Consider the following 72,089-nt stretch of genomic DNA (forward strand, 5'->3'; position numbering starts at 1 on the left):
AACACTTAATCGATATGGGCACCAATCAAACCTTCATTTTAGCCTTAATCCTTACTAAGTGATACACACAGGCAAACTTATTGACTAAATGCATACACAACAACGAGCAAGTATACCCAACAGCAGATGTTTGCATTGAGAATAAGGGCCAAGCTTATTTACAGCATGTAGATGTGATAGAAAAATCACCATCTGCAGTTATACTGGGTAGAGGCATTACCGTGTAGTCGACCTTTTAAACATAGAGCACTGTGTATCGGAGGCTATGGCTATGACTAGGCCCCAAGCTAAACAAAAGAAATCAGCTGAGTTGACAGAGGATCCATAAAAATGACTTACTTGTAGCAGAGAAGCACAAAAAAAGAAATGAAATGAAAAAGCGACAAAAGACAAGAGAAAGTTACGGCAGGAGAATAGTGGAGCAGTTAAAAAAAAAACCTGCTAGCAATGAAACATTGGGTTACCTAGCAGCATAGGAGGTGAACGAGCACTTAGTGGATCCTAAATCGCTCAGAAAGGAAATACTAAAACTAGGACACTCAGAACTGTTGGTAGGCCATCTAGGACACACCAAAGCACTTAACAGAAAAGCAAGCCGTTGTCAGTACCTAGATGTATTGGAATTTTGCAATTATGCCCAGAGTGCCAGTTAACAGCCCGAGGAAAGAAATCTGACAGAGTACCTTTAATAACTTTGCCATTTTCGAGAATTGCCATGGATATAGTGGGCCCCTGCCAAAAGTCGTTCAGGAAACTGCTATATTTTGCTAATCTGTGACTGCACAACTTGCTATCCAAAGGTGTTACCTTTGAAATCCACCACCTAACTGGTGGGATGGTGGAGCATTTTAACCAAACACACAAGGACATGCTGGGCAAGTACATGACGGAGACAAAAGCTGACTGGGATAGCTCCCTCCCATATCTTATGTTCATGTACAGAGAAGTCCCACAAGCTTTAACAGGATTTTCTCCATTTGAACTTCTGCACAGAAGATAGGTATGAAGTCCACTCAACTTCCACAGAGAGGCTTGGGAAGGGGACAACACAGAGGAAGGACTGAATGTCCTGGCCTATGTTCTCAAATAAGACACAAGATAGACCAACTGACAAGCCTTGTGCATGAGAATATGGAAAAGGTCTAATAACAACAGAAAAGGTGGAAAGGAGCAACTACATACAGTATGAACTGTGTCTGAGAGACAGAAAGAACAAGAAGAAGAAGCAGAAGACTTTTCAACTAAACTTCCCCATCAACATGCTGAGACCATGACAAGAAAGAGCTGAGAGTGTCGCAGAACAGCTCTGGGTATATGCCATTGAGGAAGAAGAAGAAGAAGAAATCAAAGAACAGTACTTCCCCACAAACTGCTGCACAAACTACTGCACCAACAGATCATCTCAGACAACAACAACAGAGGTAGGTAAACAGCTGAATTACAACAAATCCGTTCAGAGAGGAACCAGGAAGACCGAGCATCACAGAACACCACATCTGTCTTACACAAGCAGTACCCATTCGATAGATGTGCAGGGTAGCAGTGCGATTGATTCCTGACCTCAAGAGAGAGGTGGAGGCAATGTTGGGGCTGGGGAGATTGAACCAACCAAAAATAGCCCAGTGGTATTGGACCCAAAAAAAGAATGGAGGACTACAATTTTTTCTGGACATTTCAAAATTAAGCACAGTATCAGGTTTTGACCCTTGCCCGATGTGGAGAGCTGACCAACTGATAGAGAGGCTGGGTAAAGCAAAGTTTTTAACAACATTGGATATGTGTGAAGGATACTTGTAGATACCATTGTGTCAGGAGTTGACAGCTTTCCATGTGCCCAGTGAGTGGCCTATACCATGTTAAAGTTATACAGTTTGGGCTACATGGAGCTACTGCAAAACTTTTCAGAGACTGATGACGTTTTGAAAAGCACAGTTGACTTTGCAGCAGCCTACAAAGATGATGTTATCATTTACAGCATGACTTGAGAAGACCATCTGGACCATCTGGCAACAGGATTCCAGAGAATTATTAATGCAATACTGACAGCGAATCCAGCAAAGTGCAGTTTGGCAAGAAATGAAGTCTCCTACATAGGACATGTCTTGGGGAGTGGCAGGATAAGCCCACGAGTCAATAAGGTGGAAGCCATCAGAGGATATCCAGCACCAATCCCCAAGGAGGGTGAGATTCTTTCTTGGCCTAGTCGTATGGTATCGGAGGTTTATCCCCAACTTTTTCAGCCATGCGGTGACACTCACTTACCTGACCAAAAGGGACGAACCCCAAAAGATCAAGTGGACACAGGAGAATGAAGTAGCCTTCCAGGACTTCCATGCATGTGCTCAGAGCCTCTAGTTTGTCAGAGCCCACATTTTGAATGACCATTTGTTGAACACCATTTCATGAGAAGACCAACTGTGTTTAGTTTAGTCTGTCGGCCGCTCTTTTAAGCATTTTTTATGTTTAATTTCATTATTTTTGAAGGCATCTATGTTTTACAACATTTCCTAAGACTTTTACACAGTACTGTGCACATATATATATATATATATATATATATATATATATATATATATATATATATATATATATACATACACGCCCCACTTTATTAGGAACACCTCTACAGTTCATGATCAAACATCAGAATGAAGACAAAGTGTGATTTTGATCGTGGCATGGATATTGTTAGCAGATGGGCTGGTTTGTATTTCAGAAACTGCTGATCTTCTGGGATTTTCACACACAACAGTCTCTTGCGTTTACACACAATGGTGCGAAAAACAAAAATACACATTTTTTTGACAACTGTGTGCGCTGTTGATAAGAGGGGTCAGAAGAAATGGCCAGATTGGTTCGAGCTGCCAGGAAGGATATAGTAACTCATATAACGCTTTACAACCATGGTGAGCAGAAAAGCATCTCAGCATGCACAAAACATCGAACCTTGCATTGGATGGTTTACACACCAGTCAGCCAAGAACAAGCATCTGAGGCTATTACTCTAGACTTCCTGTCAGCTCAGGTCATTCTCTTCCGATCTCTCTTATCAACAAGGTGTTTCAGCCTGCAGACCCTCCGCACACAGGATGCTTCTTTTTTTTTCGCACCATCCTTTGTAAACTCTAGAGACTGTTATGTATGAAATTCATCAGGAGAGGAGATCAGTTTCTGAAATACCCAAACCAGCCCATCTGGCACCAACAACCATGCCACGGTTAAAGTCACAGAGATCAGATTTTTCCCGTGTTGTTTGATGTTTGATGTGAACATTAACTGAAGACCTGTATCTGCATTTATTTTATGATTTTATAATCCAATTATATATTTGTCTGGCCATCTGTTTGCATTAAAATTGGAAAAGATCCAATTATGTGTAGGCCTATAAATGCGATTGTTTATAATGTTGATAACCTATGTCTCTCTCATACTTTTCTCTCATAATTTTCTACTTATTATCTGTTTCATACTTGGGCTCATAACTGTCTGTTGATAATCAGTAAATCACGGTCTAGCCTCTGTGCTGCAGTGGCTCTTACTGCACCAAAGCCATGAAGGACAGATTATATAAAAGGTCAGAAATGCACTGGCTTGAGTAGACTTTCAAACCAAGATATTTTAATTCCCTGATTAATGGAGTGAGAAACTCTCACACAGTATTTCTCACCACTACAGACCACCTCAGTCACCATTCCAACAATCCTACACATCACACACTAAACTGCATTGCAGTCGACACGACAGAAAACTTACCATCCAAACCAGCACATACTCATCCTGTCACTCAGACCACTACGGACCACTAAGCGGGCAGTAGCCTGTTATATGCTCTTATTGATACAACGAACTGAAACACAAAACAGCTTTGATGAGGACAACAATGTAAAATCCCTTAAAACTGAAGCTTTATCATGAACCTGTTTTATCTCAAAACCTGTATGTGAAGAAAACTGATAATGAGAAATAACTTAATTAACAGTAACACAAGCAACAAAAAGTGCTACGATGGTTGAAAGCTCTGAAGCAAGTGTTGCTCACAACCAGTTTCATGGGTTTTGTTACTTCCACTGGAGGCTTGTGCCAGATTTCATGGGTTTTGTCACTTCCACTGGAGGCTTGTGCCAGATTTCATGGGTTTTGTCACTTCCACTGGAGGCTTGTGCCAAACAACCTCTGAATGGAATCTCCTAGTCATTATTATGAATTTACCATAACGCCATCATAACATGAACGCACTATGGATGTGTATACACACATACACAACACAAAATTCTCACAGGAGCAACTGTGATCTTTTTTAGCGCACAGTGATTTTTTTAACATAGGTATTGTGACAGTATTGTTGCACTGCACAGCCCTGTGACTGATTCTAAGTTTGAGTTTGAGGAAAGTGTACATGTTTTCATTACCAGAATGCAGACGGGATGTTGACACTACAGGAGTTTCAAGAGGGCTCCAAGGCAGATCCTTCCATTGTACAGGCGCTGTCACTCTATGATGGCCTTGTGTAGCCAGACTTCAACATGGCACACAGTGAGTATCCATGTCTCTCCATCTATTCACTGTTTACTGGGACAGTGATACAGTTCTGAGACAATATTCTGAATTCTTTTAGAGACACAAGCCTTTAAACAACATTGCTATAAGCAAATTTCTTCTGTACACTACAGTGGTGCAGTGCTGCTGCATCACAGCTCCAGGGTCACCGAATCAGTCCTGAACTCGGGTTATTGTCTGTGTGGAGTTTTGCATGCTCTCCCCGTGTCTGTGTGGGTTTCCTCTGAGTTCTCTGGTTTCCTCCCACCTCACAAAAATATACTGGTAGGTGGATTGGCTGCTCTAAATTGCCCGCAGGTATGAATGTGTGTGTGAAAGTGTGTGTGCATGGTGCCCTCTGGACTGGCAAACTAAAAAGTTATGCTTGTGAAGAGCAGAATGAAAATAAAACCCCATGAATCATTTCTCAGTTTTATTATTTTCACTGTATTATATTATGCAGCCATTTTAATAGGAACACCTGTACACCTGCTCATTTATGCAGTTATCCAATCAACCAATCATGTCTCAGCACCACAATGCTTTAAATCATGGAGATACAGGTCACGAGCTTCAGTTAAGGTTCACATCACACATCAGAATGAGGGAAAAATTCGATCTCAGTGATGTTTGATCATGGTATGGTTGCTGACAGACTGGTTTGAGTATTTCAGAAACTCTTGAGTATTTCAGTCTTTAGAGTTTACACAGAATGGAGTAAAAAGCTGTACAGGTTCCATCACTGAGATCACATTATTTTCCCCATTCTGATATTTGATGTGACCATTAACTGAAGCTCTTGACCTGTATCTGCATGATTTTATGCGTAGTGCTGCTGCCACATGTTTGGTTGGTGAGTATATAAAGTAGTAATATGGTCCTTAAAATAGATGTTTCTTGTTCAGTGATATTTTGTCTGATCACAGGCCACCTCGACAATCCATTTTTGCCATCCTGCTTGCTCTGTGAGAGAAGCTGATGTGTTCCTTGCTTTCCCACACTTGCTTGGACCATGTACTGCGTTGGTGCATTGTGGGGGATGCTTGTGGATACGGCTCAGCTGTCAATTATTCATCTGCATAGTCAAAGAAAAACACAGGTCAAGACATCACAGATTGTGCCATCTTCTGCAGAATTATTCTCAAGATTCTTGTGAATACGATGAATTAAGTAATTTCCTTTAAAGGAGAGAGAAGCACCCATGCATGAGCAGTGCACATTTAAAAATCAGTATATTACTGAATACCAGTAGACCCATCTATTTTATTTTGTTCGGTGGAGCAAGATGAAGACATTCAGACACATCAAACTCTTGAGGGGCCTCCAAACAGGACAACATGTTCCACAGACTTTCCATATAAATATATAATAAACGAATAAAACTTTAAACTGTGTTACTGAATTGTAGATTATGGACAATGACATGAAAGGCTGTGATTCACTGGACCCGAGAGGCCAGTCTTTTTGAAGATCAAGTGAAAATGTATTATACTTGGTTTCATGTATGCAGACATGCATCCAGTATTTAATTATCTATTTATTTAATTGTTTTAAACTGTTCTGATCACAATTGTGGTGTAAATTACTGCTGCAAACTGTGCTGCTCTTGTGACGCTTCTGTGATCATTCTGGGGTGTGTGACTTGCATTAAACACTGATATGGTGATGTATTGCTTCTCCAGCCTAAACGTAGCATATTATGGACCTAGAAAAGTGACAGAGGGAGGATTGTTAAGCCTTGGCTCATATGCCTCAAAAGGAAGTTTTACACCATTTTCAAGTTTTCAGATTATTTTTTCCTTAATATAGTGCATTTTGTGCAAATCTGTTAATTTGACTTGGATTCTTTTTTCCATTTCAATCCACTTTTCTGAGTCAATCCACTTTACTTGCTTAACAGAAATTTGTGACAAAATGAGTCTAATCTAGCAAGCTATTTTTCATAGCTATGAAAAAGATTGGTTATTTGGCAAATTTTTGAGAAACACTAGCTAAAACAATGTTTACGTCATGTCCACAATTGCATCATTTTACAGCATGGAGAAGGTACACCCATATGGCAGCCAGAAGCTTCACATCCCTCTGTCCAGAATGACATCATGAGCTATTATGGTCTGTAATATGTTTAACTATGGTACTAACAAATCTGTAATCAAAAAGGTACTTTGTACAACAGGACAGTATTGGAATATGCAGCACATTGTACAGCATGGAACTGTAAAATATGTATTCATTCCCTGTTCGTCTACACAAACTGCTGACTTTTCTGTTAATGCGGCAGGAAACAGTTCAAGTCTCATTACTTACATGTATTGACACTCGAACTGTATTATGTAAAAATACATTTTATACCCTGTAGTCTTTGACATGGGAAAAACTCATTTAAAGATGTTAAGGACTATATTATTGTAAGTTTTGAGGGTACATGTACATCATTTGTACCTTGGGGGAAAATTGGAAGAATAAAACAGACATCAAGGGCAGCTTTTTAAGCATAAAACAACCCATCTTGGTCTCCTTAGAGAAGTGGTTAGGAGTTCTGCCTGTTTCTTTCAAGAACTCAGCACTGAAAATTGTATTGCTAACACAGTCAATATTGTGAATACACTCACATCATACAGTATGTAGTGACATGTGTTACTGGAATTCCTAAATAAATCAAAATGGTTTTAAAACAGAAATCTGGGTCTTTTACAGAGGAAGCTAAATTGAGATTAATAAAGCTTTCCCACTGATTAGAAAGCTATCTTGAAACGTGATGTAGTTACCAGTAAGGCTGAGAGACATGATAACACTAATATTGTATTAAACTATGCCACTATTCACTTTCCTAAGTATCACAAGTTCGGTTATTGTTGACGCAGTTTCAACACTGATGGACTCTGGGTTAGATGTACACACGTCAGGAGACACAGAGCAAAACGCAACGCAACTGCAGAATTCGCTCACAGTGTGTCTGAAATGAACAAAAATATGGTAAAAATTAATTCTTATTAAATACTATCATGTCAGAAAAAGTAACTGGTGTGGAGGGTATTAATGTGGCTGATATGCCATTTGATTAACAAGTTGTTTGAGTAATAAAACTCAATGTGCTGTTATAGGGCAATCATAGCGGGGGGCAGTACTACCCCAGAGTTGACTATTTCATTATTCCTCTTATACTACAGCAATTTGCTGACAAAAGACAAAAAAAAACAAAACAGATTGTCATGTTGCCAAGAAATTGGAAAATCTTCTGTCCTGAAGAGATGAAAACCTACACAAACCTACATAACCTACAGTTGCAAAGCACTGACACTGAAACTCTTTCCATAAATGTTAAACAAACATCTCCTTATAGAAAATTTTACCATATTAATGATTATACATGATTAAATCTGTTTATCATTAGGATTAGATTGTCAAGTGTGTGCCATGCAAGTAAATGAATTATTACTCCATTTGAATTACAAACAAACAGACAAGAGAAACAGTAACATATTAGAATGAGCGCATTAATATAAACCTGTTAATTACAGCCGGCATTACTATCAAAGAAAATTAACTCTTTTTTATCAGAGGCCAAAAAAATTGAATTTCTGCCTGTTTTGGGGTGCCTGTGCCTGTGAGCCATTGAATTTATTTGTAATGTCACACTCCACAGTAGTGGTTAATGGCTTGTATGAAAGTAGACACTCAGGGCTTTAAGAATTTGCAGTTTTTCCTGAGTATTTCCTTTTCTACCTAGCCTACTAGGTTTAAAGAAAACCTTTAGTTGTGCTGTCCGTTTTATCTTGTGACTTGTGACATGTTTGCCCATCAGTGGGCTCACACCCCTCTCCTTTCCCATCACCCTGCTCACCAGCAGCTAAACACAGAGTCACGATACTCTATACACAGAAACCCAACGGTGTCCTGACTAATCTTGTAACAGACATGCAGAGATTTAATAATTCCTTTGCTTATACTGATTGAAAATGTCCGATAAGTCTGTTTTCATTCCGTCGGTGGAATGGAATGCCAGTGTACTGTGAGAAAGGGTTAATAAAGACCTTCCGACCAGTCATACAATTCAAGAATTCAACAGTGAATCCTGTAGCATCTGGAAAATTGCCAGTATCACAAACATCCCACTACACACAGCATTGGCAGTTCAATAATAACTCAATTCTGTGGTAAACCACAACAGCTCTGCCTATAAAACTCTGAGCATACACATGGCACTAATTTGCCCAAAGTTTAGTACATCAAACAGAATATGCAGTTAGTCTCAATTCCCATTTCACCGTCTTTTCTTGCACTGACTAACCACTTTTTGCATGATCCTCCCACAAATGCATATGGTTGAAGAGGAGAATTATAATTATGCCCAAAAAAAGGTGCAAACAGCTTAGTACATCTGGCCCTGTATTGTTTCTCACATTAACAAGACACTGGATGTTAATTTTTCTCTAACAGTTATTTTAGTTCTATGTTGCTCTTTGTTAAATGCTTTCCTTTTATAAATGAAAAGCAAAATCATTGCCTTCTTTTATTTATTTTTCAAAGTAACACCATTGTTTTCCTGGCATTATGCAACAGACTTATCAGAACTGTGTATTTTGATACATATTGTGTATCCTGAAACGATATTTTTGCCATATCATCCACTCCTAGTATACCTGTATAAGTTAGCAGTTTGCAAACTGAGACATGCCTCAGTTTTATTTCACAATACTGTGCTGAAGGTTGTAAGGCTCTTTAGAATAGTAAAGTGAGAGCAACACTATCTATATTACATTTACTCCTTGTGTCACATGGATAATTAAATCAAACATGATTTCTCACCGCCTCTCTTAAGCTGGTGTAATGAGGATTGGAAGCATGGCTGTTCCATACGCTGTTGCCAGATTTAATTGGTAATTATGCATTTTTGCATTCACACATTCTGATGTACTTTATGGAGGAGTTCAATACTATTCAATTGAGTGCAAAGGAATTTTTACAAGCCAAATTTAAAACAGTAGTTTGGTGAAAAATTTAATTTAATTTAAATATTACTTTTCCTCTTACTCTGAATGTAGCCAAGACATGGTGTCTTCTATATTTTTCCATTGGAGCGACAAGGCTAGAAAAATAAGGGAAGCTTATAGTTAAACTGCTACTGACATTATATGACACACTGTTATCTATAAAAATAGACCAGAGTACGTCATAGAGATAAAAACAGTAGGAGCTCCATTTTGAAACAGATCACTTTTTTCCTCAGCACAGAACAGTAAGAGGTAGGGCCAAAGACTGCAGCTTCTTAAGAACAAGGCAGAGTCGAAATACGTTCAGCACTTTATTAGGAACACCTGTACACCTACTCATTCATGCATGGGGAATGCTGGTTCAAGATGGGCTGGTTTGAGTACTTCTATAACTGCTTATCTCCTGGGATTTTCACGCACAACAGTCTCTAGAGTTTACTCACAATGGTGCAATAAAGAAAAAACATCACAATTCTGCAGACAGAAATGCTTTGTTGATGAGAGAAGTCAGTGGAGAATGGCTAGACTGGTTTGAGCTGACAGAAAAGCTACAGTAACTCAGATAACCACTCTGTACAATTGTGGTGAGCAGAAAAGCATCTCAGAATGCACAACACATCGAACCTTGGATGAGTTACAACAGCAGAAGACCTTGTCGGGTTCCACTTCTGTCAGCCAAGAACAGAAACCTGAGGCTGCAGTGGGCAAAGTCTCACAAAATCTGGACAGTTGAAGACTGGAAAAACGTAGCCTGATCTGATGAATATCGATTTCTGCTGAAGCATGCAGATGGTAGGGTCAGAATTTGGCACCAACAGCATGCATCCATGGACCCAACCTGCCTTGTGTCAACAGTCCAGGCTGGTGGAGGTGGTGTAATGGTGTGGGGAATGTTTTCTTGGCACACTTTGGGCCCGTTAATACCAATCAATCATCACTTGAATGCCACAGCCTACTTGAGTTTTGTTGCTGACCATGTGCATCCCTTCATGGCCACAATTTACCCATCTTCTGATGGCTACTTCCAGCACCATGCCCACAAAGCATGCACCATGATAATGCACCAGGTCACAAAGCAAAAGTTATCTCAATCTGGTTTCATGAACATGACAGTGAGTTCAGTGTTCTTCAGTGGCCTTCCCAGTCACCGGATCTGAATCCAATAGGACACGTTTGGGATGTGGTAGAACAGGAGATTCACAGCATGAAAGTGCACCAGAAAAATCTGCAGGAATTGTGTGATGCAATCATATTAACATGGACCAGAATCTCAAAGGAATGTTTCCAACATCTTGTATAATCCATGCCACAAAGAATTGAGGCCGTTTTGAGAGCAAAGGGAGGCCTTACCCAGTATTAGTATAGTGTTCCTAATGAAGTCATCAGTGAGTGTATATCACAATAAACAATTCCCAGGCCTGCCAGAAAACCACTGTTACAGCCACTGAGCCACAACACCTCACTTATACGCTTGGATTTGATTTCTGCCTCACTTGTAAGTTGTTTTGCATAAGTGTATGTGCTAGCTGAGTAAATGTGAATTCAGCTGGTTCAGAAAAGCATTAGCAGTAAAATGGAATGAATGTATAAGATATTACTTAATGCTGGTTTGTTTTTATTTGTGTTGATTTTCTCTGACAGTCGTGCTGGTTGCTATTTAAATCACATGTTTATAATTAATGTGCTTGATCTAATATGGTATAGTTTCTATAGTAACAGCTCAATCATAGGAACCTGTATGGTGAATGCAACACAATAATAAAGGCTAATAATAAACAGATTAACAGACATCCTGTTATTTAATGAGGAAAAAGTATCATTGTTGATATGAGAGAAAGAAAAAGAGAGGCTGGTGATAGAATGACTGTTTATAGTTGCTATAACATACTCTAAGTGGTAACAGCAACTAATTTCTCTCATGGACATCCTGTACTGATATTGTGTATTGGTATTTACTCGTATTTGTACAACTAAATAATGCTCCGATACGAACATCCAGTACCACATGATACTCATGATACACACGATCTGGATGTCTTTCACGATTAATGATAGCAATCAAAGCAAAGCAGACTGCAAACTGTGGTCTATGAAAATATCAGGAGGACAAACAACAGCATCTTCCTTTAATACAAGTAACCTGATAAAACATCTTCTGGCATTTAAACAGTATCTTTAATAGAAAGCATGTGGGCAGCTGAACCGAGCGAGTAGAGCAGTATCAGTGAAGTGGACATTAAAAATGAGCACAAGTTGCTGTGAATTGTATGGAGAAAATTATGATTACTAACATGCTATCTGCGAACATAGCAGCTCAAATCCAAGAAAGAACAGACTGTCTTAAGAAAATGGAGAAATGAAATTTATGATCCTAGGGAGCTGTCCATTTTCGGGAGAAAGTACCGAGTGCTCAGACAGCACTTCCCTGTTTGGAGAATTGATCCAGACTGGCAAGAGCAAGAAAAAGATAACGGAAATAGATAACTGGAATGGATGAGGGAAGAGGGATATATGATGTGAAGAAGATGATGGTGAGAAAGATAGAAGGTGGCACTTATGTGAAAATATGATCATGTGATAATCAGTGTACTCTGTCAGCCAATAGGATGTTGAAATGCTTGTTCTTTACAAAATACACACACACAAAGGTATTCACAAGCATGCAGAGAAACTTTTGCATATTACTCAGGTCGGCCACCTCACACTCTCCATTAAAGAAAACCCTGCTGGAAGAGTTTATTGCTAGCAGCACATGGCAGCAACCAACATAAACAGAGCTAAAGAAAATGTCCCATGATGCCCCTGACTGATTATTACTAAGTAGGTTATTCATTTCTGTATCAGTACCTGTGAATACCAAAAAACATATGCTCATATTCATACTCCGTATGAAACTACTATACATGGGTAAAAGTACGGCACGTCTTTCATTAATAAATACAAATTGTAATCCTTGAAAATTGCTGTAGTTTAAGAGAAATAAAATGGATGTGTTGTTACTAGAAAATAATCGTTGATTATTTTCCTATCACAGCATGACCCATTGTGTTTTATTTTTTAACATATCTCAGAGAATATCAAACCCACCCTACATATTCAAAACAAAGAAAGTCATGTACCTAACTCCTCTGCACGTTTCTTGCTTGTAGTCTACTGTGATCCATGATCTCTGCCTTCATGGCCATCTGCTTCTCAGGCTGATTGTGAAACTGTCTGATCTGAGTCCATTCTCTCAGCCGGCTCCTGCATATGTGCTTCCAGCTGACAGTCTATCACATTTAATGGGCATCTCATGCCTGCAGGATCCACACACACACACACACACACACACACCTGCATCTGGGATTATCGTTTGTTCTGTCTGTCATCACAACTCCAAAAAAGGATCTTAAAGATTTGGGAGCGGGTATCACTGTACCTAAGTAGTTTACTTTCGCGTTTATTCTACTACATAACCATGAAGCTTTGCTATAGCCTTGTAAGTAATTTGAGGAGGGAAGTATTTAATATCTGATTTATTAAGCAAATTTATAAAAGATACACTATATGGCCAAAAGTATGTGGACACCTGACCATTACACCCATATGTGGTTCTTCCCCAGATTGTTGCTACAAAGTTGGAAGCACACAATTATATAGGATGTCTTTGTATGCCGTAGCTTTACACTTTCCCTTCACTGGAACTAAGAGGCCCAAACCTGTTTCATCATTACAGTGCCCCTGTGCACAAAGCGAGCTCCATGAAGACATGGTGTGCCAAGGATGGAGTAGAAGAACTCGAGTATCCTGCACAGAGCCCTGACCTCAACCCCACTGAACACCTTTAGGATAAACTGGAACACTGACTGCACCCCAAGCCTCCTCACCTGACATCATTACCAGATCACACTAATGCTCTTGCGGCTGAATGATCACAAATCCCCACAGCCACGCTCCAAAATCTAGTGGAAAGCCTTCCCAAGAGAATGGAGCTTATTATAACCGTGAAAGGGGACTAAATCTGGAATGGGATGTTCTACAAACACATATGAGTGTGATGGTCAGGTTTCCACAAACTTTTGGGAATATAGTGTATGTCAAGAACAATGTGCAGCAGGTGGGCTGCAGTGTGCAAAATATTATAGCTGAGAGGAAATAGTTATAAAGGATAATGGGTGGGATTTTTATTTTTATTTTGCCCACCTTTACCAAGCATGCCAATATTTCTGGAGCTGACTGTACGCATATCAAATGGTGCAAACATTGAAATATCTGGGTTTTCACATAAATCAGTGGTTCATTATTTGATTTGTGAAAAATAGGTCTCTAATGTTTAAATGGGTGGAGCTGAATAAGATTTGAATGATTGTTTTTATTCATTAAGCCCACCCCCATTTCCACCCATGTACACAAAGCTCCGCCCCCAAACTTATGGTGGTTTAACTAGAGTTAGCATTAGCAATGACTGTCATGACATCACTCTCAAGTGCATTCAGACATTCAGCTGCTTGAAAGCCAAGTCACGGCTATAAGCATGCAACTTCTCCTCATAATGAGTTATGAGGATGTGAAGGGGCGTTGGGGGCGTGTCTATAAATTGACTGACAGGAGGCCAATCCAAACACAAACAAATAAATAATCCAGACCAGAAGGCAGGTTTCCAAATGCTATATAATACACCTGTTCCGAGACAATGTCTTAACCTATTGTTTTTTTTATTATTACTTCTACATAATGGACCACAATATTTGTACTAGTAAGAAATGAAAGATTTTGGTTATTGCTCCTTTAAATACGCGACCGCTGGGTGCTCAGTGACGTCACGCCCTCGCGACGGTGTGTCGTGTGAAGCTGAATGTCGCCACCTGCTGGTCGCCATGAGACCCACAGCGGCACGAGCTCCCCAAACCCCTTCTAATTACAGCTCATGTTTATCCCTGAGTAATACCCATATCTAAGTTTAATTTCCCGGGGATTCAAGTGAGAAAAAAATACATTAACAGTAAAAATCTATCCGTACACCGAACACAAACCAAAATAAAAGAAAAAAAGGTTTTTATTTGTTTTACCATTATTAATGGACATGTGATTTCTTCAGTCTGCATTATTCTGGATCTTGAAAACTGTGAGTATTATCCATTTTTTAATATCGTGATAAATACAGACAGTGATTAGTATAGGGCAGTTTACTGCATGTTGGCCACGTTCTGTTCAGTTTTGGGTTATTTAGATGTAGATTAAACCCATTCAAATGTAGTTCTCAAGCAATTAGGCTTAAACTAAAACTAGCTATACTAACCAGTGGTGGACAAAATACTAAAATACTAAAACCCTGTACTTGAGTGCTAAACTAGCACATTAATGTAACGCTGTCGTTTCTTACAGCCGGATGTGACGTCAGAGCGGTTGTAGAACGCACGTCTTCTGATTCGAGAATTCAACCGCTCCGAGTAGGCGGGGCTTGTGACAGGCATTTTTTTGTATTAACCAATCATTCAACTCTTACCTGCGCTCGCAGGTTTTCTCGTCTCGCCCGTTTGTTTTTTTGAGAATATCCCGCCTCCTGGGCCAGGATTGGTTAGTAGTCCAGCGTCTAAATCAAAGGATTGATTGTGAGTTTGAATAACTAGCCAATCACAGCGCGGGAGCAGGGGTCTGTAGGAATACGGGTGGGAAAATAAGGCGTGAGCTCCAAACTTCCTTCCGCTGGTGTTCAGCCCGCTCTGAGCCTGCTAGCGGACTCTTCAGTGCTTATAGATTAGCGGGGTAGCTCATGTAGCGCTGCGGAGTCGGGGGTGTGTTTGTTTGCTTTATCGTTATGTCAGTGAAAGAACTATATATTAACCTGTTTATATAATTTATTTGTTTTTTTAGTTCCGTTAATACTTAACATGGTAGCTGTGATAAGCTGTCATGCTAGCCAAATATATCAGACTTGTAGCTAGCTAGTAATGCTAGGCTAGGTAAGGCTGGACACCTAGTCACATCACATCACAGCAATAACAGCGCTAGTCATTTAGTACAGAAGTAGCAGCTCTTTTACTAGCACTGCTTAACTAGCTAAAGTGTTTTCTACCAGCTGGTTAGCTAGCTAGCATCCTCGCTAACAATTGGATTCTCCTGGAAATGGTAAGTCACTCGCTAGTTAGCTGGTTAGCTGTGGGGTTTTTGGTTAGTATAGTTAGTTTACTTTCCCACAGAGCTCGTTAACTAGTAAGAAAGTTCTGAATATTACACAGTGACGAGGTTTTACGGGATATTTATTAGCTTGTTATATAAACCGCGGTTACGTTTTATTCTTTAAATATTTCTGGTGGCAGTCCTCAGCTGACAGTTAGCTTTGCTGTGTGGCTAGCAGCAGTTTTTAAACTAAATTACCGCAAGTGATTTCCAGCTAAACGCGAGTCAGCTGCAGTATTCAGTACTCAGTATTCAGTATTCAGTAACTAACTGCTCAGACAGGTCGCGCGCTCGTGACAGGCCTTACACACTTGTTTAGGAGTGTTAGTGTTGCTGGCCTTCATGCTAGGAATAAGTGATTTGTGTTGTTGAGCATCTGGTATGTTGCTGCTTGATTAGTGTGTAGTGTTTAGTGGCACACTCGGGGCTGGTACTGAATCATTTCTACAGATTTTGTTGGGGTAGCTGATTGGGCGGCTAATGGGGTGGCTGATGAGATAGCTGATGGGGTAGCTACAGGGGCGGCTGATGGGGTAGTTACAGGGTAGCTACAGGGGCAGTTTTTGGGGTAGCTACAGGGGTGGCTGATGGGGTAGTTACAGGGCAGATGTTGGGGCGGCTACAGGGGTGGCTGATGGGGTAGTTACAGGGTAGCTACAGGGGCGGCTGATGGGGTAGTTACAGGGTAGCTACAGGGGCAGTTTTTGGGGTAGCTACAGGGGTGGCTGATGGGGTTGTTACAGGGGTAGCTACAGGGGCGGCTACAGGGATAGCTACAGGGGCGGCTGATGGGGTAGTTACAGGGCAGATGTTGGGGCGGCTACAGGGGTGGCTGATGGGGTAGTTACAGGGTAGCTACAGGGGTGGCTGATGGGGTAGTTACAGGGTAGCTACAGGGGCGGCTGATGGGGTAGTTACAGGGCAGATGTTGGGGCGGCTACAGGGGTTGCTGATGGGGTAGTTACAGGGTAGCTACAGGGGCGGCTGATGGGGTAGTTACAGGGTAGCTACAGGGGTTGCTGATGGGGTTGTTACAGGGTAGCTACAGGGGCGGCTGATGGGGTAGTTACAGGGTAGCTACAGGGGCGGCTGATGGGGTTGTTACAGGGTAGCTACAGGGGTTGCTGATGTGGTAGTTACAGGGTAGCTACAGGGGTTGCTGATGGGGTTGTTACAGGGTAGCTACAGGGGTGGCTGATGGGGTAGTTACAGGGTAGCTACAGGGGCGGCTGATGGGGTTGTTACAGGGTAGCTACAGGGGTTGCTGATGGGGTAGTTACAGGGTAGCTACAGGGGTTGCTGATGGGGTTGTTACAGGGTAGCTACAGGGGCGGCTGATGGGGTAGTTACAGGGTAGCTACAGGGGCGGCTGATGGGGTGGAGATCTCTAGACATGATTTGGTTCAGAGTCAGGATGCCACAGAGCAGCTATGCTTCCTTGTGCATCTGGACTTTTGATTTCTGTCTACATGCTTTCAGAAAACATTCTCATCATCCATCTTGAACAGCATAAAGCTTAATTTGTTTACGTTCCCTCATTTTAACACAATAGCAACTAATAGAAGTGTGCCAATGGGCAGGTCACATGTCACTAAACATTACAGTACACACCATGGATTCCTACAGGACAGTGAGGGACAGTGAGGGACAGTAACAAGTCCGCAGGGTGTCACACTTTGTTTCTTTCTATTGCCAAGTGAACCGCACCATAACTAAATACCTGTGCTGAATGTCTTTATTCTTCCTAACAAACAGGGCTGGAGCTAGAAACAGTGCACATTATTGTAGTTTTCTGTGTCTCGTGGTCAGTAATTCTCCATGTGAGGAAGCCCAGCAACAGTGTTGTGCACATTTTAACATTTAAAAACCTGTCTGTTTTATCATTTCATTAATTAAAGATGATTACAAATTGTCAGCAATTGGACAACCTCCACTGAACTAACTGGTACTGTTACACGATGAAGAAATGAACACAGGTATTCAGTAAGAGTACAGTTCAGGATTGAGGTTTGGTGCTGCGTCGCACTGCACTTTTCAGTGATTAGTTCACTGCAGATGTGTTTCTGAAATGTGTTTACAACATGCAGCTGTTATCCTCCCATTTTAACAAGTGGTTCAGTCTACACCAGCTGCTTTAGAGGCGCATGAATGTCGAGCCCACGTGTTCTGATGCCCTTGTTTTTTTGTTTTTTTTTGTCTTGGTCTCAATTTTTTCACTAGCAGTGATATCTTTAACTTTAAGTCATTATCTACACAGATGTCATGATTGTGTAGCGTGCGGTTTCATAGAAGTGTGTTTGTACAGTAGTAATGCTTATGGATAATCAGTAAAAGATGACTAGCTGTTTGTGCACTGCTCCACAGTTTCAGGAACATGTGAGGTTTGGATTAAATGGACTGGTGTGAATTCAGGATTAGAGCTATGAACCAAGCATAAGTGGGTGGTCTGTTATAATAAAAAAAGGTAATGAAATATATAAACTTCTCTATTAGCATTTAAGGTTGATAAGAAACGTCTGACACTGTTAACATCTTAAATAAAACTAATTCGTGCCTAATCCAATGCTATTGTCCAATTACTTGGTACATTGATGCAGAATCTTTTACAGGAGAATCATGTAATCTTATTATAGATTAATTTTAATCTAATCTTAGAATCTTATAATTGATTCTTTTTTTGATTTCTAGGAACTGATTATAGAAACAGTGTCAGACTTGCTGCACTACAATGCCATTATTTATGCTACAATGCAATAAATGGTTTATTCATCATCAGTTTGATAAAGAATGAAGTATAAAATTATAAGGAGTGTCCAAACACCGGACTTAGAACTTTTCTGTTCAGTATTTTGGGTGTTGTCAGTTAGAGTGATGCTGCCTGCTAAACCTGACTTTTTAAACCATCGTTCCTGTTTTCAGGTAGTCGCCCTCATGTGGCCATGGAGAAGGAGGCCTTCGAGGGATGGCTGGAGTCGGTCTCCACCTCCTTCTTGGCACTGAATGACCTGCAGCGCAATCAGCTGCTGGACCACCTGATCTCTCTGAGTGGCGCTGTTCAACTCCGGCACCTTTCCAATGGACTGGAGGCACTGCTGAAGCGTGACTTCCTGCGCCTCCTACCCCTGGAGCTGGCCTTCTACCTGCTGCGCTGGCTTGACCCTCAGACGCTGCTCACTTGCTGCCTGGTGTGCAAGCAGTGGAACAAAGTAGTCAACGCCTGCACCGAAGTGTGGCAAGGTGTGTGCAGAGACCTGGGCTGGCGAATCGATGACTCCATCCAGGATGCTGGCCACTGGAAACGCGTCTACCTTAAGGCCAAGCGTCGCATGAAACAGCTGCAAGAGGAGGACGCATTTGAGACAAGCTCCTTGATTGGGCACAGCGCTCGGGTGTATGCCTTATACTACAAGGATGGCCTCCTCTGCACAGGTGTGGATTTTTACAGCCTGGGAATTGAGTCTTGCTTTAGTTTTATGGATTTAATGTGAAACCATGTGACTTCAGCTTGCTGTAGTAAATATATAATGAATCTTTAAATTGAGTGTTTCAGAAACAAATCAAATTAAAAAAAAATCCTCAAACGTTATCCCAGAAGTAATAAACCAGCTTAGACATGTTTCCACTGATAGTGTCTTTAGCCTTGTGTCTTGAGCTACAAGGCTAATGTAGCTAAGAACTAATAGAACACTTTTAGCAACCAGAATCTGCAACAAATTCATTTGTAATGCGCAAGCGCCAGCATCTGTGGGTTAGCCTTAGCATTTTCAGATTTTAACCCCTTGCTGTGGTGAGATGGGAGACAAACACTATGGTTTTCTGTTTTTTAGCTAAAGCAGTGGTCTGATCAAACATGAATAAAAGTATAAAGTGGAAGGGCTGTGGGAAGTGAAGGATGTATGCTTCTGATAGCTACTTTTCCTTACACCAGTATTTTGCCTTTGTTTTTTTATGTTGCTTGGTACATGTGGGGGGAAAACACATTATATATACTGTGTGATACTCACTGACCACTTTATTAGGAACACCTGTACACCTACAGTTAGCAGCAATGCAATGCGTAAAATCACACAGATACAGAACAGCCTCTAGAGTTTACAAAGAATGGTGCGAAAAACAAAGAACAGCCATTGAGTGGCACTCCAGGGCTACAGGTGGACATGTTGAGATTCCAATAATTGAAAACGAGGGATGTGCGTTTTTTTTTTTCTTTTTTTAAATTTAATATTAGAACATTCAAAGTGACTTGGTGCAGATGATTCTTTAACAGTCTATACTTGTCCTTCAGGCTCTGATGACCTGTCAGCCAAGCTGTGGGATGTCCGCACTGGTCAGTGTATCTATGGCATCCAGACACACACCTGTGCTACTGTGAAGTTTGATGAGCAAAAACTAGTGACCGGGTCTTTTGACAACACCATTGCATGCTGGGAGTGGAGTACAGGCGCCAAAATCCAGCAGTTCCGTGGACACACTGGTGCAGGTTTGTGTCCCGCAGCGATATTGCAATGTCAGTCATTCTGCACCATTGCAGTAGAAATGATGAGTCAGGAGTTATGGACATACATGTGTTTAGCGTACATGCTGTGGTTTTTCGGGCTGTCCAAGTAGAAATACGATAGTTCATTAGGGTTATGACATGTAACGTGTCTGTCTTATACTACCAGGCTGACTGTGATGATGTCTCTGATTATTAAACCTACAAGTTCGCCACCAAACTTAATAAATGGTTAAAAAGTATTAAAAAATATAATGACAGTTTAATTTAGTTTCTTTCTCTGATAGATTTGTATAACGTGGCAAGCTCTCAACCTTGTTTTGAACCCAGTTCAAATCTTCTTTTAACGTAATTGCAGGAAGAAAATCATGGCCTACTTTGTCCAGAAGAGACACTGCAGAAATTAGCACATTGTGTAACTTGTGCACTTGTGTACATGAGAGTTTTATTAACAGTTGATAAAATAAACTCTAGTTTGGTGGAAAAGAAAGGAGCCTCTCTCTGTGTGCACACGCATGTCTTGCATCAGAAAGACTGTTTGGTACAATGGACAATGTTCTTTTTTTTTTTTTTTGCCAAAGAACTCTTGGGGTAAAAATAGTCCATTTTGCTTCATATTAAGACAGCACACAGTGTCACTACATGGCTTTTGGTTTATTTTTTTGTGGGCCAGTTTTTTAACTGTTCTAGATGATTAAATTGTTAATCAGGTTTTTTTTTAACAAGTAAACTGTGATTAAGGTAAAATGATTGCCGCTGAGCGTGTACTATATGACTGCAGTTGCTTGCACTGGAGCATTAGAGTTTTAAAAGACGTGTGTTTTTTTTTTTTTTTTCTCTCAGTGTTCAGCGTAGACTACAATGATGAGCTGGACACGCTGGTCAGTGGTTCTGCAGACTTTACTGTCAAAGTGTGGGCTCTGTCAGCCGGAGCATGTCTCAACACACTCACCGGGCACACGGAGTGGGTCACTAAGGTAAGCGTTATACTCTTTGAGAACATTTTCCAGCAACAAGGTGCCGCTCTCGAGCTGGACCAGTTCCATGCTTTTACACTACAAACAAACTGGTTTTTAGCCGCAAAACTGGTCTAGGTCTTGTTGCTTAATATGGGTGTAACAAAACATTTTGATCACGAATCCATTCACGATACTGGCTTCAGGATTTTGATTCAATATGAGTTTGAATCATAAGTTTTCTGGCCGGATTATCTAGTATCGGTTCTCAGTAGTGTTTTCAGTGTTTTTACTAACGTTAATGTCTTGCTTGAGTTTGTGTAGCTTCAAAGTGCAGGTGATATTCCGTAACAGTTTGTGTCTGCTAAATACACATTTTCTATATGGTTGCTAAGTTAAATAACACCAAAACCCACTAGCTCCCAGAAAGTGTAAAGTAATGGCTCATTCTTAGCGCTTGATTTTTCTTCTCACAAATCTCACACCTGCATCTGATTGCAGGAAAATGATTGAAGTCAAGCCTTTTCTGTTCGTAGACAGTCTGCTAATAACAAATGTCTGATTATTGGACAACAAATGTCTGTTTTGTTAATGTCTGTCTTAATATTGCTTATAGTGCTGTGTACAGAATATCGTCATCAGTCTAATATGTAGATCTATGATATGAACCTTTCATTCACCCTGATTTAGGTACTCCTTCAGAAAAGCCAAGTGGAGTCCATGATGCACAGTCCTGGCGACTACATCTTACTGAGTGCTGATAAATATGTAATCAAGGTAATCTAAAGATCATGTTAAACTTGAGAAACACTCCCATTAGTCCGCTAATGGGATCGAAATCACAGACATTGTCATTTGCACAGCTGACACATGGAAAACTGTAAAACTGCACATTGAAATTCTTATGGTAGCTCTACCTACGAACACTGGACATATATTAACAGATAACATCTACTAACAAAATATAAAAATATAAGTGCAATTTCAAGTACATCCAGGGGCAAAAGAAAAAAATATATAGTTTCAGGATGCAGAAATACAGAGAAATACATAAGAGAGACACAAAATTTATACATGGATCAGCCATAACATTAAAACCACCTGCCTAATATTGTGTAGATCTCCCTTGTGCTGCCAAAACAGCTCTGATCTGTCGTGACATGGACTCCACAAGACCTCTGAAGGTATTCTGTGGTATCTGGCACCAAGACGTTAGCAGCACATCCTTTAAGTCCTGTAAGTTGCGAAGTAGGGCCTCCATGGACTGGACTTATTTGTCCAGCACATTCCACAGATGCTCAGTCAGATTGAGATCTGGCGAATTTGGAGGCCAGGTCAACACCTTGAACTCTTTGTCATGTTCCTCAAACCATTTCAGAACAATTTTTGCAGTGTGGCAGGGCGCATTATCCTGCTGAAAGAGGTCACTTCCATTAGAGAATATCGATGCCGTGAAGGGGTGTATTCGGTCTTCAGCAATGTTTAGGTAGGTGGTACATGTCAAAAGAACATCCACATGAATGCCAGGACCCAAGGTTTCCCAGCAGAACATTGCCCAGATCATCACACTGCCTCCGCCGGTTTTCCTTCTTCCCATAGTGCATCCTGCTGCCATCTCTTCCCCAGGTAAGTGACGCACATGCACCCGGCCATCCATATAATGTAAAAGAAAACATGATTCATCAGACGAGGCCACCTTCTTCCATTGCTCAATGCTCCAGTTCTGATGCTCACATGCCTATTGTAGGTGGTTTCGGCAGTGAACAGGGGGTCAGCATGGGCACTCTGACTGGTCTGCGGCTACGCAACCTCTTACGCAGCAAGCTGCAATAGCAAGGTGTCAGAATACACAGTCCCTCATAGCCAGCATTCATTTTTTCAGCAATTTGTGCTACAGTAGCTCTTCTTTGGGATCGGCCAGACGGACTAGCCTTCGCTCCCCACGCGCATCAGTGAGCTTTGGGCGCCCATGACCCCGTTGCCGGTTCACCAGTTGTCCTTCCTTGGACCTTTTGGTAGGAACTAACCACTGCATACCGGGAACACCCCACAAGACCTGCCGTTTTGGAGATGCTCTGACCCAGTCATCTAGCCATCACAACTTGCCCAAGTCAAAGTCGCTCAGATCCTTACGCTTACCCATTTTTCCTGCTTCCAACACATCAACTTCAAGAACTGACTGTTCACTCACTGACTAATATATCCCACCCCTTGCAGGTGCCATTGTAACGAGCAATGTTATTCACTTCCCCTGTCAGTGATTTTGATGTTATGGCTGATTGGTGTATAAATATGGGTGGGTAGTTTACATACTAAATGTGCATGTTACTACATGATCATTGAATACAATGTGGTTATGACAGGATCTTACAGAGGGCATGGGCCATCTCTCTGTACTCAAAACAGGTGTGGCCTATAGGGCGAGAGATCAACTGTAAGTGCTTAAAGACTCTGTCCGTGTCTGAGGATCGCAGTGTGTGTCTGCAGCCCCGTCTACAGTTCGATGGCCGCTACATTGTCTGCAGCTCGGACCTGGGCGTCTACCAGTGGGACTTTGCCAGCTTTGATGTGCTAAGGTAAAGCTTTAGTGCCAAGTGTAAATTGGATTCTTTGAGTTCTTCATGAATCAGTAAGTAGGAGAACACTGAGTGTATATGTATATGTTCAGGTGTATAATTGTCTGCTTAATACAGTGCATACTGAAAATGGTTCTGTCATGCGAGTGGTTTTTTTTTTTTTTTTTTTTTTTTTTTTTTCTTAAACTGTACACAGACAAAAGTCTTCCTTAGATAAGGAAGATAAGAGGTGTTCCATAAACTTAATTTCCCTTTCCCCACATTGTTTATATTATATAATGATGTGATTATATGACTGGAAGAATTGCCATGGAGTAAAGTTTTATGCAGTAACAATATTTTTGTGACCTCTGGATGGAATTATGGGATACAGTATGTGGCAGCCTGTGTGCTGAGTTTTAGACTGTGTTCACATTACAGGGTAGCAGAGTGTCAAATAAGTGAATATAGCAATAAATTTAAATACAGCCAAATAACTTTTCTATGCACTTGGATATTTGCAACATGGTTGTGATGGACTGGGGAATCATGAAGCACTACCTTGTGGTCATTTACTGTAAGTTTAAAGATGTTTTGCTTTACTAGGAAACAGTCTTTGCCCGTGCCTTTGCTTGCTTGTGGCAAACTGTTAAGTTGTCTTGCCACGCAGGTACAATTTATCTAGAATATGTCACTTTACCAGTGTGTAACATGTCCTTCATGCCTCCCACAGAATTATCAAACCACAGCAAGACCCAGCTAGTCCCTCCCTTCTCAGCTTTGGTGAGGTGTTCGCTCTACTGTTTGACAACCACCACTTGTATGTAATGGACCTGAGGACTGAAGCCATCACAGGCCGCTGGCCGCTGCCAGCCTACCGCAAATCCAAAAGAGGCTCCAGTTTCCTTCCAGGCATCACCTCATGGCTCAACGGCTTTGACGGCAAGAACGATGCAGGCCTGGTGTTCGCCACCAGCATGCCGGACCATAGCATTCATTTGGTTCTGTGGAAGGAGAACGGCTAAAGAGAGAAATGAGCATGCGCCACCTTTAGTTGACAACAGGGACGCTAAACAAAAAAGACAAAAATGGGTGCTCTTGATTTCAAAAACCTGCAGATTAGACATTGCATGGACCAAAGTCTGTCTTTCTTTATTTCTTCTTTTCAGTTTCTGCTGTTTGCTTTTAGGTTTAAGAACAAACTGGCTCTTTCTTTTGGTCAAGCAAAAACCATTCTTGCACATTCTGACATGTATTTTGTGCAGTGTGTGGATACAATATGGGTAGCAGGTGAAACCTTGAAGAAGGTGCTTGCTGGCTTGAACCTCTTTTTGTTCTGATCGTTTCATAAACGTGAAAGCAACTGTGAATCGAGCACTTAACTGAACAGTAACGTCCTGTTGCAGCACAATCATCCAGATTCATGAAAACATGAAATTATAACATAATTTGTCTGTGTAATGTTTAAAAAAAAAAAAAAAAACCCAAAGTATTTCGTTGATAGATCTAAATTTGTGTTAAGAATACAGGATAAGAAGATTGCCTTAATTTCTTGATTTCCTTTTAAGAAGGAAGAGTTTTGCAGATGGCCACGCCCATGCACTCTGCCATGTCACATGTGTGGTATACACTTTCTTGTGTGATAAACTGCAGACTGTACGGTTTGTTTGTATGACAGCCATTAGGTTTTACTAATATTGACCCTTCAACTTTCACTTGAAATTAGTCATGTGCCTTTTTCCTTTTAACACTTAAATGCCTGCAGGTATGTTGTGAAAGATCTTGAAATTCATTAGTACAATCCTTATTGGAACAAATTCCAGTATGAAAGGTATATTTATTTTTTACAGTTTCATTATTTTTAACCCGATATAATCAGCACCACAGTATGTACTCTTACCGTTCTGCAGAGGCTAATTCACTTAACAGTGCTTCATGTGAATCTCAGTGAATGTTCAATTTTTTAAACTTCATTTTTAAAGACTAATCAACTTCACTAGAAGGTTAACATTATTTTAAACATAGTCCTTTAGCGCTACAGGACCCATACATGTACAGAAGAATTCTCACTTTTTTAACTTGCATCGAAGTACATGGACAAACTTTAACCTAAAACATTTCTGTCTTTTGCTAGCCGTTCTTTAGTCAGGCTTGATAGTTGGTTTCAGTAGTGCTAGTCTTCTTAGAACATCAGGGGAAGCCTTTTGCTTTTAGGGCATTACCAGTGGAACCTGGGCTATAACCTCCACATTGCATGGTTTATCACTTCACTTCTTTAAAATATAGACCTCACTGTAACATTCACTCATGCCACTGTAGACCATAATGCCATCAATTCACAATTAGCAAATTTCCGGTTTGTTGGTTGTATATAATGATATGCTGTCTTTTGAATAAATGAAAATAGCTAAGAGAAGATGGTGCCTTTTTTTTCCTCTTCACACAAAGAGTGCTGAATACGCAGTAAGTAAAATAGGAGTATTTTCCATCTGACCTCAGGGCTTCGATTGGTGTTTTATTTGCAGAATTTCCATTAACATGGCAGCATTAGCTGTGTCCCAAATCACACACTTATGTACCACTTACACGCTACGCAACTGTTCAGTGCCTTCACTAGACAGAAGTGTGAAGCTATAGGCACTTAAACGTGTCAGTGATGAGTCCCATCATGCCCAGTACAACAATGAGGAAGGGGTTTGTAACAGATAATGCACAAAATCGTCATGGCTACTGATGACCGCAGTAGAGAAATTGTCTCTGTCTCAAAATTGTAACTGTTCCTGAACACAAGATGAAAAATATGCTAGTTAATAGCAGTTGGTACTGACTCCGACACATTTTATACAGTTTATTGTGAAACAAGGGCACACTTATTTACTCTATCCCACATACTCTTGCTCATAATAAGCTAAAATTAGCATTCATGTGACTACCTTTCAGTCAAATTCACAGAATTATTATAACTTAGTTTTTGTACAGAGGATTCAGTTTGTCATGCAAAATGTATTGTAACTTTTGGTGATTAAAGCCAGAAATCATTCACCGAGGCAGTACTGAAACATTTATAAGCAATGAAAAAAGTATTTAGTTTTAATTTCTAAACAAGCATGCAGTGTAATTGTACAGTAATGACATAACTAGCATAAATAATTAATTTTGAGGGAAAGTATTAATTACCACAGAGCTGTTCAATTCTCAGATTTTTGTAACTTCCAGAGAGTGGAAAAAAGAGAGGATGGCGAAGAACGACTGTTTATCCTGTAGCTGCATAAGTGAACATAAGTGAATTAACTTGCTTGATGGATGTTCCATGACATTAAATGTAACTAAAAACAGATCAAAAGTATATGTTGTTATTTTCATGTGGTATTAGAGGAATAAAACACTTAGGGACATGCTGCTGTAAGAAAATAATCAATTTTGGGATGGTAACACATCACATCACCGCTTTGTTGATTGTTTTCCTTTAACATCACGCCCAGTGTGTTTTATTCAAGCTCTTCATCTGTTGCTAATGGCTGGCAGATTGAACACACAGGAAGTACATTAGCTAAGATTTATTTTTTGGTTATTGCAACATTTAAATGAAAACGTACTACACTATAACCTTCCAAGACACCAAAACTTTAAAGTGGCAAATGTGTTCAGAAATAAATCCTTGCTTATCCTTTGCATAAAAGCTTTGCATATAAAAATGGCCAGAAGTATGAGGTACCTGGTGTCCATGACTATTTAGAGATATTTTTAAAAAATCTACATTTATAGAATCTGGATTTCTTGATAAAGTACAAATGTAAGAGCTCCTGTTGTCTAATGACATTTTTTTGTGGAAGCTCCACATCATGCTTTTCGTTATGCATTTTGGAAATATTTTATAATCTTTCCACACTTCCAGCCCTCAATCCTATAATGTAATATTAGAGTTATTTATTTATTTATTTATTTATTTATTTATTTATTTATTCATTCATTCATTCATTCATTCATTCATTGACAGTGTACTGAATAATAAGCCTTAGGTCTTGTAATCTTGCCTTAGGGAATGTAAATGGGCATAAGAGGTTAAACTGCAGTGCTGATTGAGAAGTCAGACTAAGAGAATATGCCTCATGTCCTGGTCATTTTGTCTTCCTCTTCTTTTTCTCTAGAAAAGGCTTTTATTTTTCCCATAAGAGTTCCACAGAAGACCTGATCCTTTTTCTGTGCTCTGAGGAACTCATATTTTTCTGTTCTTGAGACTTGTGACTCAGCCTACTGTCTGGTGTGTACTAACTGATTTTGTATTTAGTAATCCTGGTTAGCATTACTAGGTTGTTTTTATGTTTTTGCTCCTCATTGTTTTCTATCTTCCAGATATTGCAAAAAGCTGTTGGCTTTATCAAACACAAGTCATTTCTTGGAGTCTATGCTGCTTTAGACACTAGAGGGCTCTAAAGATTTAAGTCAAATGTGAATATTTTCAAAGAAAAGTAAAAGAAAGTTCCTGCCAGTTGATAACATCCACTCACTCATTATTACCAGAAGATTTGGTCTGAATCAGGGGTTATCAAAAAATCCCCTTGAAATGTTACAAAAATCTATTCAATAAACAGTTTGAAATTCACCATTCTACAGTGAGAAGGATTGCTTATGAATGGAGAGTCTTCAAGACCATCTTCCCAGGAGTGGGCATGCCAGCAACTTCAGTCCAAGGTAAAACTGTTTATAAATTAAGAGATATAAGCCCAAGAGCTACATCATGTGACCTACAGGCTTCTGTAAGCACACTAAATGTTTATGTTCATGACAATACAATCCAAAAAAGAGTGAACAAGTATGGTTTTCATGGAAGGGTAGCTAGGAAAAAGCCCCTTCTCTCCAAAAAGAATATGGCAGCATGATTTAGGTTTGCAAAATTGCATCTGAACAAACCACAAATGTTCTGGAACAATATCCTTTGGACTGCTAAGACCAAGGTGGAGATGTTTGGTCATCATGCACAGCACCATGTTTGGCAAAAACCGAACACAACGCATCACCACAAACACCTCATACCAACTGTCAAGCATGCTGGTGGAAGGGTGCTGATTTGGGCTTGTGTTGCAGCCACAGGAACTGGGACACATCAAAGCCCAGACCTCAACCCCACTGAGATGCTGTGGTGGGAGAACTTAAGAGAACTGTGCATAAAAAATGCCCTCAAATATCAATGAACTGAAGCAATTTTGTAAAGAAGAGTGGGCCAGGATTTCTCCAGAACAATGTGAGAGACTGAAAACTCCTACAGAAAAGATTTACTTCAAGTTATTGTTAGTAAAGGTGGTTCTACATGTTATAGGGTGTTCTGTATATTGATCAGCCATAACATTAAAACCATGGGCCACCGGAGGCCATGAACAAGTCTCTGTGGCCTGATTGTTGAATTCTGCTCAAACATGAATCTTCTCTCTGTAGATTTGCTACCATCACTGTACCTCCATCTTCACCCTGTTCATCCTCCTCATCATTCTCAATTTCTCCATGTAGGGCTGCTACCTATCATCTTCCTCCTCAATAAATGCCATCTCATCCTCACGATCGTCCACTAGAAATGATCTTTATGAAAAATGACTGTAATGTTGGTTAAAGGTCAATTTTTCTAGAGAAAATATGGTGCTGCTGCACATGTGCACACCTACTGCAAGAAAAAACCACTGACTGCCCGTGGATCATATGACCAATTTTTGCATTTCTGTTGATTAGTATTGGTTCCTCTCCTCTTCATAAAGAATGGACATTGGGAGTTGTTTTTTGTAAGCCTAATTTCGTGCCATAGAGGCTTAAATATTATTGCTGTCAATTAACACTGTCATGTACATGGATGTGTGTAATTTTACTGATGAATAATTGCTCTTCCTTAATTAAAATAATTAAATTCTCCTTATTGTTTTTATCCATCATTTTCCTAGTTACACAAGCACTCGTCCTAAAATCCCATCATTTTCCTAGTTACACAAGAATATTCCACCTCAAATCCCCATTCACTGCATTAAATCCCCATTAGAAGGAACACTGTCATTGTCAATGTCCCTATATTTTGAATCTTACAGACGTGATTACATTAAGGATTTATAAAATTAGCACAAATTATGTGCAACTAATAGAAAGAAAAGCAGGAAACTGCACTATGTTTTGATATCTGCTGCACCATTACGCCATCCTCAGTCGCTCATTAGTGAGGCTAATCGTATCTGGGTCCACTTGAGTAGTTTCTACGCCGGAACTGGTTTGAAGAATTTGAGGGCTACATAGACCGCCCTCGGTTGCACTTGATTGATGTGTTCTGTGCTCACACTGAGGCTCCATATGCCTCCTGTCCTTCTGTGATGCCACAGTGCTCCCCAGCCAGTGAGGGAAGCATACGTGGTGATTAACCCCTCCGAGGGAGAACTGCTCCCAGTTCGACTTCTTTCCGGAGAAAAGCCTCACTCTTCCAGAGAATTAGGGCTCATGCCCATGTCATTGAGATGAGGATATGTTTTCTGTCTGTGATATTTGGGGTTTAGCTGTAGTCCGATGACCCATTTCTGAATGTTTCTTAACTCCAGCAGCCCTAAGGAGACTACTAGTAGCAAAATTGCTAGTGAGTTGCCTGAACAAGCCTTGTGCATGGCAATATCTTGAGCTCTTGTCAGAATGTCAGCAATGCACCTGGACTCAATGCTTAGGCAGCATATGTCTGAGTATGGTGCTTCATCTGGCAAAACTACCATAGAAGCTAAACAAGTGTGAATAGTAGGCATGTGGCCCAGGCTGACCTGTTCACCATCAATCATGTTAGCTAGGGCACGAACCATGGAGTCCAGGTCACAGATGCCACAGAGAAGTTTGAACCCACTTTAATGCTCTATTTAGTCTTTGCACTGTTGCACAGTAAAAACCTTTGTGGCCCGTACTGCACGAAACAGTGAATTTCTGTGCTTTGAGCTGTACGTCAGTACAATCCAATACGGGTCACCGCCATTTTAAGGATGGCTATTATAAACTGTGTGGAGTCTGCCGACTGAGCATGCGAATTGTTGGATACTAAGCCAGATCCACTTCTGGCCACTGTCTGAGCCAAAGATGACACTTATGGTTCAGCCAGCAGTTCCCCATCGGCCAAGTAGTTTAGCAGTAGGCCTGCTAACCCAGAGGTTGCTTGGCTGTAGTGCTGAGCTGAAAAACACTAAGGAAGACCCCACTAGAAACCCCACACCTACCTGTGTATGTGCATTAGGGGTATCCAGTGACTTCGCAAGCTCAGCAGTGTGAGCACGGTATGATGAACGCCTTTGCGATAGACTGAGAGGTGATTGCCACACAAACTCACAACAACAGTTTGCAGCTAAACTGAAAAATAAAAGTTTGTAGGAGTGTCCAGCTGTTTGGAGGACAGGTTATCTGTAGCTCCAACCATGGTCACAAGCTGTTACATGAATGTGTGCTTGTATACCTTCCTCCTCGCACCCGGTATTCCCGAGATATGCTCCAGGTCCTCCCCCATCCTGACCAAAATTTCCCCTTGGGAACCAATATCAAGTCAAGTCGAGAATGTTTTTAGTGAGCTGAGTATTCTGATTGCCTCAGGGAAGAAGCTGTTTTGGAGTCTGGCGGTCATGGCATGGATGCTCCTGTAGCTTGCACCAGATGGCAGGAGGGTGAAGAGTCCATGAAGAGGGTGGGCAGGGTCATCCACATTGCTCCTGGCCTTTCAGATGCTTGTGTTTGTGGTAGGACGTGTCATTGGTGGATAGAAAGACCCTGATGATCTTCTCAGCTGTTCTCACAATCCACAGAAGGGTCTTGAGGTCTGAGACAGTGAAGTTCCCATAAGAGACAGTGATACAGCTGGTCAGAACGCTCCCTATTGTTCCCCTGTAGAAGGTGGTGAGGGTGGAAGTGGGGAGGTTTGCTCTCCTTAAACTTCATACGAAGTGAATGAGCTGCTGGTGTGTCTTTGCCAGGAAGGTAGTTTTGAGGATCCAGATGAGGTCCTTCATGATGTGCACACCAAGGACCCTTTTGACTCTTTCCACAGTTGCAGTATCAGTGGTTAGAGACAATGTACAAATAGTTGAAGTGTTTGGTTTAATGACTAGGTGTCTGTTTGGTAAAGAGAAGGCTGCTGTGGCTCCACCAGCATCTGCCAAGAATTTCAGTGGTGTGCTTTTACCTTTCAAACAGAATAAATGTACTGTGGGAGTTTTGTCACAGTGTAGACCATTAGAGTCTGTATTAAAGTATGCTCAAGGAATGTGTGGATTAGAGAATGCCAAAAGAGCCATGAAGTTCTCCTTAGTTAAAAAAGTAAAGCAGGATTTTTACTTAGGCCACACACATAAAATGTTTATTCCACTATCACTGTCACATACTCACTGAAGAAACCTTTATAAACCCCATATTTCATGATCTTCCAGATGGCTGGCAGGCAGACAGGTACAAAGAAGAAGAAGAAGAAGAAGAAGAAAAACATATACATTAATCGTATAATAGTGTATATACATTAATCGTGCCTTGAAGAGTGTTTAAGGGCATCTTTGTCCTTGTTAAATGCTTCTATATAAAGATAGGATCTCACGCAGACACATACTTGTGTTTATTTTCACTTTCCACAAACCAAACATGATTACAACTCACAGAGTCAATATTTAGATATTGTGGTTTGATCCTTAGACAGGCTATTCTCTTGCTCTTCTCTCTGATGTATGTATGTGTGTGTGTGTGTGTGTGTGTGTGTGTGTGTGTGTGTGTGTACTTTCACTACCTGTCATAGGAAATGTGTCGTTGATAACTAAAATAAATGTGCCACAGGTCATTGATCTGAGAGGTTTTACCTACTACACTGTATAGTAAGATATAGTAAGCATGACACGTCATAACATCACACAGCATCAGGGTCAATCCTGAGCTCAAGTTACTGCCTGTGTGGAGTTTCTGTGCACGTTCTCTCCGTGTCCATGTGGGTTTTATCTGGGATCTTCTGTTTCCTCACAGATCCCAAAAACATGCCAGTGAATGTATTGGCTAAGATCAGTTGCCCCTAGTTGTGAGTGGCTGTGTGAATGTTTGTGTGCATGGTGTCCTGTGATGGACTGGTGTCCCATCCAGGGTCCTGTCCAGGATAACGTGGTTACTGAACGTGAGCGAGTTAGAGTGGGCTCAGGCATTTGCATCTGGCTTTATCTGTTCTGAGACAGAACACCGTCTGTGTCAACCCAGGCTCATGAGATCCACAATGCATCTCTCTTCCCCTCTCTCCACTTCTCCATAGGGAAGACAATGCATCATTCACACACCCCAGGCCTCCACATCCTGATTGGCTGAGGAGTAGCATAAGGCCTTGTGGGAACTTCTCTGCCCAGACCATTAACTGCAGTGATGATGGGGGTCTTGCTGTCTTACACAAATCAACAACAAACTGTAACATATTTATGTGTATTTATTTACATGCTGTTTGCAGCTTGTGGTTCATTTATGTTGTTTATACTGCGATTATTATTATTATTATTACTAAGCATATTATCAGTCTAAAAACTCTGTTTGGGATGTAATTTGACAACACAAAGTGGTGTTGTTTTTTTTTTTTTGCTAATTTAAGTACTTTAGGAAGAGGTAGGTCTTTAGACGTCATTTGAAGACTGCCAGTGACTCAGCTGTTCGGACATCTAGGGGAAGTTCATTCCACCACCTTGGAGCTAGAACAGAGAAGAGTCTCGATGCACGTCTTCCTTGTACCCTGACAGATGGTGGGACCCGTGGAGCAGTGCTAGAGGATCGGAGGGAGCGTGGTGCCGTGCGGGATGTGATAAGTGCTTTGATATAAGTGGGTGCTGGTCCATTTTTGGCTTTGTAGGCAAGCATCAGTGTTTTAAATCTGATGCGGGCAGCTACAGGAAGCCAGTGGAGGGAGTGTAGCAATGGGGTGGCGTGGGAGAACTTAGGAAGGTTGAAAAACAGTCATGCAGCTGCTTTTTGGATCAGTTGCAGAGGACGAATGGCGCTCGGAGGCGGACCTGCCAGGAGCGAGATGAAGTAGTCCAGTCCACCCGAGTGGCCTGTGTGGATAGAAATGGACGAATTCTTCTGATGTTATAAAGGAGAAATCTGCATTAGCGTGTCAGATTAGCAATGTGAGAGGAAAACGACAGTTGATTGTCCATGGTCACCCTAAGATTGCATGCAGTAACTGAAGGTGAGATCAAAGAGTTGTCCAGGGAGATCACAAGATCCTGACAAGAGGATGAATCACCTGGGAATCATCCTCTGTTTTGCTGGGATTAAGTTTCAGCTGATAAATTGTCATCCATGATGAGATGTCTGCCAGACATGCTGAGATCTGAATTCAGCTCCATTGGACTTTAAAAAACTTACTAAAAATAACTATTAGTCCGGCTACATAATAGTCGTACAAAAGAAAAGTGAGCTGCTTTGTGTCACTTCACAGTGGATGTTATGGAAAAGTTTATTTCCATGTTATGATTGAAGTTAAAGGACTCAGCCTTAGCAACTGATAAAGTTGGATTCCACATCAGTCTCTATTCCCAAACAGTCTGTCTCTACAGCTTAGTTGGACACTTCAGTAATGTCTTCACCACTCCACCTAGGTCATGAGTGGTTGTAGTTCTGAAAGATAGTCTTGTTGGATTAGTGAGTCACAAACAAAACCACCAAACATCTAAAACAGTAGTAGGTCTTGTGTCTGGTTTTGACAGGAAGATAGTGAAGGATCTTAGCCATCCAAACAATGGACTCTTTTCTTTATTGTGGTCAGGGAAGTGCGACTGCTCCCTGAAGCCCAACACAGAGAATGAGGAGGAGCTTCTTCCCACAGGACATTCGGGCTCTCAACCAGAACAACACCTAGGAGTAGACCTTGGATTTGTTTGCACAACATCTGCACCCGCTACATTCCTGTTAATAAACCTGTATTACCCCGTATTTATAAATGTTTATTATATATGTTAGCTATTTCACTGCAACTACCCCCGATAGTTAGATAGATAATGCCCGAATTAGCATAGTATTGCACATACAGCTGCACATATCTGCACTTTATACCTCATAAAGTCCATATTTTTTCTGCCATGTATCGTTTATATCCTTTATATTATATTTTTATATCTATCTATATCTATATTTATATCTATTTTTTTTTATATCTATAATTCTGGGTTATGTCATTGGACAGTCATAAAAAGCATTTCACTGCACGTCGTACTGTGAATAGTTGTTTGAGTGACTTGACACGAGTTTAGAATAATTTATGCCTGTTATAAAGGTTTATAATTTAGCATACCTGAAGTTCATCTACAATAACCATAAGAGGATGATTTACATGAATAATCATGCACTAATACCTGAATTAATGATGAGTTAAGGCATGTACTAATCACGAACTGATGAAGACCTAACCTTAACTACAACGTGAGTCTTATGAATTCATGCATGACTAATGACCACCTTACATGTACGTTAGTAAATGTTTGTTCGTTAATGTATTAATTAACACATGGGGTAAACTAAATCAAACATGTTCTATAAGAAAGAATATGAATTAAATGTACATAATTTCAAATTGTTTTTATAATTTGCCATTTGCATCTGCGTACACAAACATCTTTTTTGTAGTTTACAGACAAACCCCTACATGTTAATTAATACATTAACTAACAAACAATTACTAACGTACTTAAGGTGGTCGTTATTCACGCATGAATTCATAAGACTCACGTCACAGTTAAGGTTAGCTCTTCATTAGTTCATGATTAGCACATGCCTTAACTCATCATTAGTTCATATTTAAGTATGTATTAATTCAGGTATTAGTGAATGATTATTCATGTACTGTTATTGTAAAGTGTTACCCAATTATCTAATCACAATGCATGAAATAGTGCAATAAAGAAAAAACATCCAGTGAGCGGCAGTTCTGTAGACAGAAACACCTTTTTTGATGAAAAAGGTCAACATAGAATGGCCAGACTGGTTTAAGCTGACAGAAAGGCTATAGTAACTTAGATAAACACTCCATACAATTGTGGTGAGGAGAAAAGCATCTTATAATGCACAACACGTCGAACCTTGAGGAAGATCACGTTGGGTTCCACTTCTGTCTGCCAAGAACAGAAAGCTGAGGCTGCAGTGGGCACACGCTCACCAAAACTGGACAGTTGAAGACTGGAAAAACGTAGCATGGTCTGATGAGTCTTGATTTCTGCTGAGGCACACAGATGGTAGGGTCAGAATTTGGCACCAACAGCATGAATCCATGGACCCAACCTGCCTTGTGTCAACAGTGCAGGCTGGTGGAGGTGGTGTAATGGTGTGGGGAATGTTTTCTTGGCACACTTTGGGCCCGTTAATACCAATGAATCATCGCTTGAATGCCACAGCCTATTTGAGTTTTGTTGCTGACCATGTGCATCCCTTCATGGCCACAATTTACCCATCTTCTGATGGTTACTTCCAGTATGATAATGCACCATGTCACAAAGCAAAAGTTATCTCAAACTGGTTTCATGAACATGACAAATAAGTTCAATGTTCTTCAGTGGCCTTCCCAGTCATCGGATCTGAATCCAATAGGACACGTTTGGGATGTGGTAGAACAGGAGATTCACAGCATGAAAGTGCACCAGAAAAATCTGCAGGAATTGTGTGATGCAATCATATCAACATGGACCAGAATCTCAAAGGAATGTTTCCAACATTTTTTGGAATTCATGCCACAAAGAATTGAGGCTGTTTTGAAAGCAAAGGGAGGCCTTACCCAGTATTAGTACAGTATAGTGTTCGGTGAGTGTATTAGCGTATGCCTGGTTTCCATCAGTTGAAATTATTCTTAAAGAATCCTTAGGTGATACTACAACAATGCAAATCACTGCAACTTTCTTAATGGCATATCTTTGTCTATATGAGTGGGTCAAACAGAGGTTACAGTCTCCTTAGAGACGCCTTGAACATCTTGGCTACAAAACCAAACATAGTCAAGTGTGTGTGCAGTGGGGATGTCTTTCGTGGATGTCTGCCTAGACCACCATGATCGCTCTCCTCCTGTCCTCCCATATCAAACGCACAACAGTGGAAAGATAGAAGACTGCCTTAGGACCGAATGAGAAAGTAGTCCTCTTAGATCTGGTTTATTTTCCCCATAAAGTGCTTGTCTTCAGAGCATTCCAATTGGGAAGAGTTTCCATGGAGGTCTTCAGGAGTGGTGGTCTTCAAAACAATTCAGTTCAACTACATTTAATTGTACAGTGCTTTTAAGAATAGACATTGTCATAAAGCAGCTTTACAGAAATCCACATGTAGATTTAGGTAGAAGTGACAGTGGCAAGGAGGACCTCCCTGAAAGGACATGAGGAAGAAACCTTGAAAAAGGACTCAGAAGGGAACCCAGCATCTTTTGAGTAACACTGAATAATTGGATTACAAATCCTTATTCTACTGCATACTATTAAGTTAAACAGTGAGTTTAAAGGATGTTCATTATGAACATCATAGTCTTTATGGTTACGGCAACAGTTCTTAGGTACAGGTCTACAGTATCCAGGTGAGATTATCCACTGAAGTCAGGGTGAGTCTTGGATTAAGCTGTTTGTGAGAAGTGTTTCTGGTATCCATGTGGGATCTCTCCACAACACTAGAAAAACAGTGCGTACACATGATTACATTGCTCAATTTCTCAATACTGCTGTTAGTTTTGTTTAATGTCCTCAAATGGCTTCTCCATCGTCTTCTTCTAGCCTTCACTTTCTGGGTGTGAGATTTTAGCAATGAATGAAGTGCATGTGAAGTAATAAAACACTAAGCATTGACTGTATAAATATAACATAAACTGTGTGGTGAACTGGCTGTGAGCAACCATTCAGACCACCCAGGAGTTATGCAGGCAATGGTTTTGTCCTACAACACACCAGTGGCATGTATATTGACAGGATAGCATCAGATTCCATACACACTGCTGGAGTACGACAGTATCAAGACAGCCCAGTGAATCCAACCTCAATGAACAGCTTTCGAAGAATCAGACCTGTAAATAGACACACTGTGGTATTTTCTCACAATCTTGACATACTAAAAACTGAAGTAAAAAAAAATATCTCTGCAGTTTATAATTTTCTTAAATACTTTACTGTATTCCTAAAGTTAAATACAGTTTAACTTTTGCACTGCTTTATGTGGGAGGTAGACAGTCCAAAAGCCAGAGCCAAGAATTATACATTTAGCAGACATTTTTATCAGCTCATATTCTCCTTCCATCTTTCAGAGTGAGCAGAAATCCTCTGTTACTGCAACTTTCCAGCTGCTGCCTCTGTCTATCTGTCTTGCTGCCAGTCTGTCTCTTTCATTTGTTCCTTTTATCTGCTTTCTCCATCGTTTTCTGCCTCTTCATTTGGATGACGTATGCTGGAATCAGGCTTTACTCTTCACTTTCAAGAAGAGACAAAAAATAGCTTTGAACTGAAGTTTTTAAAGAAATTATATATTGTAATTCAGCTGAAAATGACTCAGAATGTGACAGAGGGGCTTCTTGTGTATACTGCTCTCAGTAGACATTTACAGAGCCGGCAGTACCACAGAGACCAGGGGGTCTGCTCTGGATGAATATTTTATCGAAGCTTCCAGAATGTGCAGATAACAAATTTATCAAATATTATTTATAAATATTTCAAACCATGCATTTTTTTTAAAATAAATTATTGATGGCTCCTTGTGGCCTTTCCAGCTCATAACCCATTTTCTTTTAGACTGACCACTTGTCATAAATATTCATATATCTGACACCAAGTTTATTATAATAATCCATTATTTGACTCATCATTAAATTAGCTAACTGTGTTTATTGTCCCACATATCATACTAACAGACTTAATAGTATTTGAAAATATTGGGCCACCGACTGTGTTGATTAACCACCATGGGCTAATCACACTGAGGTATTCACATGAATCTCTCATGAGATGTAGATAAGGTCTGTGATTTTAAATGTGGGAGTTTTTATCACTGCTGGACTAAACAAAATGTGCTAGGTACATATTCTCAGTATTGCACTTCCTTGGACTCTCTATGCAGTGGATATAAAAAGTCCATTTTAACCCCCTTTTTACCCCCTATTAAAATGTTTAACCCATATTAAAATTTGTTTTTGACTTGAATTTTGTTGGTTGCTATATCACATTAAAGGTGGAAAAAGATCAGACATGATTTAACTTGGTTTAATTTTTTTACATCACAAAAGCCTGCAAGTTTATCAGGCATTATTATTCCCACTGTACCACTGCAAAACAAAAAAACATATGATTTAAAAAAAAAAAAAAAAAAATATATATATATATATATATATATATATATATATATATATATATACATACATTTGTTTTTTGCAGTTTACAGCCTTTAATGTAGTTGGTTACCTTTGTGGGCATCAGGTAGTGCTAGACTGGTGTTTGGTTCAACTATTATGTGTGCTTTTGTGAATGCTTGCTGAATGTTTCAGCTAACATTGTGAAAACATGCCACATAGGTGGACTGACTACGCTGAAGTGCTCCGTGATTTATATTTGTGATGCTCTGAGTTGGCATGGCATCAAGTTCAATGTGTACTCTTGCCTGACATCTAATCTGTGTGTTTCCACTGAACTCAATAAGTGGTTATGGACAATGAATGTTTCCTGTTTGTCAATTTACCTCGAAGCAACTTGTTGAGCATTTCCTTTGAAAAAGATCATGCCCTCAGGACACTTTTTTCAGGACACTGAAATATGCAGTTGGTGCAAACACCCATTCAGAGCCCCTCTAGAAGGCCACAGTATAAGCAAGTAAGTGTGTTGAATTTGGTGTTTACAATCATTTCATGAGCAGTGGAGCTGTTTGTTGTTAACATTATGGATTGTGATTAGTCTCTGGTTTGTTTTGGGCTGCTGTGGTTTTGCTCCAGTTGCCCCCGGTTATTGTGTTGTTTTAGGTGAGTATAGGCATTTCTTCTTATAACATTTTCTCTCCCCTTCACCTCACCACTTCAGTCATGACTTTATTTCTTGAACTAAGCTTTTGACCCGGTTCCCAACCACCTTCTCTGTATCCACTCAGACCTGCTTTCATGTGTATTTTGTGGAACATAAATGTCTTTCTTGGTTTGCCTGCGTTCCTGGTTCCTGCTTTCTTTGTGGGATATGGAGGGATTTTCCTGTGGGAACAAAAGCGCCTCTGTCTGACAGTCCACCACTGCCCTGTCTGTCTATGTTTGTCTATGTGTGTTCCTATCTCAGTACGTAAGAGGCAGGAGAAACGCAAACTGGCCAACCACAAACTACAATATTTACTTCAAACAAGTCACACTTTCATGTCCTGGTCCTTAGTGAAACAGTGAGAGTAAATGCTGACTAATATTTAACCACACAAAAGTAAATCCTGTCTTCAAATGTGGGCAGCAGGAGGATTTTGGTGAAGTATTTGAAATGTAAACCACCAAATCCTTAGTACAGACACACATCATGGCCTAAGTGTCTACCCACTAGTAATACAATATGCAGGAGTGTGTGAGTGTGTGTGGTTAATAAGGCTAAGAACGGCAGTTTGTTAGGCGGATGGCTAATGTGGAGAACAAAAGGTACACCCCTGGTCTTTTAGTTAGCTAGCTAGGTTGCTGCCATTGGCTCTATGTGAAACTGGATGTGATGATGTATGATGTATCCATGATGGTGCATGATGCATGTGTCAAAGATTATGCATCAGTTATTATTACAAGCTTACCAGGGTGAGGAACACTATGCTTTGGAGAATTTTCTTTCTCTCTTGATTCAATAATGATGAATTTTTATGACGAATGATGAATTCATTTTTAAACCTGGAAGTGCAATTTTACTTTTTAAGTCTTGACATAAGCAGTACTGCAGCGATTCCACAGAAAAGTGCCAACTCTAATGAGGGACTAATAAGATTTCAGGAGCTACCACCCAGGAACTAATATCAGCCCTGCTTCCTCAGCTGAAAACATGCCTAAGAAGTTTCAATACTTAAAGATCATTATCTCTTAGGCAAGAACATTATCTTTTATTTTAAAAATCATATAATGAGAGATAATTGTTTCCATAAACAATTATTGCATATCCTCTTTATCAGTAAGCCAACTACTTTACCGGAGTCACAAGGGAAACTCACAGACCAAGGGTGCGTCCCAAACAGCTCCCTAGGTCGTGAATCAGTATATCATGTACACGTAAGGACCCTGACTCACTACACAGTGGGACACTGATGACTCACTTTCCGGCGACGTGACTACATGCTCGTGTTATAAACATCACCAATGGCATTTATCAACAACAGGAAGGACAGATATCTTTCTGACATTATATGTCATCTAAATTTGTTAACCTAATCACAAGCATTTCTGTCATTGTACTTCAAGCAGGATCGTAGGCTAGCTAGTAGATATTTAAAAATTATTAAACACTTAAATGTCATTAGACTCAAACAAACTGTATGTGGTACGTCATATAAAGTTAATATCGCTAACGTAAATAATCATTCGAGAGCTACAACAACGATAACAAGCTACTTATATTTGTAGACAAAATTGGCTGAGAGTTCGTCTGAGAGGCTTCAGAAAATATTATGGGCTGATGTTACTGCTACTTTTATCTCCCTCCTATACTCTCTTTCTCTCATTTACCCATCCACCCATCCACACTTTCTAGCCTGCAGAGGCTTTCACAAAATTTCCTTGTTAAGTGACAAACCAAGTATCACAGTGAGCACTGATGCTTTTTGGGCAAACCAAGCTCTAATCAGCTAAGTGTCTCTTCACAGTTTCTGTCACAGCTACTCTAAGCAATGCAAGCACTCAAAGCTCATGGGTGCTGCGTACAAACAGTAGGAATTCCAAACATTTGCTCTGTAGGGTGCAACATATGGTTCTCATATCCAGAGCTTAAAGTGGCCCCTTTCAGTGCAGACGCAAAAACCCATTGAGAAACATTTGCTTAAGATATGAAACAAAAGCAGACAGTTAAGCAAACAGTGCAGCAAAAGAAAGAAATGAAGGAGAGAATGATAGACGGTTAGCAGCTGTTTCTATTAATGTAGAGAGAAAGAGATAGAATGCATGATTCAGGCTGTTTTGGCAACTTTTTCACATCCATGCCTTTTGGGAGCCTTTTGGATGAGGGAGGGTCTCGTGAATCCGTTTTTGGCAGCGAGGATCCAGTGTGTGTAATCAGTTGTGACAGCAATGGAGACGCTGAGGCTGTTGGCCCACCGGCGAGAGACTAGACGACTCATGCATCTTTTTTTACAGCAAAGTTGGCATCCCGTTCTGGAATCGTTATTATACATCGTTTCCTGGAGCCGCCACATCCGAGCTGGTCATTTCAAAAGCAAGAGGAAATGGGAAAGTGAGAGTTTAAAATACACTAATGATCAATTTCTACTCCCATAAATATGCAACGTTTTTTTTAATGTTTTTTATTTAACTTGTTACTTCTCCTGATGATTTTACCACATCATTTGGCACATACCTCAACAAAACAGAGGTGTCCAAGTCCAGTTCTAGAGGGCCTCGTCCCTACAGGAATGTGTGTGTTCTTTCTTCCAACACACCACACTAGGCACTTGGTAATTAGCTGATGAGTTGCTCAGGTGTTGTTAAATGAGGTTACAGGATCGAGGGCATTCTTTGTCTGTTCACATCCTCAAACCTACTCAAGAACAGCTAATTCAAATAAAAAAGATTAGATCACGGGTTTAGAAGCATTCTGTCTCAGCTGTGGCAGCTCCTTCATACATGAGCTCTTAAAAAGACAAAGGGAAATTGCCTTTTGGCATTTGGCAAAAAATGGCCTTTTGGCATTTGACCATTTTAATCAGGATGGAATTGTATATGTGGAAAGTCGTTTGAGGCCATGCATAAATAATTTGGCCTAGTCCTTGCTTGACAACAGTGCAGCCAATACGTATTGTTTTTCTGCTGGGGATATGCTGGTCTGTCATACGTCATCCATTAACTGGGCCCAGGACTTGACTCATTGGCTTCACATGTCGGCTTAAACATTTAGTATGCAATTCTAGCTATAGGATTAATGAGCAGTCTTTTATATTGAACAAGTTATTAAATGCTTATTGCAGATTGTTAATGATATATCACCTTATTCAATATGGCCAGTATTATAACCCTGTAAGCTTAAAAGCACTGTCAGTTAGGATGACTTGTAACAATTATATTGCATTGCATATTTGTTTTGGCCTTGACTCTAAAACTGAACTCTCTGTTTTGGTATAATTTTAGTAAAATTAAGATGGAAAGTAGCTGTCTGTTCGAGTGTTCAGGTCGTATTACAAGTGGGAGATTTCTCTCCCAGTGCAGCTCTGGCTGGCTGCCAAAATGACGCCACTGGGGCATTCTACACTCTCTCATGTTTCAAAAAGAAACCCAATAATGATCATGTAGGACCGAATTTTTCTCTCACTGACCCCTCACCCCCTCCTTCCTAACTCTCTCTTTCTCTCACAGATTTTCCAAAACCTTTCAGAGTAATTCTCTATTCCACACTGCTAACAGTATTTTCCACTGACTTGAAATTGCAGGCCCAAATCACTTCTCAGCAAGTAATGCTAAACAGAGGGAAACGACAAAGCCATTTCAGGTGAATTTTAAAGCAATTCTCTCTTTCGGGAAAGCGGCATCTATGAAAAACATTAAAGTAGTCAGTGAATAATGATCATCCTATCCTGCATTCGATGCAAGATGGTGAAAGTTTGGCCAGCACTCATGGTGTAATTTCTGCAGGGTTTATTTCTTATTAACCTCAATGATTAAAGGAGGCTTGTGAAGGGATTACTGTTTATAGCTGCTATAAGATGACAAAAAGTATGATGTCACTCATACACTTTCAGTAACCGCTTTATCCTGGTCAGGGTAGCGGTAGATCCAGAGCCTATCCCAGGAACACTGGGCATTAGGTGGGAATATACCCTGGATGGGACACGAGTCCATTGCAAGGCACCATGCAAACACATTCACACACACGCCTACAGGCAATTTATTTTAGCCTATCCACCTACTGATGTGCCGCCCCACACCACCCCAGTTTTAATCATCTGTCTATAATAGTACGCCCTATTGTGTTTTATTTCTTACTTATTCCTCACCCACATGTGCATGTAAAAGTAGTAAAAAATCATAAGATGATGGAGGTTTGAAAATGTGAACACTGCATAATATAACCAGTGACATTAACTAAAAAAAAGGTTAATTTTGATTTAGATTTCAAATTCAAATTTGATTTGTCACATGCATAACCATACACAGTACAACTTGCAGTGAAATGCTTCAGAAATAGGAGTATTCCTATCGTAGCTAATAATAAGATTTGTCATCAAGATAAAGACTAGCCACTGGGGTTGACATGCAAAGCATTTTTTTTTCAGCTGAAAAGCGTTCTATATAATGGGTCATTTCCTGCAACTTCCTGGAGTGATCATATGGCCAAGCAAGACAGCACTGTATAATACTGGCTTCACTCTCTGATCCTTTCTTGTCATTTTTAGATTAAAAATAGGGTGAGTGATCCTTGGGTGGAGACATCTTGCATTCCTAAGGTTTGGTCGTCTTATGTGAAATTTAAGAATATGCCACTGTGCTTTAACTTGAAACAAAACAGCTCTGTTTTATAAATTTCAGACCACAGCTCTTGATAGTTCTGTTGGAAATGCTCCACTCTTTCCAAACGCTGAGGAATGTCAGACGTGATTATGCCGGGGCAATTTTGTGAAGGAACTGTTGTCCCCTTTAACCTCCCCAAACAAGTCCTCTAATATCTGTAGTTAGGATGGAGGAAAGTGAAGATGGAGAGGTAGGTCACCTGTGCTAAAGTGACAGAAGAACCTTCTCTGCTCACAAACTGTTTATTTAGATGTGGATGGACAGTTGTAGATAGAAGAAACTATTTCTTTCTCTGTTTGCCTCTCTTTCTTACATCTTTAGATGACAGATATGAAGAATATATGAAACCCCAAAACTGTCAGTGTACTGAGTTCTCCCTCGTTATTATGATAATCTGACTTGAACAATTTCAGTTTAGGACTTCATATCAGTACCTCTCCCATGTCTCTATACACTGTCTATGTATGTGTGTGTTTATGTGTGTGGTCCATACGTATGACATACTCATTTGTGCCTGTGTAAATAATGGCTTTTGGTGTGTGGGGAAATCAACGTGTGGACGAGGCTGTTTTGGGGTGAGAAGAGAAGGGAAGAGGGTTACCATGTGTTGCAACAGCTGCCTATTCGCTCTATAGGGAGTCAAACCAACTATAGTGGTTCAAAGGAGCCCCTTGTGCTGTCCAGCCTTTGGCTAGATACCAAATGGGATGGAGAAGGAATGTCTGCAGAATCAACACCTTACTGGGCCACAAGCACACAAGTCTCTGTGTTTAGATCATATTTTCAGTGTACAAGGCCTATTTCTGGTGCTTAATATGTAATCATATCATTTGACTGATCTGTGCACACTTGAACTTTCCAACTGACAATATAGTGAATTATGTAGAACTATTTAATTTGCAGTGTACTTGTTTAATACCATGGTTTATTTGGTGAATCAATGTTGCAGTTGTCGTCTTAAGAGGCTTCATGTGTCAACATATAAGCTTTTTTTTGAGACTCATCACAGAAACAATGAATCCTGGGAAATCTTTGCATCAATATAGGATGCATTAAAATGGTATTTTGGTAACATAAATCATGTTGAATTATGTTGCTTTTCTAGAAAGCGGATGGCCTGAAGATTGTGAAAGCCTTGCAAGGCAGACAGCCAATTTTTCTGCAGCTAGAAGAACTTTAGGGGAAAGCTCTGTCCCATCCCCCTACCAAAACCCCAAACCCCTTTGTCACGTTCTTGACCCCGCCCCCCAAATGACTCCGCAATCACAACAACGCAGCAGACCAATAGGAATCCGAGGCTGCGTCCAAAGCCGCATACTAACTTACTAACTAGTGAGTCAAAACTGAAGGTGGCGTACTATTTTGACATTCTATGTAGTAGGGCAGTATGTGGTTTGGGACGTAGCCCAACATTCTCCTCTCACTCTGAGATATGAGGGAAACGAGGCGGGCTGCTGAGGAAGCACTGAGGCGACAGAAAGTAGGTTCCTGAAGTTTAGTGCATGGAAATGTTGCACAAACTGCTGTTAAACCCTGCAGGAAACTTCTGACTCACCCATAATCACCTCAGTTTCGATGCTATGGACTCCAGAGGTTTACAGCACGGACATTTTGACAGAAAGCCTAGCGGGTCTGTGGAGGTGGATGCTAAAAGGACACATGTGAACGCGTAGCCCTTGTGCACTTGGGCAGTGAGTTTCAGCTGAACACCAGTGGAGCTGCAGGACTAATTTCAGCTGTACAGACATGGACGTGTGCTGGCTGTCCAGCACTACACGGAAAACTCTGTACCAGGCTGCTGTAGAGCCCAGTGTCCAGTGAAGCTAAAGCAGGATTGGAGTAGTGATGGATGAGTCGCTGAGGAATCGGTTCTTTTTCGCGGCTTCACTGTGGACTCGCGACTGAACTGAAGGTTGGAGCGAAAAAAATTATCATGGATTTTTTTTTTAACCACACAAAGTTTAGTTTGACTTGTTGAAATCCGACTGCCAGGATATTAAAGTGGTTCCACACTGTATATAGCAGTAACCTGGCTTGGAAACTGTAAATATGCTTTTAGCTTTTAGCTTTTAGCTAGACTGTTATCACTTAAAATGAAGGATATTCTCAGCTATAAAATAAAAGGCTGTTAAATGAATAAATACAGACCTGTGAATGTGTGTTAGGTCGAAATTGTTGAGATTTCGGAATGTGCCGCGATTCACGTAGAGTTTTGTCCTAAAGAGTCGAATCAGTAAAGTGACTCAGTGACTAAGTGACTCAGTGACTCAGTGAATCAGAATGCCCAGCAGTACCTGTGTGCACACGTCCATCCTCCCGGTGTGGATCTGGACTGCTGGTTTAACGCTGGTGTGTTTGGACGCTTTGGCCACTGCGTCCCCAGCTCACGGTCACCGTCTGATCTGCTGGCAGGCCATTATGAAATGCCAGTCAGAACCCGCGTGCCATTACGCGTACACGCAGTACACGCGCGCGTGCGGACCCGTCATTAACGGACACAAGAAGAAGTGCCCGAGCCACTGCATCTCATCCATCGTGCAGCTCAATCTGACCGACAACGGCCCAGGGCTGGAGCACTGCGAGTGCGCCACGGACACGGTGTGCGTAAACGCCAAGCGCCGCATTGAGCCGTGCATGCCGCGGATCAGCCGCACGGGCTGCACAGAAGCGCGGCGCGCGTGCGAGGGCGACGCGGACTGCAGCGCAGCCATGCGGGACTACCTGTTCCACTGCCGCGAGCTGTTCGGCGGAGAACGCTGCTCGGATCAGTGTCGGCGAGTTATCCAGCGCATGCGCACCGTGCCCAAGGCACGCCTGTTGGACACGTGCGAGTGCGATGGCGCTGAGAGGACCATCTGCGAGCACGTTAAGATCAGCATGATGAGCTTGTGCTCCGACGCGCCTGAGCCCCGCGACGCGGGCAGCGGCTTTTCAGACGACGAGGACGAGCTGGACAGTGACTATGCCACGGAGGATTATGAGGACGAGGACAGCGCGGGTGGAGTGTCCAGGGCGCACACAGGTTTGATAATGACCTCCACCTTTTTAGCCGTTACACTTCTTCAGTGAATGTAAAATTACAGCAAGGACTCACTGTGGGACAGATTGGCAGTATTTATTGCAGGGATGCACCAATGTCACTCTTCATTTCTGCTATAATATCAAAGCTCCAAAGATCATCCCATCCAGAACCTGGTACTGATCTGATACTGACTTCTGCACAGTTCCTGAAGTGACGCTCCACAAGCTTCTGCTGCACACTTGTCCCAGGAATGATGTGTCCTGTATGCACGTGCCATGTCGGGCAGCATCACACACACTCACCGGAGAAAACAAGACAGTGAGATTTATATATATGTAAAAGAAATGATGTCAAATGTGACACAATAGCAGTCGAGCACTTGAGGATAGTATCAGCCCAGCTACCAATACTCCAAATCATAACCATGTATCCATAATTGATCAGGTTTTTGGACTGGAAGCATGACCTCTGTTAAGCGCACGTCTTTACAGGTTTGTAGTGTAAATTGCTTGTACTCTACAGCTGCACAATATATTATTTGTGAGTTATTTGTTATTGCAGTATTGTCTGCTGTGATCATCCCAACCACAACCCGCATGCATACATGTGAACAGTAAAACTGTCAGCACAGGAAAACCCCTTTTAAATTGGAACTTAAAGCTCTATTCGCATTTATTCTTAGTTTATTTTCAATGCCTACATCAATTGATAATTGCTCACGCAACGATTACAATGCCGTCATGCAGTCTCTGTAGTGTTTCAGACATTTCACATCCAGAATCTAGGAGTTCATTCTGATATCCTTCATATATTAAAAATGTCTTTCCAAAACTCCAGATACATCCATAATGCCAATAAACAGCTATATAAGTAACGTGCAAAGAAATATCTTACATCTGCGTATTAGTCCCTCATGGTCACGTGACCGAATATGCATGTTACAAACACCGGCAGAGTGACTGTTTGTAATACAGCGCTGGAACTGCTGGTGTTGGTTTGTCGGGGGTTGTGATGAATCACAGCATTCCTATTACTTGACAGACATTAAAATGTTGGTCACAGTGATGCAGATAAATCATTACCCCAGTCTATCACAGAATCACAATACATGGGTCAATCGAGTGCAGCCCTGTTTACAGCTTTCTTAAAAACAAATGATAGACGAGTGAAATGCTAATAATCATGAAGCACCTGAATGTCTCTGTTAATACCACTTAGCACTGTGCCCCTTGATATTGATAGTTGAGGGCTGTGCATCGCCAGAAATTAAATTATTCTGAAATGATAAAAGTTATTTCATGTAAGATGAAGTGGAAAGGGGAGTATTTTTGTTTCCCGGAGAGATCTATACACAAAAATAACGTGTGTGCTTTTCTATGATGTGCCAGTATTACAATGTACAAATATTTTTGAAGAATGAAATTAGAAGATGGAGTTTTGTGTTTCAAACCTGGGCATAAAGTGTTCTGAATGTGAAAAGTTTGAACTATTGCTTGTCTTTGATTTTATTGAACATTGCACAAAAAAGAAGAACTATATAATGATGTATGTCAGTAACTGTAACATGCTTTAATATAATCACAGGCAGCGCTATAACTGCCATGCAGCTAAAAAAAAATCATTGCTCATCTTACCAGGTGAGCTACAGGATTCCTCAGCACTGTGATAATATCATGAGTCAAAAAATGATCACGCCACTGGATTGTAAATGACTACGTAGTCTCAGCTAGACAACACACACACTGAAATTAGCCATTAAAAAGGTGAATGTGAACATGAATTACTACAGGAGTCAACAATGTAGCCTAAACAATGTTTGTGTAGTACATAAGTAACCCTATCGTTGTATCTTGACCATACCCTGTTCTCGGTTTCTGTGAGAATCAACACTTGCACTACATTGCATTATAACAGCTAGTAGCACACAAGCTTACGCTAAATGATTAGGTGTGTAAAATCAAGCATGCTGGGATGGAGAGTGTGAGACTGAGTTTGAACTAGTTTCTAGTTTGCACTGATGCTCTGTTATACATTTAGAGTCTGTAGTTTAAAGGAAATGTGGCCATGCTGCTGCTCAGTGCGTTTTAGGGTTCATTTACAGCCAGCACCAGCCCTTGGACAGCAAGCGTTTAGTGAGAAACAGCAAGTGCTCTTCTCCCAGCAATCAAACATTCATGTTCAGAGAGATAGATTAAAAAAAAGAATTGAGTTTCTGATCAACTTATTTTGAGCCAGGTGAATATAACAGATCCAAGACTTGCTGTCTTTTCTAAGAACATTTGTGTACAGAGAGGGTCTCATTATAATTAAATCAAACATTGCAGCCTGCACAGACTAAACTTGGTGTGTGTGTGTGTGTGTGTGTGTGTGTGTGTGTTGGGGGGTGGGGGTTACACTTGACCTGTAAACACAAATGTTTACAGAAGCAGTAAGTGTTAGTTCCTGTTCCACATTAAGGGTTGTGGAGGGGGGTGACTATGAAAAGGATCAGAGGCGAGAGACATGAGCCAAACAGTGCCTCGGCTCGTTTATTTGTCCTCCGTCGAGTGTTTATTTAAAGTCTTCACTCACACTGGAGGGGAGAACAAGTGCTGTTCAGATGAATGAGGCCCTAAGTGACCATCACAAATGCACTCAAATGCTGTGGCTACTGTTTGTGTGTGTTGAAAAAAATGGAAAACTAAAACATATATATATATATATATATATATATATATATATATATATATGATAGGAGGAGTTATATGTGGGAAACATAGAAAAGTGTAAAATTAATGAAGGATGCCAGTTAAAACAATAATATTAAATTTTCATTAAAAAAAAGAAACATTCTTAGAGTAAAAGGTTCCTCAGTGAGTTTTTGGATAGTTAATGGTTGTATATTTTTGAAAGGTTTGGAGAATCTTTAAAGGTTCCATCACAGGGATGAACTGAACATTTTAAAGTGCAAGACTAACCCTTTTTTCTAAGAGTGCATGTACATTATTAATGCTAATCATCAATACAAATCATTCGCTAATGCAAACCAGGACCAAATATGGATATGGCCATTATTAAGTTCTGGAAAAAAAAATGTAGTGGCTTAGGCTGTTGTGTAGTGGCTCAGTTTCTGTTGTGCTTCTCATGTCAGAGTAGCTGCAGAGATCCAAGATGGCAGCCGTGATGTACCCCCACTGTGAAACAGCGGAGGATAAGAGTCCTCAGGCTTAATAAATGGAGAAGTCGAGTGGCACTTGTGTCATGCTAATGACAAACACACAATAGAAGCAGCATACAATGAGCAGGCACTTCATTCACACTGATGCCTCCTTCACAAAGACAGCAGGGAAAGCTGCTGAAAGAGCTGGCCATGGAGCATTGTAATCATTTAGCTTATTCAATCTAGCATGAGGATTTGTTTTTAAAGAAAAAAGAACTTGGGGGGAATTTGCCATTTCATTTTAACTCAAACTATGAAAACTTAGACTACAGATTTTAATTCTGACTCACAAATATACTGTTCTTTGCTATTCCAAGAGCTGCATTATCTACTGCTTATCTTTCGAACATAAAATGTATTCAAGTTAAAGTAAAATGTATCTCTACTTAAAAAGTTTAATAATTCGTCACTCAAAATCTATTCATCTCATAGATAAACTTCTGCAGCAACAGATGACAGTATCCTATATCACCGTGGATCACAGACTCACAAAACATACGGATTTTGATCATGTATAGACTTTATAGCTATTTTAAAGGATAAACTAGTCCAAAAAGAGACAGAAATAAATAAATAAATGAATAAAAACGAAGCACAATGTTCTCTTAAATAAAAAAAATACTCTTAGTAAATAAATATTTTAGCAGTTTCCCTAGCTCAATAATTTTATACTTGCACAACCACTAATGCCTTTTAAATGCCATTTAGTTGTATGGCTTGTGTGGTTATAATATGACAATTATTCTTATTGTTTCAGTCTTAGTCTGGAGTTCAGTGGGAAAATATTCTTTAATCTTTTTTCTACTCCCAAAAACAGCAGGTGACACAAATAATAAAAATTAGGTGTAAGAACCAGCGTTCACCTCTTTTATGGGACTGAAAATTTGCTGGCTTTGCAGCTTTGCAACCAGATATTTTAACACTTTTTTTTAACACACGAACATGGCTGACTCCTGTGTAAACTTTCATGCTTGTCATTATTTCTTAAATCAGAACTGAGTTGGAAGCTGAAATCCAGCACTGTTATGGTCTCTCAGGTCAAGGCTCACTGTGGGATCTTTCACAAGGGCCTGCACTGCCATACTGAATCCATCACTGCCAGCTTTATTTAATAGAAAAGCCATTTGCATTTAGGAATGCCAATGCTAATCCCATTTAAACCTCATTTTTAAGTAATTGAAGAGAGGAATAAAGACTGATTAGGATGAAAATATGAAAACAGCCTCTCAGAATTGTGTATTAGGAACAGTTTTGGATGTCAATATCCCAGTGTTTATCTTAAACAGGGGATAACATCAAGGCTTGAAAATATTCCAGTATTCTAATATTTACGATGCCTGACATCAAGAGGCAACCACTAAGAGCCTATAATCAACACTATAAATGTTGTTCACTGCCTTTGCCTTGGCACTGCTGCTTTTTCCAGGCCTCATACCCTCTTGATGAACAAGCCATAAACAACATACCACTGGAGTGGGCACTGTGCCATGTGGTTTAACACCTCCTCAGAGGCCCTGTTACGCAGCAAACCAGAGCATAAACAAATCAGCCCTTAAAAACGGCCCTGGCACATAAACAGCCTGAGGAAAAGAGAAAGAGCCCTAAAAAAGCCTGAGAGGGAAGGTATTTTGTTAACATGATCAGAAAACATTATAATTGAGCAGAGTGTAAGTAGAATCTTTCTGAATGAACTTTTGCAATAATACCACATATTGTAGCCCCATAATCACAGTCAGATCAGACAGTGTCTAACATTAGATTCAAAAAGAGCAAAAGTGTGCACAAAAAAGGCAGAGATGCTAGTGAAGAAGAGAAGGGAAGAGGAAAAACAGGGCATAACTTAATTTTCACGCTGTTGGGGCAGATGGGAAAGGTAATGTGGCGTGACAGCTCTTGGACACTTCAATGGCCGCCATGACCTCTGAGAGGTTGGGATCTGACTCAGCTCAGATGCCTATATGACACCGCCCCTCCCCCTCCTCTTTTTCCTGTGCTTTTTCTCAGTTTGAATTAAAGGAGGCTGACCCCCCCGGTCCTGTCCCCCCCCCCCCCATCCAGTAAATGCCAGAAAGAAGGCCGTGTTCTCACTGAGTTGTAGAATTTTATGATCCTTTTTTTTTTTCACTTTTCAAACTTAGTGGATTTGATGGTCTCTTTTCTTTTTATTTATCATTGCTTTTTTAAAACTAAAATCAACAGTACTTAAAATGTTAAAATGCTCATACTGACGCCTTTCCACTACAAATTAAACCTCAGAGTGAGTTCATCCATCCATGACATCATCACTTATGGTGTGAAGAGGAGGTGGTGTTTGAACGAAGTGCCTGTCAGTTCAGACCCATTAACATAAGCTGATGCTCCAAAGCTGGAGGCCTATTGAAGCTCAAAGGAGCTTCTCAGGAGCTCAATGGGAAGCTGAGAGTGCTACTCTATTAACCCGACCTCCAGGGGCCCGTGAGGCCTGAAAACAAGCCATCCACCTGTCTGTCTCAACATTACCTTCTCATCTCTGTCACTAATTCAGCAGGAGTGGGGATTCAGGTATGAGGTTGATTTGACTGAGAAATACTGAATTATTATTCATTGACTATCATTTGATTATACAAGTCAAATGATATTATGTAGGTTTGCCTCTGTACACCACTACAATGGACTTTCACCTTTAATTCAAGGGGTTTAACAAAAATATTGCATTAACTGTTTAGGAATTACAGCCATCTTTTACAGCATCCCCCCATTTTCACAGGCTCTTAAGTAATTGGACAGACCAACATAATCATAAATATTAGGATTATTTTTAATACTTGGATGCAAATCCTTTGCAGTCAATCACTGCCTGAAGTCTGGAACCCATGGACATCATCAAATTCTGAGTTTCCTCCTTTGAGGTGCTTTGCCAGGCATTTACTGCAGCTGCCTTCAGTTTCTGCTTGTTTATGGGGTTTTCTGCCTTCAGTTTTGTCTTCAGTAAGTTAAAAGCATGCTCAATTGGGTTGAGGTCTTCGGCCATTTAAGAACATTTAATTTCTTTTCCTTAAGAAGCTCGTGGGTTGCTTTTGTGGTACATTTTGGGTCACTATCCTTCTGTACTGTGAAGCACTGTCCTGCAGTTTTGCAGCATTTGACTGAATCTGAGCAGAAAGTACAACTCTATATACTTCATCCTGCTACTTCTATCAGCAGTCACATCATCAGTAAATACCAGTGATCCAGTGACATCAAGGAAAGAATTCTGCCATCATCCACTTTAGTTGTCTTCTGTGGTCTTCCAGGCCTTTTGGTGTTGCTGAGCTTGACAATGCATTGCTTCTTTTTAAGAATGTACCCGAGTGTTGATTTTGCCACCTTCTTGGACCGCATATTGAGAGTTCCCAAGAACAGCAACCAAATGCAAATTCAACGCTTGGCATCAACTCTAGACCTTTTATCTCCTTAATTTGTCATGAAATAACAAGGAAACAGGCCACACCTGGCCATGAAACTGCTTATCAGTCAATTGTCTAATTACTTTTGAGCCTGTGAAAATGGAGGGACTCCATTTAAAGCCCTTGAATTAAAGCTGCAAGTCTACACTTCAATCGCATCTTGATTGCTTTGCATACACACACCCTTACCACCCACCAAACCAAAACTTTTAGAGACCCAGCTAACAGTTTGAGTTTAACAGAACATTTGCTGAATGTTAAAGTTCAAGGATCCTCTCATGGTTTCTGGAAGTTCAGAAAACATTCCTATAATGTAGCTACAGCATTTTCGTTGTATCACTGTTAACACAAACATTTCAAAACAAAACAAATCAAACAAACAAAATGTTAGTTTTTTCTAACTTGGAATATTAAGTACATGTGAGAACAGTGTGTGACCATTCACTTCTAACATGTTATTTTTGCAAAATTACTGTAGAACATTCATAGATTATATTACAGAATATTCTGATAATGTTTTCAGTTAGCTGAAGAGGAGAAAGCAGGTTGAAGGTAGGGGAAGACAATTCAACAAGTGCAATGATACATACATAAATAAAACAAATAAAGAAGGTTCAGTTTCAGGGTGTGAATTGCGTGCGTGTGTGTGTGTGTGTGTGTGTGTGCGTGTGCATGGCCTGTAATGGACTGGCAATGCTCACTGTTAAACCACCTACCGAAAATAAGTAAATGAATGAAGAAACGACCACCAGATGAAAGGTATAATACAAGTACATGCTGAAGAACCTGAAATGTTTAAGAACCTGAAATTCATCGCCATCCACACATCTCTACACATCTCCACACATCTCCACACATCTCTACACATCTCCACACATCTCTACACATCTCCACACATCTCCATACATCTCCTTCAAACACCCAGCCTCCATTTACATCTACATTACATAACATTACTAATTTATTTTAGTATTGCATTTATTGCACATTGCACATTATTGCACATTACTTCACACAACTGCACATATTGCACAAAACTGCACATATCCGCACTTTATATCTGTACTGTCAGACTGCTGCTTCCACCATCCATATATTCATATACATATTCTTATACATTTTTTTTATCCTTTCATATATATATATATATATATATATATATATATATATATATATATATATATATATATAAGTATATATATATATAAGTATATATTTTTCTTTATATATATTTTTTTATGTATATACAGTACTGTGCAAAAGTCTTAGGCACATGCAAAGAAATGCTGTAGAGCAAAGATGCCTTCAAAAATAATGAAATTAAAAAGTCAATATTTGGTGTGACGATCCTTTGCTTTAAAAAAAAAATAGTAGTCTCAGGTACAATTTGTGCAGTTTTATAAGGAAATTAGCTGTTAATTTTACTGAGCATCTTAAGATAAGAAATAAAATAAGATAGAAATTTATTCATCATGAGGGAGATTCTTGTGCCAGAGGTTGCTCAAACAGATATATCACAACAATCTAAGAATAAAAGACAGTATACTAATAAATGAAGTAGTAAAAATAACCACAGTGCGTAACAGAATAGCAAAAAAAGTGAGATACTTTAGTAAAATAAGTAAGTACACAAAAAATAAGTGGAGAAGTAGAAAAGTAGAGTGAAAAGTAGAAAGTGACATTACACACGATATTGCACTTTATATTGCACATGGTATTGCACATTCAAATGGTAGAATAGCAGAAAAATGATAACGCCCACGGTATTGCACGTTATTATTCACAGATGTACTGTCAGTGATACTGAAAAGTAATAAACAATAACAATAATGGTATTGCACATGATAGTGATACTGTTATTCTCAGTGTCCGATATTACAACTTTACTTCCTGCAGAAGGGGGAGGAGTTATACAGATTGATGGCCATTGGTATAAAAGACCAGAACCAGAACCAGAAGCAGAACCAGCCACAGTTCTTCTGGAGAGCAGCCTTCATTGTTTTTTGTCTGAAAAGTGTCTCTTATGTAATACGCTGCTTTCTTTACTGACATACAAACATTTTTCTGTAACATTTCATTTTGAGCTGGAAAAGTAATGTTTGGAAATCTGAAATGTTTTTGTACTGAATCAATAATGTAGAAGTCATAAAATAAAACTCTATAACAAAGTCTGTACTAAAAAAAAATAGGGTGCCTAAGACCTTTGCACAGTACTGTTTTTTTCTTTATATTTAATATTTTTCTTTATGTTCACTATTTTTCTATATTTTCTTGTTTTATGTCAGAACAGTTGTATGAATTCAGCAACAAAAGAAAGGGTATGACATAGTACAAGCATTTCCCCTTTAGAGTGAACCTAAACTTTCAAATGAAGGCGGATAGGGCTGTGTCTGTTAGACAGGAATGAGGACTCAAAATACATACAGTCCCCTCCAAAAGTGTTGGAACGGCAAGGCCAATTCTGTTGTTTTTGCTATACACTGAAGACATTTTCTTGTACTATGTCATAATTGAGATCCAAATATGAATATGAGAAGATAGATCAGAATTTCAGCATTCATTTCCTTCATTAATTCATTCATATTCATATCTAGATGTGTTAAACAGCTTACAATATGACACCTTTTGTTTGAACCCACCCATTTCTCAAGTGATCAAAAATATGGGACATGTGATTAAACAATTACTAGCTCTGAATGTCTACTCTTGGTTTGAGCCCTGGGTTCTGCCTGTAAATACTGCATTTGTTGTTAGAAAGGATAAACCAACATGAAGACCAGAGAGTTGTCTAAGGGGAAAAAGCAAGCCATTTGAAGCTGAGAAAAGAGAAAAACTTGATCAGAGTTTTACACAAGCATTGGGCATAGCCAATACAAAAATTTGGAATGTCTTGAAAAAGAAAGAAAACACTGGTGTACCAACAAGATACTGAACAACAAGAGGTTGGCTAAGGAAACAGGAAACAGCAGTTGATGACAGAAACATTGTGAGAGCTGTGAAGAAAAACTCAAAATCAACAGTCAGTGATATCACCAACAGCCTCCACAGGGCAGGGCAGGGGTGAAGGTATCACAATCCACTGTTCAAAGAAGACTTAGAGCACAGAAATATAGAGGCCATACCACAAGATGCAAACCACTCATCAGCAGGAAGTATCAGAAGGACAGATTGGAATTCGCAAAGAAATACAGAGATGAACCACAAATGTCTCACCCTCCCTCACCCTCAGCATTGGAGTCCCCAGGGTTGTGTCCTGAGCCACCTGCTGTACTCTACCACCATTGTTAAATTTGCTGATGACACTGTTGTGGTGGTCCTGATAATGATGAGAAGGCCTATTTGGAGGAGATTAAAAGCCTGGAGAACTGGTGCCAGGAGACAAAGAAGTTGATAGTGGACTGCAGGAGCTACCACCCCTTAAGATCAATGAGGCCCCACTGGAGAGAGTTTCTGTATGTTGGTGTTCACATGATGCAGGACCTTTCATGGTCCTGTCGCATTCACACCCTGGTCAGGAAGGCCTGTCAGCATCTTTACCACCTTAGATGCTTAAGGAACTTTAAACTGCCCTCTAAGGTGCTAAGGAGCTTCTACTCCTGCACCATCTTGAACATCCCGACAGGAAGCATCACAGCCTGGTTTGGGAACAGCACCACGCAGGATAGGCGGGCTCTGACCTGACCCGCAGTCTATCTACAGCAAGTATGGCTGGACCAAGGCCAGGAAGATAGTGAAGGACCTCCACCATCCGAACAAAGGACTCTTCTCTCTGTTGCAGTCAGGGAAGCGCTTCCGCTACCTGAAGTCCAACACAGAGAGAATGAGGAGGAGCTTCTTCCCACAGGCCATTCTGGCTCTCAACCAGAACAACACCTAGGAGTAGACCTTGGATTTGTTTGCACCCCCTACATTCCTGTTAATATACATATTAACCTGTACTTATAATTATTTATTATATGTGTTAGCCATTTCATTGCAACTACCTCAGCTCAATTTTGCACAGCATTGCATTGCACATAAAACTGCACATATCTGCACTTTATACCTCATATAGTCCATACTTACTGCTATCTGTCTTTTATACCTGTTATATTTTTATATTTTTCTTTTTGTACTTCAATGGTAGTAAATTCTGGTTTTTATGTCACTGCACAGTCGTACAAAGTATTTCACTGCACGTCGTACTGTGTATGGTTGTTTGTATGACCAATAAAATTTGAAATTGAGAAACATTCCAATTTACAGAGATATGCATCGAATCAAATTGAAAGGAACTTCATCAGACAATGACCCAAAACACACTGCCAGTACAACACAGGAGGAAAAAGTGGAAGGTTTTACACTGGCCAAGTCAGTCACTAGACCTTAACCTAATTGAGCATGCATTTAACCTGAGTCTCTAGTCAGCTGAAGACAAGACAGAAGGGAGAAACTCCCCAAAACCAACAACAGCTGAAAGAAGCTGCGATACAAGCCTGGAAACACATCACAAAAGAAGAACGCAACAGTTTGGCGATGTTTGCGAGCAAGGGATATGCAACCAAATATTAAGTGTTATTTACATAATTAACTTTAAGACTATCTGTTCCTATACTTTTGCTCACTTATAAATTGGGTTGTCTGCCACTAAAGGTGCCATGTTGTAAGTTGTTTAACACATCTAGGTGTAAATATCAGAGAATGAAACCTGAAGTTCTAATCTATCATCTCATATTCATCTTTGGTGTCAAACTGAAATGTCTTCAGTGTATAGGAAAAACAAAAGACTTGGCCTTGCCATTCTAATACTTTCAGTTAAGTTAATATACAGTATACTGAATACATGCGTCCATATTCATATGCACACATAGCATATGACTTAACTGGAGTGGTGTATCTGTGTGTTTATCAGTCTTCTGCTAAATGTGTGTTTAGTAAAGCTAAATTCTCCAACTGAGGATATTAAAATCAAAGTGCAAACACAGTGAACAAAGGCATCTTAACTTCCCTATTCAAAGCTATTTGCTTTTGCGTCTTTGCAGGTGTTCGAATGCCGCAACTTTATCCACAATGACAACATGGAGTCAAAGCATCGAGCCTGATTTAGAGCCTACTGTGTTATCCTACAGAAAATATGCAACTGCAGTAGAGTGTAGATGAAGATGCTGCTGCAGCGATAGCAATAAGAGACTTGCTTTTTCAACTCACTGAATGGTCATGGTGAGAATCTGTCCTACTGACTTCAGCTGTCTGCTGTGGCTGTTTCTCTTTATTCAAGCTGCTTCTCTGCGTTGGTGAGGCCAGGCTAGATGTCAACAAAGAATGTTATATTTTGCAGTTTTGCTTCAATTGCTTAAATGCAATTCCTTTGCAGATGTTACGTATTCGAAACATTTGAGTTTGCAAAAATTTTCATTTAACTGTACTACAGGAATTTCAGCTCGTTTCACACATTTATCACCATTCTGCACTTTAATGTTGTGTCTCTACTGTTTTGTCTGCAGTTTATATTTTTGTCTGTACTTTTTATGGTGCACTGGTGAAGACTTTTGTTATGCTGTACTAGTATAATGAGAAATTTGAACTGAATCGAACTGAATTTTTGGAAATGAATTTTCCACAGTTCCACATGTATTTTACATCTATGGAAGTTTTCTTTCTCCATTCGGGGCTGATTTTCAGTAATACACAGTTTTATTCCCCAGCAATATCAGACAGGGCAAGGGGGAATTTTTATCAAGCGTATCATAGCTGAAATTCAAAATTGTATTAAATAACGGCTGCTCAAATGATCTAACTGTATTCACAAGATGCAGAGTAACCCTTACATAGCCCACATCATGTAATGCTAAAGTGATTCTTTTAAAAATTCTTTTGATCAAGATAAAGTGCCTACTGAAAGTGAATGAATGAATGAAAATATAAATGACACATTACTGTGGTGCTGTGATGTGTGCATTGGTTCGGCAAAGTTGTGAGTGAGCTGGCAGTCTTGAGCACACACACACCCTGCCTTCGTCTCTTTGGTCACACCTCGCTGCTGTTTCCCCACCCCGCATCTAATAGTGGAAAAAGTTAAATGCGAAATTAAACAAGAAGAGGAGATAAGTTCCACAAAGTAAAAGACACAACTCAAGAAGAAACTTCAATTTTTTCCTTCACATCCTTTTTGTTGTGATATACTATATGTCTACTAAATGAATGCTGAATAAATTCAGTAAAAAAAGAAAACCACTGATTTGATTCTGGCTGACATTTTATTGGAAACTGTTTTTTTTTTATATGGGAAACAAAGGATATTTAATGCAGTGCCTTTTTAAGTGTGTGTGTGTGTATGTGTGTGTGAGTATGAGCTAGCGAGAGAGGCCGAGAAAGCGAGAGCCCACACAGCATTAACAATATTCCTCGCTGACTGCGTCTCCTTTGCAGGTCGCTCCTGCGATGCCACCTGTTTTGCAGGATCGAGTGCGGCGCTGACGTCCTCCACTGCAGCTAGACAAGGAAGACCAGCAGCCCCAGTTCCCCAGCTGTTCTATGGGCTGGTCATTATCTGCAAACACACAGAGGAATGAGGCGCACAATGTATCACCGTTTAATTAATTGACTAATTACACAATGTCTGACTAATAGGTTTACACTAAGTATGCGACAGAACAATGATGCCTGGCCAAACAGAAGCCTTTTCAAATATATGATTTTTTCTGTTAGGAGTTGTAAAATGTTGAAAATCCATCAGGCTCCTTCACTCACCTTTAAGTAGGTCATGACGGATGGTCTCACAGGCAAGGCCTTCGAAGTGCAACGGGCACAGGCATATGCAATTGCCATCTACCTGGGCCACGGTGCCACCATTCTGACATGGCTGGCACTTACACACACTGTACTCTGCCATGTACTCATTCAGGGCCCTCTGCAAGTTCACCCTCCTCGGCTGGGCATCAGGGAAGCTCAGAGGGATCGCATTGTAGATGGGATCAGGCTGCAACACAGAATCATTATAGTCAGATCAAATATGATAATTAGATGAATTAGTTGCATCAGCTATGTACAATTTGGGAGGAAATGTAAATGGAGCTGTGCAGACATGTGCACATGTTAAACATAACAAAAAAAAAGGGGCCAAGCCCAAAATTTCCTGACCAATGATATGTTATTAAGCTTTTAATGGTTTTAATATTTTGGGCTTGGCCCATTTTTTTTTTGCCCAGGAGTATAGGGATGAACTTGCAAACTACTTGCCACATTGTCATGCATTATACAGAATCACACTTGTGTATTTATGTATTTATGTATTTATGTAAGTATATTTTATAAAGAAATAAAAATATAACAAAAAATAAAAACTCATGTAAAAAACAATATACAACCCCCCTAACAATATAAGTCATAAGACTTACTAAATTAACTGAATTGCAAACAAACACTTAAAATAATATAAAATGAAATTTGAAAAACTTGAACTCCTACAAAGTATGAAAGATGACACTGACACATAAGCCCTAGCAAAGACTGTTTTGCAAGCAAGGAGTGTGTGTTTACATCACTGTGGATGAGTGCAGGCAGGTCTGGGAGTGTCCTTGCCCACTCCACGTAATAATTCCAGTTCAGCACACCATCTTTACTGAGCTGAGACTTCATGGCTGCTGCTGATGCTGGGGAGCCTCCCTTCACTGCACTGATCACCTTATCAATCAATGGCTCACTTGTAGTCTCGTCTGTCGGACAGAGACAGAAGATTTGATTGCATTTGTGCTTTTTTTTTTCTTTCTTACCTTTCAGAGAAGACCCAATGGCATTCAACAATTTTATTTAAAAAGGTTATGGTTTATGTATAGAGATACATACCTGTGTTATCATGTTTCAGCTCTGTACAGTCGTCTTTTGGTACTATTTGGCTTGGCACTAAACTTCCTGAATTATTTCCACTGAACTGGAAATCTGCGTTAATCCCAATTTTCAAGCAATCCTTCAGCAAAGTTTCTGTCTTCTCTGCAAGCCCAAAGAGGAGCAGCACTAAAATTAACTTCTCCATGATATGCCACATATTTATGTCTACATTCTTCCATAGAAACATTGGTAACAAATTGAAGAAACAAGAGGAATCCAAAAAAAAACAACAACAACAACTAGCATTTCAACCAGCCAAGTCTTACTATAGATAGATAGATAGATAGATAGATAGATAGAGGCTTTTAATGGTCTTAACAACAAATCAATGGTCAGAAAATGAACAAGAATTAAACAAATGTACACCTGAGAGCTCCCGTGCCACCATGTGCTAGTTTATTTTTGCTGCAGTGAACTGTTTGGGGAAAAAACTAGAAAAAGGGAAATTCACTTGTATTCACTTCTTGTATGCAAAGGTAAAATCATGATAATGATTCAAATATTTGATGTAAAATTCACACTAACACATGTCTGGGTATAAAAAATTTCCAAAAATATCTTCTGGGATTAAAAGATTGGTCATTATTTGGTTATCTGCCACACCTGATGCAGCCCATCAAGGGTCACAAGACTTAAACATATAAAGAAATGAAATGGAACAGCTGTGCCATGCTAAGTTTGTTTAATTTCCTGACCAATGACATGTTGTTAAGACCATTAAAAGCTTAATATTTTGCCATTCTGGGCTTGGCCCATTTTCTTTTCCCAGGAGTGTAGATAGATACGGCATTGATCCCGAGGGAATTTGCAAACACCTTTAATTTAAATTTGTTAATGTAAAGCAGAATCTTTAAACTGCATCTTTAAATATTTGCATCTTTAAATTCATCAGAATTTTCATTTTTGCAAGATGGGCAAAAATATGAAACAAAATAAATAAACTATTCATCTGAAGCAAATAAATCCTTAGGCTTTGTCTGTCTGTTGTAAGCATATGGAGGGATTTACACTTACGCTTGTCTTTGATTACTTTACTATTGAGGACATATACAAGTTCATATTCTCCCCCTGCTCTTCCATTCTTGGTGTAATGTGTCCCATAATCCTCCAAGAAGCCAAAATACTGTCCCTTCTCGTATTCTATAGGCAGTGCATCTACGTCATCCAAGAATGTCTGAGAGACTTCCAGACCTCGAGACCTCATTCTATATGTGCCTAGTTGCACTTTGCCCTTCACCCTGAAGAAGGACTTTTCCTGCAAAAGGACATGGTGTGGACAACAAAAAGACAGATCATGGTAGCTTGAAACAGAAATATTAGTACTGTGTATCTGCACCAGGTTCGAAAAGTCTACAACTACATTACTCAAACACATTTCAAGTACATTACTCACTCCATCGAAAACCTTCAAATCCCTGTATGGCAATCCATGCAAGACAGCATGATACTTTTTTATATGGACAGAAAAGTCTATACTGTCATGGGAAAAAGAAAGTACACTCTCCTTCAGTTTTATGTTTTTAGTTATCACGGCCTATATAACAATTGTGTGGTCCTCAGCAACTTCTATACACAAACAAATAATCTCAGGTGACCAAAAAAAAACAAACAAAAAAACCAGATTTCAATATGTAGTCATTTTTTCGCCAAAAAGTAAACCAACAGTCAGAAATCAGGTGGGAAAAAATAAGTACACCCTATAATTCAGTAACATGTAGAACCACCTTTAGCAACAATAAGTTGAAGTAATCTGTAGGAGTTTCAGTTCTTTACAACATTGCTTCAGTTCATTGATGATTGAGGGCATTCCACAGCATCTGCAAGGGAAAACTGCAAAATAACCCCAAATCATCCCCCCTTCACCTGCATGCTTGACAGTTGGTATGAGGTGTTTGTGGTGATACGTTGTGTTAGGTTTTTCGCCAGATATGGTGCTGTGCATGATGACCAATCATCTCAACCGTGGACTCATCAGTCCAAAGGATATTGTTCCAGAACTTTTGTAGTTTCTTCAGATGGAATTTTGCAAACTGAAGTCGTGTTGCCATTTTCTTTTTGGAGAGAAGGGGCTTTTTCCTAGCTACCCTTCCATGAAAGCCATACTTGTTCAGTCTTTTTTGGATTGTGCTGTCATGAACATAAACATTTACTGTGCTTACAGAGGCCTGTAGGTTACATGCTGTAGCGCTTGGGTTTTTCTTTGTATCGCTGAGCATTAAACGCTTTGACCTTGGACTGAATTTGCTGGGACGCTCACTCCTGGGAAGATTGACAACTGTCTTGAAGGCTCTCCCTTTGTAAACAGTCCATATCACTGGAGAGTGATGAATTTCCTCTGCTTTTATAGAAGTTATCACACTTCTTGATGATTAACTAATCTTGTGCATGTCATTAATCACACCTTGCTGCTAATTACTCTCTTAATGATTGTGGAAGTAGAAAGGGTGTAATGTTTTCCCACCTGGTTTGTTGTCATCTGAGGTTATTTGTTTGTTTATAGAAGTTGGTGAGGATAACAATAGTTATTTAGTTATTAATTGAATGAGGGTGTACTTTCTTGTTCCAATGACTGTATACATATATATATATATATATATATATATAGATATATATATAGATATATATTTTTATATATATATATATATATATATATATATATATATATATATATATATATATATATATATATACTGAAAGCACTGAAACATTTTCTGTATGTATGAATGGAAAGGTTTAGATTACTACATATACAGTCCTCTCCAAAAATTCTGGAAGAGCAAGGCAAATTCTTTTGTTTTTACTATATGCTGAAGACATTTGGGTTTGAGATCAAAAGATGAGATGATAGATCAGAATTTCAGCTTTCATTTCCTGATATTTACATCTAGCCTTAACAACTTAAATGGCACCTTTTGTTTGATCCCCCAAATTTTCAACTGATCAAAAATACTGGAACATGTGAGTGACAGGTGTTTCTTGTTGCCCAGGTGTGCTGTGTTAGATTGATTGTTTAAACAATTAATAGCTCTGCATGTCTACTCTTGGTTTGAACCCTGGGTTTCACCAGTGAAGACTTCATTTGTTGTTAAAAAGGATAAACCAACAGGAAGACCAGAGAGCTTATAAAATAACCCACAGTGCAGACTTTCAGCTTTAATTTCAGGATATTTACATCCAAATGAGCACTGTAGGAATTACAGAATTATAGTATTTTTAGAGTACATCTATGTGGTTCCCCACAAAATTAATTAGACAACTGGTTGCTCAGCTGGTCCATGGCCAGGTGTGTATTATTCCCTCTATATTTCATTACAAGTAAGCAGAATAAAGGTCTAGTGTTGATTTTAAGTGTGGCATTTGCATTTGGCTGTTAACTCTCAATATGAAGTCCAAAGAGCTGTCACTGCCAGTGAAGCAAGCCACGATTAGGCTGAAAAATCAAAACAAACCCATCAGAGAGATAGCAAAAACATTAAGTGTGGCCAAAACAATTATTTGGTACATTCATAAAATACAGAGTGCATGGATGAGTTCAGGAACACCAAAAGGCCCGGAAGACCACAGAATACATCTGTGGTGAATGACAGAAGAATTTTTTCCCTGGTGAAGAAAAAACTCTTCACAACAGTTGGCCAGATCAAGAACACCCTCCAGGAGGTAGGTGTATCTGTGTCATTAGTTTGCCAAAATCATCTTTAAAAGCCAGGACAATTCTGGAACATCATTCTATTGACAGATACCAGAATGATGGGAAGAAAAAAATATGGAGAAAGGAAGGAACTGCTCATGATACGAAGCATACCACTTAATCTATAAAGCATGGCGGAAGTAGTGTTACGGAGTGGACATGTACGGCTGCCAATGGAACTGGTTCCTTTGTATTTATTGATGATGCAACTGCAGACAAAAGCAGCAGGATGAATTCTGAAGTGTATAAGGCTATATTATCTGCACAGACCCAGCCAAATGCTACAAAACTCATTGGACTGTGCTTCACAGGGCAGATGGACAATGATCTGAAGCATACTTTGAGGAACCCAAGACTTTTTTCAAGGCTAAGAAGTGGAATGTTCTACAATTGCCAAGTTAGTCACCTGACCTGAATCCAATTAAGCAGGAATTTCACTTGCTGAAGGCAAAACGGAAGGCAAAACACAAACAAGCAGGAACTGAAGACAGCTGCAGTAAAGGCCTGGCAGAGCAGCACCAGGTAAGAAACCAAGCATCTGGTGATGTCTATGGTTTCCATACTTCAGGCAAGTATTTAAAGTAACAATTTAATTTATGATTATGCTAGTTTGTCTAATTACGTTAGGTCCCATTTGGTGGGGGGATTGGGATGGTGCTGTACACCGTACACCTGATCGAGATGTAAATACCCTGAAATTAAAGCTGAAATTCTGCACTTTGATCACTTTATTCTGCACTTTATCCTTCATTTGATTAAAACTTTTACATACTGTAGTACACAGCTGAAATAACAATAACTTTGTCAATGAACACATATTTATGTCCCTGAATTTATTATGATAGCAGCAGCGCAATGCATAAAATCATGCAGATACAGGTCACCAACAACCATGCTACTGTCAGTGCATTGTGCTGCTGCCACATGATTGGTTGATTGGATAAATGCATTAATGGGCAGGTGCACAGGCATTCCTATTACATTTATCTAGACATTATACATTTACATTATATATGATTATAATTATATTTACAAATAAATATAATTATACTATAATTATGATCATAGTTTTAGAATTTAGAATGATCATTTTCATAAATTCAGCTCTAAATCTATATAATTGGGGAATGTATATAATAGATTAAATAATTTTTAATAATTATTATTATTCTAAGACTCAGTAAGAACAGCTTTAGTAAATGTTTGTCTCCTCCAAAAACAGAGTGTAATTGTTGCAGTTTTGATATAGTGTTATGTAGTTAAATGTTAATAAATGTTTAGTTTAGCAATTACCATTTCATTATAAGTAAGTTTAAAGTCAACAGTGTTTCAGTTTTTTGTTAGGATAAGGAAAGGTCATGGAATTCTTGTATATGGTAATCACACATATGTACACTGCAGTGGATAGAGGTCGAAAAATGCTGGCGTATTCATTACTATTCAGGTCTATGCTTCTATTGAAATCTGGCTCACTTATAAGTCACTTTGGATAAAAGTGTTTGCTACATGATTAAGTAAGAAGCATCTTTACTTACCTTAGTGGTGCTGTGGTCTGTGATAGTTTTGATCATTTCTCTCTTGTCAGTCCCGACGTTAAATCCACCTGAGGCACTCTGGAGAGCTGTGGCATTCTTTTCAGATGGCTCAGTAGGTGTGAACTTGAAGGATAATCCTATGCTTGTTTTGGTAGTGATATCACGGGTGATTTCGCTGAGCAGTGAGTGAGTGTCTTTGTAGACCTCTTTAGAAGTAGCCTCTTCTACTAATGTCTGGAAGTAAAAGAACCAGTATCGGGCATAAATATTTCATATTTACTGAGATGGGTTATGTTGGACTGTTTGTCTGTGTTTGTTGGTTTCAGTGCGCTGCATATTTATTTGCATAGATACACAGAGCATTTTAAAGGTTATACCTGATTGCTTTTAAAGGAATAATTCAGTGAAAAATCAAATTTTCCTTGTCGTTATCTATATAAAGCACATAAACTTTAGCTTCAGTGCAAAGCATTACAGTTTGCCCCATTACTTGTGTAAGTTCTGGGCCTTTTCGATCATGACTGATTACTGTGTATGACCCTGCCTTGTCTTGTCTCATCTCTGTCTTTGTTCTGCCCTTTGGAATTAATGCTATCTTTGATTATTGGATTATTGACCCTGCCTGCCTCTTTGACTTTGTTTTTGGATTATATAAAATCTGAGATTTACTGGTATTTGACCTGCAACATTCTGACTCTGCCTTTTGTCTTAATAGACTCTCTGCATATGGGTCCCTATAACATGCCTGAGAGCCCTTTTTACAGAAAGATTTACTAACACTGGCTCCAGAAGATGTTAGTGATCTGCGCTCTGCTGTCCCTTCCCAAGGTCACAGCTCCAGCAGTTAGAGGGGAACAGAGAGCACCCCAAACTCCACATCTAGGAATGCATATGAGTAACGTGGTTACTTCTGCTAACCTGGAAATGTCTCAGTATCATGTCCCTCTCAATCTACCAGACAAGTATCATGGTTTACCTGGAAAATGTAAGGGCTTCCTAATGCAATGTGCCATCTTATTTGCTAACTCACCATTACACACTTCCCATTATGTGGATAAATTCCATCAAGTCCTTACCTTGCTAAACACTCATGTGGGCTAATATAACTTTTGATCTGAAGACTCTCAACCAAACCTATGCTGAATGTGAGAAGGAGTTCTAAGAAGTTTTTTTTTTTTTTTTAATCACCCCGAGTCCAGAAAGGACGCTGGAGAAAGGCTCCTCCCATTAAAGCAAGGTAAACATTCTGTTGCTGATTATGTGCTTACTTTTTGCACTCTCGCTGCAGAAATTTGATGGAATGAGTATGAAAACCAAGTTCAGACAAGGTCTCACCGATGCACTCCAAATAGAGTTAGCTTGTAGAGGTGAATTGGACTCATTTAATCAGATCGTTCAACTTGCCATTTGGACTGATAATCTGCTCAGGGCAAGGAGGATCACAACACACCACCTGCCCCAGGTCATCTACAGTCATGGCAGAAGATGAACTGATGGAAATTTCACAGGTCAGTCTCTCTGCTGAAGAGAGGGAGCAATGACAGACATTTGCCCTCTGTCTGTATTGTGGAAACAAGGGGCACCTTTGAGCAATGTGTACACTGAGACTCCAAAATAAGAAACAAAGCCAGGTGGGCAAACTTGTTGCTCCAATGATTGAAAATAAATGCGTTACCCTGACCGCAAAGCTATCAGAATCTCACTATTTCCCTGCTCTTGTTGACTCCAGGGCTGCAGGGTATTTTATGGATGAAAACATGGCAAAAATACTGAATATCCCTCTCGTTCCACCATTTTGTGGGGGAAATGTTTCTTAGTGCACCATTGCCCTCCAAATGCGGACTGGAATCCTTCATATTGAAACTCCCACTAAATCACCTAATAATCTCATTGCCTTAGGTTCACCCTGGCTATCAGATCTTTTGGAAACAAGATGAGTTAACCATCTGGAATCAAAGGAATAGCAATTCACGACAGCCCCCATCCTTCCTCATCCAGACCCAAAACTCCAATTCATCATAGAGGTTGACGCCTCAGAGAGTAGGGCAAGAGTGGTGCTATCCAAGAGTCGAGGTAACTCCGCAAAAGTTTACCCATGTGCTCTTCTTTAATCAGTTTAATTTCATCCTAATATACAGACTGTCAAAGCTCAACTGTATATCAAAGCTTGTGCAGTCTGTGCCAAGACCTGGATCTCTTGCCAACTACCCATCAGACCCTGGTCATACATTGTCATTGACCTCATCACTGATCTCCCGACATGTCAAGGTAACATGACCTTACTTACTTACTTACTTACTTACTTAGGTACTTACATATTTACAATACTTACTATTATCGACCGCTTTTCCAAGGCGTGTCGCCTCATTCCTCTGCCTAAACTCCCCACTGCTATGGAAACTGCAGAAGTGATATTCAAAGAGATTTTCAGATTCTATGGCCTCCCAGAGGACACTGTCTCCGACATGGGGGTTCAGTTTGTTCCGCATGGACAGCCTAAAGATCAATGAGATTACTGAGGGTGGTACCACTTAAAAACCATGAAGATGGCTCTGGACTGCAATTGATATGAACAGTCTTGCTACGATGGTTTAGGACTACAATTGCTATGGTAGCTTTAGGACTGCATTTCCATGAACAGTTTTACACTCAAGTCTCCATCAGTGAACAGTTGATAACTTCAACAAAATAGACTTTATGTGAAAACTATAATGAATTTCCTGTTTACACAATTGCACTTTTTGACCATGTAGTACACAGTTATAGAACGGAATTATTTATAATTGTACTATTCATAGTCGTCCATAAGAGGATGGATTCCCTTTTGTGTCTGGTTCCTCTCAAGGTTTCTTCCTTATGTCATCTCAGGGAGTTTTTCCTCGGCACCGTCACCTCTGGCTTGCTCATTAGGGATAATTTTATAAATTTATAATTTTAAAACATATCCTGAATTTATATATTTCTGTAAAGCTGCTTTGTGACAATGGCCATTGTTAAAATCGCTATACAAAAAAAAAAAAAAAAAAATTTGAATTGAATTGAATTGATTTTATGCCCCGGATGTGGCATGCTTTTCGTAAGCGTCAGTTTCACCTCAGGCTACCACCTGTAATCCAATGGTCAGACAGAGAAGCTGAATCAGGAGATTGGGAGGTTTCTTTGCTCCTAGTTCTTTCAGAACTCCCTGGTTCACTTCTTGACAGGCCTCTCTGCCTTTCAGTGTGTCTTGTGTTCTTGTCTTGTGTTCTGTGTACAGAAGTGTCTAGCAGGATGTCATCAGCTCATGGGACCTTCATTGGACCTTCAAAGTCCTTAAAAGTGAACCCAATATTGACAAACTAGAACTCCCATCATATTACCATATTGCACCAACTTTCCATATCTTACTACTCAAAATCTCTCTGTACCATCTCACCAGGTACCCAGAACTGAACCACCTCTACAGGCTACAGGCCTGAGGAACTATCATGGATCCCTGCTTAGGACATTTGTGGACCTTTCCCTGATCTCAGACTTCCAGAACATCCTGATCATCCTGCCCCTAGACTCAAATGAAGATCTTGCCACAGGGTTGGCTTGGCTTCAAGAGCCGCCTGTAATGCCCAGCCCAGATAATTTCCTGCCAGACTGCCAGAGGGCACCCTCCCCCTAGTTTTGAATGTTTTACGTTACATGTTTTACATTTGACTTTTCACAAAAACATTCCTTTTGAATTTCAAACTTACCTCATAGTTAAGGACAGCAACATTCCAGGGCAGCCTGTTGTAGGTCAGTGTGGATGGCTCCTTGACACGATCACATATTCCATTATATACTTTGTTATTAAATGGGTTCATGCGAGGGCCTGAGCCTAGAATGTTGATGCTGTTGGGTGAAAGCAGAGATACAGTATGTGCAGGATATGTCATCAACAAGTACTCTAAATCTAGCCTTTTATGTTGTACATGTTTTTCAATGGGTTTTGATGTTTTGGTTCTTCATTCTATTCTGAGAACAAAAAACAACTTCAACTGCAAGATCATATTTTGTATGTATGTTTTCACATGTCTGTTATATTCTATTGGATTCTGATTCATATTGCTTGTTGTTTCCCCCCTGTTTTATCTCCTACTTATTTCCTAACTACAGTTGTCATATGGTCTGCTGTTAATTGCTGCTGACCCGTATCCAGCACCCAGACCGATGTCTGATTCAGTCACAGCCACATTGCCACATGGAGAGCGGATCTTATCACACTCGTCCTCATCAGAGAAGTCACCGCAGTCATTGTCCCCATTGCACTTCAGCCGGTTTTTAATACAGAAGCCTGTGTGTGGAGACAGTGAGAGAGGTTAAGGAATCAAGCATGCCTTCAGCTCATAAATCTTCTAGGTTGGATAATTAAAAGAATATTCTGCTGTTTATTTCAACCTAATCCGTATCTACTTCACCTGAAGCATCGTTGCAATTAACATAGACAAGTATTTTGACACAATTTTCTGTACTGCAAAAGAACAAAAAGACTGCTTACTCTGCTCACTCATGGAAAATGCAAAAGTAGTAACAGCACTATCTAGAGCAACTAGTGCAAACAATGGTTCTTTTAAATGAAGGATATTTAAATAGAGAACCATTGTTTGCACAACTTAATGAACTCTTCTTTCTTGACAGAGTAAATGGGCACCCTGGTTTTTGTGATATGAAATTAATAATTCCTTCCTCCTGGGGGCTCTTCTTGTCGTTTGGAACAGTACTAGAAAATGTTTCAGCTAATGCCGTGTTTGACTTGAGGTCGCAATTTGTAATTCCCAAACTCCAACCAGTAAAAGCAGTAAAAGAAAAAGAGTAAAAGTAAAAGAAGACACCCACTCAGCTTGAAATTCCTACTCATCAACTTGGGGTAGTCTTTTCAACTACGAGATCCTTTCCTGTTTAGGGAGTGGCCAAACAAACAAAGAAACAACAACAAAAAAAATCACATCAAGAACAATACTGAGCTAATTTGTATAAAATGCAAA

At 39.9% G+C, this 72,089-nt stretch overlaps 4 protein-coding genes across 8 annotated transcripts in view; 3 read left to right on the forward strand and 1 right to left on the reverse strand.

Moving 5' to 3' along the window:
* Positions 1–7,366, forward strand: part of ncs1a (neuronal calcium sensor 1a) — a 41,211-nt gene extending 33,845 nt beyond the window's left edge. The window contains exons 7-8 of one of the 2 annotated variants that reach the window (XM_034300715.2): positions 4,413–4,533; positions 4,671–5,456. In XM_034300715.2, coding sequence (XP_034156606.1) covers positions 4,413–4,511 — 99 coding nt within the window. In that variant the 3' untranslated portion in view covers positions 4,512–4,533; positions 4,671–5,456. The other variant, XM_026922103.3, reaches the window with a different exon arrangement.
* A 7,658-nt stretch (positions 7,367–15,024) lies between these two features.
* On the forward strand, positions 15,025–26,111 carry fbxw2 (F-box and WD repeat domain containing 2). 4 transcript variants are annotated; one of them, XM_034300854.2, is made up of 8 exons: positions 15,184–15,638; positions 18,054–18,153; positions 18,609–19,118; positions 19,975–20,169; positions 21,028–21,161; positions 21,831–21,917; positions 23,547–23,716; positions 24,429–26,111. In XM_034300854.2, exons 3-8 carry the CDS (start codon positions 18,629–18,631, stop codon positions 24,718–24,720), a joined length of 1,368 nt encoding a protein of 455 aa, XP_034156745.1. In that variant the 5' UTR covers positions 15,184–15,638; positions 18,054–18,153; positions 18,609–18,628; the 3' UTR covers positions 24,721–26,111. The 4 variants fall into 4 exon arrangements, with proteins under 4 accessions (XP_034156747.1, XP_034156745.1, XP_034156744.1 ...); XM_034300856.2 differs by lacking the exons at positions 15,184–15,638; positions 18,054–18,153 and adding an exon at positions 15,025–15,121; XM_034300853.2 differs by lacking the exon at positions 18,054–18,153 and having other exon boundaries at positions 15,185–15,638.
* Positions 26,112–45,598: 19,487 nt separating this feature from the next.
* gas1b (growth arrest-specific 1b) lies at positions 45,599–48,858 on the forward strand. The gene has a single exon (XM_026921547.3). It carries the CDS (start codon positions 46,638–46,640, stop codon positions 47,424–47,426), a length of 789 nt encoding a protein of 262 aa, XP_026777348.1. The 5' UTR covers positions 45,599–46,637; the 3' UTR covers positions 47,427–48,858.
* An 11,362-nt stretch (positions 48,859–60,220) lies between these two features.
* c9 (complement component 9) overlaps positions 60,221–72,089 on the reverse strand; it is a 14,303-nt gene continuing 2,434 nt past the window's right edge. Inside the window, exons 4-11 of the mRNA XM_026922423.3 lie at positions 71,254–71,398; positions 70,818–70,956; positions 67,093–67,326; positions 62,884–63,124; positions 61,828–61,971; positions 61,522–61,697; positions 60,733–60,961; positions 60,221–60,532 (exon numbers count right to left, since the gene is read on the reverse strand). Of these exons, the coding sequence (XP_026778224.3) occupies positions 60,375–60,532; positions 60,733–60,961; positions 61,522–61,697; positions 61,828–61,971; positions 62,884–63,124; positions 67,093–67,326; positions 70,818–70,956; positions 71,254–71,398 (1,466 nt within the window). The 3' untranslated portion in view covers positions 60,221–60,374. The remainder of the gene's footprint in view (positions 60,533–60,732; positions 60,962–61,521; positions 61,698–61,827; positions 61,972–62,883; positions 63,125–67,092; positions 67,327–70,817; positions 70,957–71,253; positions 71,399–72,089) is intronic.

This window comes from Pangasianodon hypophthalmus, chromosome 27, assembly GCF_027358585.1.
Source record: "Pangasianodon hypophthalmus isolate fPanHyp1 chromosome 27, fPanHyp1.pri, whole genome shotgun sequence".
Lineage (NCBI taxonomy): Eukaryota > Metazoa > Chordata > Actinopteri > Siluriformes > Pangasiidae > Pangasianodon > Pangasianodon hypophthalmus.

Coding starts and splice junctions, on each gene's coding strand:
- gas1b (XM_026921547.3), top strand. CDS start 46,638: ATGCCCAGCAGTACCTGTGTGCACACGTCCATCCTCCCGGTGTGGATC.
- fbxw2 (XM_034300856.2), top strand. CDS start 18,629: ATGGAGAAGGAGGCCTTCGAGGGATGGCTGGAGTCGGTCTCCACCTCC. Junction 19,119..19,974: donor GGATGGCCTCCTCTGCACAG/GTGTGGATTTTT, acceptor CTTGTCCTTCAG/GCTCTGATGACCTGTCAGCC. Junction 20,170..21,027: donor CCGTGGACACACTGGTGCAG/GTTTGTGTCCCG, acceptor TTTTTCTCTCAG/TGTTCAGCGTAGACTACAAT.